Here is a 72,089-nt window from a genome sequence, read left to right on the forward strand (position 1 = left end):
TAATTCTACCAACTGGACCTTCCATTAGAAATACTACTCCTTGGAATCTCAACAAAAGACTTGAGGAATGAGGCCCCTGATTGGATGAAGAGGTGAGGTGGTATCAGAACCTCTCTTCTCTCTTATTCTTCTCTTCCCCCATTATTCTTACATTCTCCTTATTTCTTACCCATAACTCTTGCAGTGACCTGGTTGTTCTCACCACATCCAGACCTCCCACACTCCCCAGTCTGGCCCAAGCCATCACCTATCAAGTGAAATTCTTACTAAAAACACTTTCTGTGACATAGTCTGAGGCTCTCCTACCAAATAAAATTATAGAAATCTCAAAATCTCTAATTATATGAAGTTTCAATTACCTGCACTTGGCATACACAGCCTTTGACCACCCAGTGCAGAGATAGCTCTCATTTTATCATGAATTCCTGTGTTATTTTATGCTGCAATTCAAAAATTATGAGCAATCCTTAATCCCACTCCATACTCTATATTTTTCCAATTGTAGGTGTTACTTCATCTGGTTACTTCTGCCCTCATGTTCTGCATTGTTGTCATCCTAAAGATGTTGATAGCTTTTGCTCATATGTTGAAATAACACATGCAAGTATCTCCATTCAGAGGCTGTCAGAGAGCCAGTGAGGTCAGCCCACCTCCTCACAGTGCAGGAGAATCACAGTGGCCAGAGCTTAGTCCCTCCTCCCTCAGGACTGGCCAATTAGGCCAGACTGTGACTGGCCCATGCTATTTACCAAGGGACATTGGTGAAGGAGGATGCTGAACAGGAGGCCAGACAGCAGGGAGAGAAGTGAAGAGAGGAAGGCAGTCTGACCTCCATAAGGGCAGAAAACATTCAGGACAGACAGAGAAATTGAACCTGGAAAGCTGCTCACTACCAGGTCTGTGAAGAGACAACTTGGCTAAAAAGTATTTAGTGCAGGGATCATACTGCATCGGAGAGAAAACAGAGAAAAACCATAATCTTGTGGTTCAACCAGAGGCAAGAGTTGGACATTTCAAGAGTTGACCCAGATATTCTAGGGATTCAAGAACAATGAAGCTCGAAGGAAAGTGTGGGCAAAACGGGAGCCTTGTGGGGAGGAGTCAGCCACACCTGGGTGAGGAGCATCAGGAACAGGAGAAAGCTGTGGCAAGCGCAGGGGCTGAGGTCCATGTGAAGCAGGAGGCAAATGGGAAGCATGAAGTTCCCAGCAAAAGCCTCAACAGGTACACCTGGCAGGAGATCCAGAGACACAGCCAGGAGGCCGACCAGTGGCTGGTCATCAACCGCAAGGTTTACAATGTCACTGGCTGGGCAGACAGGCATCCAGGTGGGCGCCAGGTCCTGAAGCACTATGCCGGGGAAGATGCCACGGTAAGAAACTCTCTCTCTCTTTCTCTCCCCCTGACCCCGAGCTGCTGAGTGGCTGAGATCTTGGCTGTCTTCCCCTAAAGCATGTGGGGATGTGTGCAGGTTCCATGGTCACTCCCATCCTCACAAATCAATTTTCAGGATTCCTATCTGTGAATAGCAAGAACTTGGACACAAATGAAGCCTCAATGTCTGGCTATTATCTGCACCCAGTTTGGGATAGGCTCGGGCATTGACAGTAAATAGTCTATTTGTGTATGCTGGGTTTTGTTTTATTCTTATTGTTTCTTTGGCTTTCTTTGGAAATGGAGTCACTGTCTTGTGAGAAGAAAGATGCAAAGAGGTAAATATAATATGGGAGACAAAAAAATCTACACCCAAGTACAAATTTCTAAGACTCTTACAATTGGAGTATCTAAAAGAAAGAAAGTAATCCATTCATTCTGCTTCCAAATATCCTGATTACTGGTGAAAGCCAACAGTTGCCTAGACTTTGAGGGCTTAAAAAGCTCTTTTGCATCCTGCAGCACACTCGGTGGGATATAGGTGATATAACCCAGTTTTATGGACACAATCAAATGCATCTCCTTGCTTAGACCTACCCAGGGGGAGGGTAAATATTATTTTCACATTACAAATTAGAAAATTAATGTTCAAACAGGTTAATAATGTGTCACACAGGCGGCAGGTGATAGTGTCACATTTTGATATCAGGTTGGATTGACCATAAAGCCCTCTATAGCTGGATCCTTAAGAAAATAGCATTTTCACCAAATATTTGAAAAGGAGGTCTCCCCAAACTGTAAGTGCATTTGGGAATCCTTTAAAAAATGGTCCATAGGACGTTTGTTTTCTACCTTTCTGAACACACCCAGGTACATGTCTACCATTTCTCTCAGATTTGATTTTTTTTAAAACCAAGTTCAATCTTTTCTCCCGAAATGTGCATGAGCTTGTAGTAAGGGATTTCCACATGCTGTGTAGAAAGCTACAGAGGAGAGAGTATAAGAATCAAGGTGAAGAGCATTTGTGTGAGAGTAACAGCAGAAAAATTTAAGAAAAGAAAATGAAAAATACAACAGACCCCTAGCTATCCATCCCCTCATTTCCCCAACTCAGAGAAAATATGGAGAAAGCTTTTCCAGTACGAGTCACAGAATCATCTCAGAGGCCATGCTGGTGAGGACATGGGTCTCCAACCGCCTTGGAAATAACTGATAGCCTTACTGGGCTAAAGGCAGCCTGGATGATAAATCTATAAGTTGTTGGTGATTTTTATCTCAGAAATCAGGAAAGACCTTGGTGTCATATCCACCTATTGTCAAAGACGAGGAATTAATGAATATAATAGAAACCATCAGGATCTTAAGAACAAACATTTTTGCCACCTTAAGATTCATATATGATTTATTTGCGGGGGAGAGGAGCCTTTAATTTTACATCTTTCCACATTTAAAAAAATATTTTACAATAGGCAAATATTACTTTAATAATTAAAAGCCCTAGTAGAGTCTTTTATACAATAAAACGGGAGCTTTTCAAATTCTGTTCTGGTATCTAGATTTTCATGTTTTTTTTCATTTTTTCTCTTTCTTTTTTTAAAATTCAGAATATTATGTGGGTACAAACGTTTTGGTGATATGAAATCTGTTTGCCTCGCCAAGCCAGGGCTAAAAGTGTGTACTTCCCTCATACAGTGTACTCTGTTTCCTATAGCTGTGGATTTATCTCCTAATAGCCTCCACCACCACCATCTTAACACCCCTACCTGAATAGCACCCTGTGAATATTACTACCATATGAACATCTTAGTGTTGATCAATTAGTACCAATTTAATGGTGAGTACATGTGGCACATGTTTTTCCATCCTTGTGATACCTCACTTCGAAGGATGGGTTCAAGCTCCATCCAGGATAATATAAGAGTTGCTAGATCACCATGTTTTTTTAGTTGAGTAGTATTCCATGGTATACATACATATACCACATTTTATTAATCAACTCATGGATTGAAAAGTACTTGGCTTGTTTCCAAATCTTTGCAACTGTAAATTGTGCTGCTATAAACATTCAAATGCAGATGTCCTAATTATAGAAAGTCTTTTATTCCTTTGGATAGATGCCTGGCAGTGACATTGCTGGATCAAATGGTATTCTGAATTTTAGCTCTGTGAGGTATCTCCAAATTACCTTCCATGGGGGTTGTGCTAATTTACAGTCCCACTAGCAGTGTAAGAGTGTTCCTATCTCTCCACATCCATACCAGCATTTGTTATTTTGGGCCTTTTTGATAGAGGCCATTCTCACTGGAGTTAGAGATATCTCGTTGTACTTTTGATTTGCATTTCCCTAATGATTAGAGGTGTTGAGAATTTTCTTATATGTTTGCTGGCTATTATTCTGTCTTCTATGGAAAAGTTTTGTTCATGTCCTTTGCCCATTTATTGATGGGGTTGTTTGATTTTTTTCTTGTTGATTTTTTAAAGCTCTATATAGATTCTTGTCATCAGCCCTTTATCAGATTTGTAGAAAGCAAATATTTTCTCCCATTCTGTAGGTTGTCTATTCGCTCTAATGATAGCTTCCTTGGCTGTGCAGAAACGTTTTAGTTTGATCAGGTCCCATTTGCTTATTATTATTGCTGCTGTGATTGCTTTGGGAGTGTTTTCATAAATTCTTTACCTAGACCTATGTCTAAAAGGGTCTTCTCAACATTTTCTTCCAGAATTCTTAAGATTTCACACCTTAAGTTTAAGTCTGTTATCCAATGTGAGTGATTTATGTGAGGGGTGAGAGCTGGGGATCCAATTTCATTCTTCTGCATGTGGATGTTCAGTGTTCCCAGCACCAATTATTGAATAGAGATTCTCATCCCCAATGGATACTTTTGTCTGCTTTGTCCAAGAGTAGATGACAGTATATAATTGGTTTCAAGTCTGGGATCTCCATCCTATTCCATAGTTATATACCTGTTCTTGTGCTAATACCATGCTATTTTGATTACTGTAGCCTTGTAGTGAAGATTGAAGTCTGGTAGACTGATGCCTCCCAATTTGTTCTTTTTGCTTAAGATTGCTTTGGCTGTATGAGGTCTTCTCTGGTTCAAAACAAAGCATAGAATTACTTTTGCTAAATATGTAAAGAATGATGGTGTAATTTTGATAGGGATTTCATTAATTATGTTGATCACGTTAGGTAGAATGGACATTTTAACAATATTGCTTCTACCAATTCATGAGCATGGTAGGGATTTCCATCTGTGCACATCTTTTACAATTTTTTTTTCTCAGAGTTTGGTAGTTCTCCCTATATATGTCTGTCACCTCCCTAATTAAATTTATTCCTAAATATTTAATTTTCTTTGATGATATTGTGAAAGGTGTTACATCTTAGATTTGATTATCAGCTTGACAGTTATTGGCATATATGAATGCCTCTAATTTTTGTGCATTAATTTCGTATCCTGAGACTTTCCTGAATTCATTTATCAATTCCAGGAGTCTTCTGGTTGAATCCTTGGTATTTTCTATGTATATTAGCATATCATCAGCAAAAAGTGACAGTTTGACCACTTCTGAGCCCATTGAGACACCCTTCACTTGTCTGATTGTTCTAGCAAGGACTTCCAGCACTATGTTGAATAGAAGTTGTGATAGTGTACACCCTTTTCTGGTTCCAGTTTGAAGCAGGAATCATTTCAATTTTTTCCCATTCATTATGATATTGGCTGTGGGTTTATTCATAATGGGTGTGGTATGCACCATCTGGGGGTTGGACACGCTTGAAGCTTTGGCACAGCAGGGGGGAGGGGTGGCAGGGGCAATATATGTAACCCTAACAATATTTGTACCCCCATAACATGATGAAATAAAAAGAGAAAAAAGAAAAAAAAGAATGTCCCATCTAGGCCTATTTTGTTGAGAGTTTTTATTATAAAAGTGTGCTGGATTTTATCAATTACTTTTTTGCATCTATTGGGAGAATCATATGGTCTTTGTCCTTGCTTTTATTTATGTGGTGAATTACATTTACAGATTTGTGTATGTTGAGCCAGCCTTGCATCACTGGAATTAAGCCCACCTAGTCATGATGAATTCTTCTTTGATATGCTGTTGAATTTCATTTGCTAAGATTTTGGTGAGGACTTTTGCATCTATATTTATGAGGGATATTGGTCTGTAGTTTTCTTTTTTGCAACGTCCTTTCGTGGCTTTGGTATCAAGGTGATATTGGCTTCACAGAAAGAGTTGGGAAGGATACCATCCTTCTCAATGTTTTGGAATAATTTCTGCAGTATAGGTATGAGTTCTTCATTGTATGTTTGGTAAAATCGAGATGTGAACCCATCTGGTCCAGGCCTCTTTTTTGTGGAAGATTTTTTGTTGCTGCTCCAATTTTCATGCTTGGTATTAGTCTGTTCAGGAATTCTATTTCCTCCTGATGGAATTTATGGTGGTTGTCTGTTTCCCTGAATTTGTTCATCTTCTGCACATTTTGTAGTTTTTGGACATATAGATTTTTAAAGTATTCAAAGATAATGTTTTATATTTCCATGGTGTCTGTAGTGATCTCTCCTTTTTCATTTCCAATTGAGTTTATTAGAGTCATTTCCTTTATAGTTCTTGTTAATCTAGCAATAGGGTTGTCAATTTTGTTTATCTTTTCAAAAAACCAGCTTTTGGTTTTATTGATCTTCTGTATAGTTCTTTTGTTCTCAATGTGATTTAATTCTGCTCTGATCTTAGTTATTTCCTTTCTTCTGCTAGGTATATAATTAATTTGCTCTTCCTTTTCCAGTTCCTTGAGATGGCTTATTAGTTTGTTATTTGTGAGCTTTCTGTCTTTTGGATGTGAGCATTTACTACTATTAGTTTTCCTCTCAGGAATGTGTTTTCTGTATCCCACAGATTTTGATAGCTTGTGTCACCATTATGATTTAATTCAAAGAATTTTTTGATCTCCATCAGAATCTCTTCCTTGACCCAGTAGTCATTCAGCAATAGATTCTTTAATTTCCAGAATATTGTGAAGCAGTGAGTGTTTCTGTTGGAATTGATGTCTACTTTTATACCAGTATGATCTGAGAAGAAACATGGTACAATTTTATTTTTTTTTAATTTGTTGAGGTCTGATTTGTGACCTAGGATATGGTCAATTTTGGAGAAAGTTCCATGAGCTGAGGAGAAGAATGTATATTTGGATTTATTTGGGTGGAATGTTCTGTAGAAGTCTGTTAGACCCATTTGTTCTAGAGCTCTGTTTTATTTCTTTGCTTATTTTTTTGTTTGGTGGATCTGTCCAATTTAGACAATTGGATGTTAAAATCTCCCGCTACTATGGCATTACTTTTTATCATGCTATTTATTTCAAACAGGGTTTTCTTTACATATCTGGATGCTCCTGTGTTGGGTACATAGATATTAAGAATTTTTAAGTCTTCCTGTTGGATTTTTCCATTCACAATTATATAATGAACATCTTTGTCTTCTTTTAATTTTGCTATTCTAAAATTTATGCTGTCTAAAATCAGAATCGCCACTTTTGCTATCTTTTGGTTTCCATTTGCCTGGAAATTTGTTTTCTAACCATTGACCTTGAATCTGAAAGTGCCTTTGTGTATTAGATGTGTTTCCTGGAAGCAGATACTTGGCTTATGCATTTTATCCATTCAGCCAGTCTATGTTTCTTCAAAGAACAATTCAAGCCATTCACATTTATTCAGAGCATTAATATTTGAGGTAGATTTCTGTTCATATTGTTGGGTAAATTCTTATTGTTTTGTTTTACCTCTGAAGCCATTGTGGAATCTGGGTTATGGACTTTAACTCTTGAATGATTTTAATTTGGTGGGTGTCTCTTGTGCTGTTTTGTGTATAATGCAGGTCTGAGTACTTCTTGCAGAGCATGTCTGGTCTTCACAAATTCTGTCAGTGATTGCTTGTCTGGGAAAGTCTTTATTTCTGCCTCATAGATGTAGCTCAGTTTTGCTGGGTAAAGAATTCTGTTGGTTATTATTCTGTTTTAGAAGATTGAGGATGGGTCTCCAGTCCCTTCTGGCTTGTAGGGTTTTAGTTGTGAAGTCTGCAGTTAGTCTGATATGTTTTCTTTTTTATCTGTTGTTTTAGTCTTACTGCTTGAGGGATTGCCTCTTTCATGTTTATTTTTGCTAGTCTGATAATTATGTGACATGGTGATTACCTCTTCATATTGAGTCTCCCAAGAGTTCTGTGTGATTCTTCTCCCTGAATATCTAGGTTTCTGGCCAGGCCAGGCATATTTTCTTCCTGTATTTGAAGAAATAGATTTTCCAGCCTTGTGTATTTTCTTCTTCTCTCACTGGGATGCCTATATTTCTTATATTTAGTTTCTTTACATAATTCTACATTTCTAGTATATTCTGTTTTTGCATCTTGCTTCTGTTTTCTTTTGCTCCATCATTTTGTTTAGCATACAGGCATAATCTTCCAGCTCTGAGATTCTCTCCTCTCCATGATTCACTCTATTTTTAAGGATTTCCACTGTATTTTCAAGTTTCTTGAATGCCTTTTTCATTTCTAAGATTTATTTTTTGTGTTTTTCATAATATTTCAATTTCTTTAGAGAATTTTTTATTCATTCATTGTTCTCATGGCTTCTTTGTGTTTGGATTTTATTTTATCTTCAATTCCACTGAGTCCCCTTACGATCCATATTCAAAATTCAAGCTAAGTCAATTTAAGCATTTCATTTAAATTAGTATCCAATTTTGAGGGTCTAATGATTTCTTTTGGGGTTGATTTTTCTCTCTGCTCTTTCATTTTCCCTGGGTTGTTTCTCTGTTTCTTTCTCATCAGGGAAATTTACTGAGAACTGAGAATGCTAAGACTAGTTTGTGCCCTTAACTTCAAGCCCTTAAGGGATGTTCCTTAACTGTAGTGGGTGGAGGCATGCTGGTCTTATATCGTCTTAGAGGTATTTTGGCAAGTTGGGTTACCTCTGACTTATTTTCTTCACCTCTGGCCTGTGTGAAGATTACTGAGTTTGGTCCCCAGCTGAAGCTTTATATGGTGAATTGCACCTGTGTGTATAACTCCACTGCCCTATAATAGCTTGAGATGGAGGGCATGGTGTTAAGCTATGGGGTTATCCTCTCTGTAATTGGTTGTAGATTGTGTGGAGGAGTGAGTTATTGAAGTAATCTGATGCCTCTGTGTTGTTTTCTGGTCTTCAGGTGAGGAATACTAATGTTCCAATCTTTAGGAAGGATATTGACACTCCCAAGGGTTATTTGGACCCTATTCCTCCTTAAAGTGGTGGTAGGAACAAGGCAGTTTGCAGCTTCTGCTTACCATCCTAGATGTGTGTGTTTCTATAAATGCTTCATTTACTGCTAGAGGGAGTCACTAATATGTTATTCATGGTTTTTCCACCACACCTGGGAGGCTGCTTGTGATGGAAGGGGTTACTCTGTGCTTCTGCTGGGGCCTCTGCCAGGATTTTCATTCCTTGATTTTGAACCCCATTGCTGGCAGCATCTAGGATTTAGACATAGGCCCAAGAGTCCCCGGGCTGGAGTAGGGATGCTGCCCCAAACCATAGGGCGTCACAGAGTCAGGGCTGTGGGCCCCCAAGATGGCAGCTGCCCTCCCCCAACAGAGCACTAGCATTGGGGGTGTCTGTTCAAGAGTTGGCAGATCCTGCATCAGGGAGCTGAGTCAACAGGATTTCCACTGAATCTTGTGTGTCAGCACTTGACAATCTTGTGACTGTCTGGAACTGGTGAATGTAGGGTGTTTGCCACACTCTTGATAAAAGTACATTCATTTGCAACCATTATTATTCATATCACCAGCATCCAGGTCCTCAGAAATGCAATGATTATTCTCTGTTGTTTGTTCCCCACCAGCTTAGAACTCTTGGGTAAATTTGGGGTCATCTGATTGAGAAAAGAGGGGTATATGATGGAGAAGCATCATGCTCTCTAGTGAAGGAGGCCAGAACATAATGACAGAGGACCTGAGGCCAACTGCTCACTCTGTGACTTATGGAGCATTGGCAGATTGAGGCCCTCAGTGGCAAGTGTATCCCAAAGTACAGTCTTTGTGTGCCAGCCCTGGACTCAAAGCTGCACCTGCCTATAGGGGGACATCTTTTTTTCTTATTTTTATCATAGCTCTTTCTAGGACTCCATCTTCCTTATTAAAGGTGGATAATGATACCTAAGTAATATGTCACATGGGGTCATTCCTTCATTCATGCAGTCAGTTGCTTTACAACTCATGTTAGGTGACCAGCCTAATGGGAACGTAACTGCAATGGTTTGCGTGTAGACTCCCCATTTACCAGGAACATCTTGAGGATGTTGCTTAAGCTCTTGCAGTCTCAGTTCCCTTTTGTAGAACATGGAGATAATAATATCTTCATCTTAGTATTGTTGTGAAATTCAGCAAAGATAAAATGAAGTGCTCCATATGCTGCTGGGCACAGATTCATACTCAAATGATGACAGATTTTGTATTTCATTATTGCTTCATTCTCCTGAGAAAGATTGTAATTTCTTTCCAGAAACAATACTAAGAAAAATTAATTTATAGAAAGAAAAAGTTGGCACATAAACTCCTGTTATTACACATATGAGTTATCTGGTTGTATTCAAACTACGGAATTTAAAACTAATGTCACCAGAGTAACTGGAGTTTAGGTCCAGGATTTTTCACTTTTAAGAGCTCACCAAAGAAAAGCTAGAAACAGCCTAAATGTCCAAAAAGGGAATTGATTGTATAGATTATAATATGGTTGAAATATGACTAACATTCAATTATTAAAATGAGGATTAGTAAACTCTTTGATGATAGGTAATACATATGAATAAATAGTTGTCCACAAGTTTTGTATAAACCAGAAGTATGTTCCCAGATCCACACACACAAAAAAGTAAATGTAATCTTGTGATATATTTACAGAAGCAGCATGCTCAGAACAAAGAAATCAGGCTTATTATCCTATAGAATGACCAGCACATGCCTCATCTCTGGGCATCACACTCTAGCAGAGACATTGAGAAAATCAAGTTCTTTCTCATGAGAGACCAAGACCAACATGACAGGGAACAGATGACAAAAACTTAGAGGAAACATGGCAGACTATGTTTCAACTACTTGTAGGACTTCTACATGGAAGAAAGTAGAGATGTGTACAGCTCCTGAAGAAAACATCTTAAATGGTATGGGATGAGTAGAACTAGCAAGAGCCAGGCTGGGTCAGGAGGAAGAGGGGGTGTGTGCAAAGTGTAAAGGAGATGGAGGAGAGGAGAAAGAAGGGAGTTCAAGTACTAATAGGTGAAAAAGGTGCCCTGGGGAGACTCAACCTTTCTGTAAGATCAGTCTGGCAGATAAGTGAAGGATGAAATTGAGAAGAGCCGGTCAAGATGAAGGAAGACCTATGAAACACTGAGAAAAGAAATTGTAGAAAATGTAAAGAGATGGAAAAATCTGCCATGCTCATGGGTTGGCAGAATCAATATTGTTAAAATGTCTATACTACCCAAAGTGATCTACAGAATTAACTCAACCCCTATGAAAGCATCATCATCATCATTACAGACCTAGAAAAATACTTCTATGCTTTGTATGGAACCAGAGAAGTCTTCATATAGCCAAAGCAATCTTAACAACAGAGTAAATTGGGAGGTATCAGTGTGTCAGACTTCAATCTTTAATATAAGGCTATAGTAATCAAAACAGCATAGTACTGGCATAATAATAGTGATGAGATTTTTGGAACAGGGCTGAGAACCCCAATAAGAAACTATCTGCATACTGTCATCTAATCTTTGATATGCCTCCCATTCTGGAATACTATAGCTCTGCAGTATCTATTGTCACAGTACTGACCTGCAGACTTTCCCAGTAATCAGAAGAAACAGTAATCCTGGAAGAATATTATCATCAGCACATTTTTTAAAAATTTCAGGGTGTTATGAGGGTACAAACATTTTGGTTACATTTTATGTCTTTGCCTCTTCCTAGCGAGGTTTGGAGGCATGCCCTTTATCTCTACAATGCTCATTGTGTCCTTTAGTTGTAAATTTACCTCCCACCCAATCCCCTAATCCCTGGAGAATATTACTATGGTGTGAGCACCATAGTATTAATCAGTCAGTAATAATTTGATGGCAAGTACAAGAGAAGACTATTCTTCCGATCTTGTGTTACCTCACTTCGGATAATGGCCTCAAGCTCAACCCAGGAAAATATAAGAGGTGCTACATCACTGTTATTTCTTATACTTGAGTAATATTCCATTGTATACATATACCAAATTTTAATAATCCACTCATGAATTGATGGGCACATAGGTTATTTCCACATCCTTGCAATAGTGAATTGGTCAGCACATTACTTTAGAGCTTCAGATAGCTGTTCAGAGCATCATGAAATTGCAATAGATTACACTCTTCTGCACCTTGATCTTGATCCATCAGGAGGCTTTCCACCCTAATCTGCTCCAAAGCAATAAACTGAACATGATTTCTCAGTAAGGATCACTGTGAGACACTGGAATCACCCTTTAATCACTGAAACTTTCCCTTCCTGCATTCTTGGTTAGAGGGACTAAGCTTTAGTATCATAGAATATGAAAATTAGGTAATACCTTTGCTGTCCTGTGGTCCAGCATTTCCCAGGGGGTCAGAAGAAGTGAGCAGAAGCATAATGGACACTAGCGTCTGGATTGGTTCCAGCAGATAATGTCCCATTTTATACCTTTGCATCTAGAGACCCTTAGGTGAAATAAATCTCAGGATTAGATATTGTGGCCTTCTAAGGAACCTTGTTCATTATATAAGGACCTTCTTATATAGGCTTGTAGGCTTCTTGTAGTTTTGTGTATAGGTCTTCGATACATCTAAAATTGCTTCAGGATTTGAAGATGATGGATTCCAAATATTTACTAACATAATTCGGAGCTTACTCCACATTAGACATTGGTGTACAGAAAGAAAATCTCTCAGTGCTGTATCGAAGACAAAGTAAGTAGTAAATTTTATCAGTAGAGGTATGCATGTAAGAAAGATCTAATGTGTACAGAAAACTTAATATATACTATTCAACATTCTCATTAGTTTATTTAATCATTGTAATAACTTAATGAATTGAGTGACTATTATCATCACCCCCATTTAGAGAAGAGAATATAGAAGTACCATGGAAAATTTAAGAGACATGTCCACAATTATACAGCTAGTGTGTAGCACAGCCAGAATTTAGATGTAGGAATTCAGTGATGGGCTCCAATTTTTTAAATCACTATTATGCAATAGCACCAACCCAGTGTACTTTGCATGGCTCCCATGTCTTCAAAGTACAAATTTGTTGATATCTTACCATTCACTTTTTAATTTTTATTTCAGGATATTATGAGGATACAAATATTTTGGTTACATTTTATGTCTTTGCCTCATCCAGAAAGCATAATACCAGGAAGTCCAAATCTTCCTTTTGAAGAATCTTTCTTCAATTCAAAAACTGTTTCAATCCATGGAAGTAAAGAATCTCTAACTTCCAAACATGAGCAGGATATAGGAACCATTGCTGTTTCTTATAGGCACATGGAATTGCTACTTAATGTGCACCTGAGATGAAAAAAGTACAGTTGATCATCTCTATTCTGTGCCTAACTGTTGTCTAGTGCCAACTTAACCTGCCATTCTCTAGAAATAACTAGAGGAGAAATAACTGAGGAAATAACATTCTCCTGGGCCTTGGCCAAGAACCAAGTGGGACCCCTAAATAGGAGATGACCTCAATTGTGGCATGCCTCAGAGTGTGTGAGCAACTTTCACACTAAGATTGATGCTGGATTTGAAGAGTCATCAGGGCCTATAAACTCAAACAACTATTTCTTCTGGATTTCCATAAAATAAACAGTGATCTTGTCCATGCTCCAGGATAATCTGACTGTGTCATTGTGCCTAGAGAAGTGTCGTGTACAGTAGGTGGATATCTAGCAGGAGACTTTCACAGAGAGGCTCACAAGAGTAATTTGGATCAATCAACTTGAAGCATCAACCTGGAGTTAGACACAAATCCTCTATAATGGTTTCTGTGCTGGTGCCAGTGTAGGCACAGGGTAAGATAAGCAAGGGGACCGATCTGTAGATAAGCATGTCCCTTCTAAGACTCTAACAGCTCTCTCTGATTTACAGGATGTCTTCAGGGCTGTACATCCAGAGATTGACGTTGTGAAGTTGTACCTTAAGCCACTGCTCATTGGAGAGCTTGCACCAGGAGAGCCCAGCCAGGAGAGAAACAAAAATGTGAGTGAGGTTTCAGGATCCAAGTATGTGGAAGGATGGAGAAAAGGCATAGTTAGAGATCGATTTACTCTTTTCTGTGAGAAACCAGCTGTTGTGCCTGGGGGTGCCCACAGCATAGTAAATGAGTGGATTCTGCATATTTCAAAGCAATATCTTTCTCTTTTGTCCTCAGAACCCTCTGTGAAACAAAAGAAGGGGACATTTGGTCTTGTATCAATGAGTAATGTCACTTCTGTTACCACCTACTTCATGCCATGCAACTTGCATATATAACTTTTTTTCACTGGCTACTTGTCATTATATATTTTATGTCTGTGTCTATGTTCCCTGCTCAGCTAAGTTCCATGAGAACAGAGAATCTGTGTATCTGGCTTGATGCTGTGTCCTCAGGACCTACCTGCACAGGATCAAACATGTCATAAGAATTCCATGAATACCTGTTGAGTGAAAGATGTAAATATTTCCTAAGTAAAGCTCTTTTACATTTGGGAAAATTGTCATTCAGGGAGAATAAATTAGTTTCAGAAAGTCCCATGTCTTGTATGTCAAAGAGCTGAGACTCCAAATAACTTCTTTTTGTCCCTCTTAGGTATTCCCAAGGATGAATGACATTCTTTATTTAATATTTTGACTACAAGAACTATTGTCTTCACATAGGCTCTAAAAGATTAAAAATTGACATGAATGGTTATACATAAAGCTTAAAGGGATTTCATTTAATATATAGTAATTCTGTTTTTTGTAATTTATTTTTTATGAAAGCTTTCATTTGCTTGATTATTAATTCTTTTGAAATAATTAGTACAAAACACTGGTCCATATATAACTATGAGGCAGAAAGAGTGAAGATTTTATTCCCTCTCTAAGAAATGAGGAGACAGACTCACAGACATATCAAGGCTCATCTTAAGACACACAACTGGTTAGCTGCAAATCTGAGACTAATGCTTAGGGTCACTCCGTGGGCCCATGTGCATCCTGCAGCACAGCTCTGTTTGGAGAGTGGGCTCTGGGGGTGGACAGCCTGAACTCACACCCCAACCCTGCCATTCTCAAGTTGCATATGTTTAGGCCAGTTCCAAAAACTCTGTGTGGCTCAGTTTCTCTCCCTGTAAATTAGCAATAATAGGACCAACCTGAGAAGAGTGATTGGGAAGATGACTGAAAGAAGTAAAGTCATTTGTAGTGCTTACAACAGGGTCTGAACATAATAAATGCTTGATAAACTTTAAATATCATCCTTATTATGAACCCAATGGTGATACTAGCAATTTACAAACTTCCAGATAGATCTCCATCATCTGGGTCAGATGGCCCTAGGTTAAAAAGGGAAGCTGACACAAAGCTCTATCGCTTTTTCTAAAAATTCCCTCCAAGAAAAAGAAAATCCCACTAATGGCTAACAGATATAGGATTAATCACCATATAAAACATTATTGATCTCTGGGGTAAATAATCTACCATAAATTTTCTTTTGTACATCTATGGGGATACTCAAGTCACTATGTATAGAAAATTAGTGTTTGAGCATGAAACTGGATGTCAGGTGTGGGTTTAGGTCCAGCATCTGTCACTGACTTCCTTACGACTCAGATCAGTCACTCTTTTGGGTTTGATGACGCCTACCCTGCAAAAAATGGGCAGGCAGAAAAGATGACTAGGCTGGGAATCAGCCTAGATACGACCAATTAATATTAGAAAATTATTGAAATGATCCATGGCCACAAGAATGCAAGGTGGATGGGGGCACTTGGGTAATGAATCTATCCAGACTTTTGCCTGGCATTGGGTCCTTTAAAAGTTGCATCAGCCTGGGTGTCATATTGCATGCCTATAATCCTAGCACTTTGGGAAGCCAAAGAAAGAGGATCATTGGAGTCCAGAACTTCAAGGCTGCAGTGACCTATTATCATGCCACTACACTGCAGCCTGTGAGTCAGAGCAAGACCCTGTCTTTAAAAATAAAATAAAATAATGGTTTCATCAGTGAATTTTGAAATGGTATTTTTGACATCCATAATCGTTTTCATAACTCTTTATTCTAATTTCTCTCCTTTCTTTTATCTGTACAACCTACTGTCTTTCTTATATCCTGGTCACTTTTTCGGCTGTCTTGGTTTGAAACCTATCATACTCAATAAGACAAAGGCTATTTCTCCTCAACTTTGCACACTCCCCAGCATGCCATGGTAAGCTTATAAACTAATGCTAATATTGCACATGAACATACACACATTCACATGCACACACTGTACTTACACAGGACCACTCTAACCAGTAGATATACACTAATGCCACTAGGAATGATGTCTTGTTTGGGGAGATTTACTGAGCAGCTCTCAGAAAATTCGTCCTTATAGCTACTCTAAGTGAACTGCATTGTTCTTTGTTTACCATCTTCTATGAAAGAGCCCTTTTACACATTAAATACTTGACTTGGACTGCACATTGTGAACTATACCAGTAACTATGGAAACACAGAACCATATAGATGACCAAGTGCTCCAAAGCAAAACCAGAGCTTAATCAACACCTAAAATAATACTGATGGCTTAAAAGGCAACTGTTAGGCTTATATATCATTCTACTAAGCCTTTCTCCCCTTCCTCTTCCTCTGCAAATCCTAATTTCTTGTTCCATAGCAGTTTGAGGACAGTCTGCAAGTCACTAATCATCTTTTTCCTCTCCAGGAAAAGAACATTTTCAGCAACTTTGAAAGTTCTGTTTACTGGTTCATTGTTTGTTGTTTTTAATTCTAGAATATTAAATATGTTAATATTAATAACATTCTACTTAAGATTCACCCTGGGGATGGACACGCTTGAAGCTCTGACTTGGATGGGGCAAAGGCAGTATATGTAACCTAAACATTTGTACCCCTGTAATGTGCTGAAAAAAATTAAAAAATTATTCTGACAAAATGAATTTATCACAGAGTAATAAAATATAATATTAATGATGTTAATTTATATTCTATTTTCCCTGAATGAACTAATTATTTTCTATAAATACTTATTTCACAGTCCGAGTTGGTGAAAGATTTCCAAGATTTGCGGAAGACAGTAGAGGCTATGAACATGTTCGATGCCAACCTGGGGTTCTTCTTCCTCCACTTAGCCCAGATCTTGATTTTGGAAGTCCTGGCTTGGCTAACACTGTATCAGTTTGGCAGTAGCTGGCGTGTTACAATATTCATCACCTTTCTGCTCACGATTTCCCAGGTGAGCAGATATCTTAGGCAGTGTCCTCACAGGATGGCTTGGATCTTTTTCTTTTCTCTTTAGATCAGTGTCAGTTGCTGTCTGAGGCTTCTTGGCCAGATTCTCATCACTGTCAGGCACTAAGCAAAAGCTACGAAATGTCACTGGGCATCAGTAATCTCATCTGTAAAATGGGGATAAAAATGAATATGAAATTATTCTGAGGAGGACTAAACAAACTAAAGTGTAAAATACCTAGCTCAGTGTAGGGTTTATGGTAAATATTTAATTAATGACAGTTGCTGCAGATTGTTCTATTTTATTCTCACAATTTCAGTAACTGAGGATCTGTCCTTGGCCATGTAACACTCACCTTTATCTTTCATTCATTAATAAACCAACATTTATCAATGTATCAGACTAATAATTCTCCAAGGGCAGAGACTTTATCTTATAATATGAGAATAAGAACATATAAGTCCCTCTGTAAATGACAAAAAGAAGCTGGTACTTAGCTGGGTATTTGATAAATCCTTGTGGAATAAAGTGTGGATCTCTGAACACGGCCTTCTATTAATGCTACACTGTGTTGTGAATACGAAGGGGAATCCATATGCTTCCCACTCCTGAGAAAGGAGTCATCTATTGGAGCAGATAGTCACTCAAACAGCAAAACATATTGCATGACAGGATGGTATTAATACCAATGAGAGGAACAATGCATGCTGTTGGAGTAGAAAGGAGCATTTTATTCTCAATAGAACAAGTGGAGAACTCCAACTCTCTTTGTAGAGAGTTAACAGCAATGTGTTACCAAATTATGCAATTTTGCATGTCAATTTTTTTTCTTGAAAAGCTATCTTGCTGTATATCTTAAAAAGTGACTCTTAGAAACAAGAATAGAATCCAGTAGTTGTTTGGTGCTTAGCAGGAGTTGGGCACTTTGCATCTCTGTAAGTTGCACAACAGCCTGTGAGTCAAGTATTAGTAACCATTATCAGATGAACAACCCATGGTCAGAGCTACCAAGTAACTTGCCCAGAGTCATGATGCTCAACAGTGGTGAAGAACATTTTAGAATCCAAATCTGTCTGACTTCAAAGTCCATGGTCTTTCCAATCTATGCTGGAAGATTTTGACAGTGGGAAGGGGAGCATTCAAGACGGAGAGAACCACTTGTACTAAAGCACAGTGGTTAGAAAAAGCAGGCCAGAGATCTGATCAAATTAAAAAGCTTTTGGACAGCCAAGGAAACTTTCATTAGAGTGAAAAGAGAGCCTACAGAATGGGAGAAAATATTTGCTCTCTACACATCCAGTAAAGGAGTGATATCAAGAATCTACCTAGAACTTAAAAAAATCAACAAGAAAAAATCAAACAGCCCCACCAACAAATGGGCAAAGAAAATGAACAGAAACTTTTCAAAAGAAAACACAATAATGGCCAGCAAACATATAAAAAAATTCTCCACATCTTTAATCATTAGAGAAATGCAAATCAAAACCACAATGAGATATCACCTAATCCCAGTGAGATTGGCCTCTGTCAAAAAATCCCAAAACAACAAATGCTGGTGAGGATGTGGAGAGGCAGGAGCACTCTTTCACTGCCGGTGGGACTGTAAATTAGTGCAACCTCTGTGGAAAAGAATTTGGAGATACCACAAAGACCTAAAAATAGAAATACCAGCAATATCACTATTAGGCATATTTGCAAAAGAACAAAAGACATTCTATAACAAAGACATCCGTACCTGAATATTTATGGCAGCACAATTCACTATTGCAAGGATGTGGAAACAGCCCAAGTGCCAGTCACTTCGAGTGGATTATAAAAATTTGGTATATATATATAACAATGGAATATCACTCAATTATAAGAAATGACACTGACCTTGCACCTCTTACATTTTCCTGGACACAGCTTGAGCCCATTATCCAAGGTAAGGTATCACAAGATTAGAAGAATAGGCTCCACATGTATTCACCATCAAGTTGGCACTGACTAATCAACACTATGGTGCTCACATGGTAGTAATATTCTCCAGGGATTAGAGGGTTGTGAGGGTAAATTCACAACTAGTGGATGTGGTGAGCAATATAATAATAATAATTTAAAAAGCAGGCCAGGGTGGAAAATAAAAACTTGGCTTGATTTCAGATGAGATCCCCAAGTATTCTCAAATGGGTTCATGGGTTACTTTATTGATTTCTTCTGGAGTTCCTGACATCTCTAATAACAACTTCATGTCTCCTAGGCTCAGAGTGCATTTTTGCAGCATGATGCAGGGCATCTTTCCATATTTAAGAAGTCTAAGTGGAACCATCTGTTGCACAAATTTGTGATCTGCCATCTCCAGGTACAGAATATCAGAATGTATGATGGGGATTCTTGAATGTCATTTCCTCAGGCACTGGCTTCCACATTTGTTTGACTGTGTACTCATATCAGTAAAAAATGTTTATCATACCCAACTAATAAATGTAAATGCACTAATAGTGTAGATAATATATACATAATATGTAATACAGTGTTATAAAATATGGGCTAAAGTAAGAACTTTAAAATTGTATGAGAAAAATCTTAAGTTTCATGATAGACTACTTGTCCCACTCTCTGCCACCTCATTGCCCTAGGGAATCATCTTGCAAAAAAATTTTGTGCCTTTAGATGTGAAGATGTGCACTGTAAAATCATGAAGGGAACATTCTTAGAAAGGATTTGAACATTTACTGCTGGGAAGGTAGGGAAATTCAGCAGGCTTGATTAGTCCTTGAAGAGTGAGGCTGTAAAGTGAGTGAGTGAATGAGCAAACATGACTTCTCAGAGCAGCTTTCAGGACCAGCTATGACAGCGTTCACTATGGGATTCTATCTCTGGCCCTCAGTGTTCCCATCTGTAATATTAGGAGTAAAACTAAATCTCTGCTTTTCTAGAGCTTTCTAGGATTTGGTCATTCTGTCCTCTGGCCCAGAAGGGAGGCCAGAGCCTTGCACTAACCAAGCCTTGCATTCAAACAAGGGCCTCTTAAGGAAACTGACTGACTCAGAGCCCATTTGTTCTTCCTTAACACAGCAGTTTCACACGTGTATGTCTGTCTGGGTGTCTGGCTCTCCCACCTACAGTGGCTGGAAAGTGTCCCCTACAAAAGGGTGAAGGGCATGCAGGGGTTAGGCCCACAGAGAGCCATGAGGAGTAACCACTGCCAGCAAATGGCGAGGAAAGGCAGATGGGACCCACGTTAGATGGCAGCCTGCCACATGCCAGGTTCAGAACGAGCCACATTGGGCTGTTATGTTAAGTAATTCTCATGAGGTGGGGATGTGATAACACCCCTGTTTTTTTAGCTGTGATTAATGTTCAAAGGGGTTAGCTAGTTAAGCCAATGGCCACAAGATGGTAATTGGAAGAATTCCTAGCACAGTATTAAATAGTGCAGGCTCTGGAGCAGTGCTTCTCATTTTTGGCTATCATTTGAGGTCACCTGAAGAAAATTTAAAAAAGAAAGAAAAAGAAAAACCCTGATGTCTGGGCACCATCTCTAGATATTTTGATCAAATTTAGCTGTGGTGGTGCCTGGAATGAGCATGGTTTTGAAATCTCCCTAAGGCCATTCTAACCTGCAGGCAGGATGGAGAACTGCTGCTTTAACAGCAGACCTGCCTTCTGTGGGAGCTCAGCCACTCAACAGCTGGGTGACCTTGAACAAGTTACTTAATGTCTTTAAACGTCAGTTTCTTCAACTGCAAAATGAGATTAGGGACCTGATAGGGACATTGTCAGGATTACATACAAAGCCCATGTGTTATGCTCAACACAGTGCCTGGCTTTGGGAAATGCTCAATAATGGTTAATTGCTACTAATAGTAGGAACAATCTCCTATAACCAAAATGAGGACCTAGAATCATAAAGACACCTGTTTAATGATGATGGTGTGAGAAGATATGTCACAATATCATTGAGTTGCAAGATACTAGCAACTGTTCTCATCTTACACTCTCGCGTTGAGCAGACTGAAGCTTAAGTAGATTAAAACGCTGATTTGGAATTCGATGTGTATGAGAGACATGTCTGCCACTCAAAATGATTACAATAAATAATAAATTGTCATTTTCTGTGACAAATTTCACTTTACCAGAATATTCCTGTAGGCACATTATTGCACCATTTATCCACCAATGTTACATGAGGTGTTTCTCGATACACTCAGAAATGCCACAAAATAAAAGTGGAGGCTTTTATTATGTCATTGTTCTTCTCAGGTAATGCCCCTTCCCATTTTCCCTACTCTGTCCTGATGAGTCAGGGAACAGGTAAGACTCACATGTCCTGGAGTAACTGGCAGTTGATTTGGCGCCAGTGTGTGGAATATTTTAGATCACTCCCACCCTTGGGGGCACTTTTAAAAATCACTACTATGCCATTGCTCCAAATTTGTACATGGCTCTTTGTATGTCAGTTGTGTCTCCAGAAACAATCTCACACTAGTTGAAATGAATGTAACCCTGATGACTCATGAGCAGGATAAGAAAATAGGAAATGCTTTTAAAAAGAGTTGCTAAGAGAGGACTCTGCAAAGAAGGCTGTGGAAAGGCAGTACTAATGCTCACAAGATTTCAAACTTAGGCATCCCTCTGCCATAGATGTATATGGTCTGGACCAGTACGCTCTAAGAAAAATACAAAGCTAGTCAAGTAAAAATGACATATACATTTTAAATTTCCTAAGTGCCAAATGCAAAAGGTCATTATTATAGCACATGTATTCAAAAAATTATTATTATTTCAACATGTGAACAAAATAAAATTATTGAGATATTTCATGCTCATTTTACCTGAGTCTTCAAATTCCAGTATGTTTTTTTTCACTAGCAGCCCATCTAAATTCCACTGGCCACATTTGAAGTGATTAATAGCCACATGGGGCTAATGGATATTGCATTAAACAGTATAGAGTAAAACATGTAGAGACTGGTTACTAAGAGATGTCAAATATGCAATAAAAAACTACTACTGTTTGTTCCTTTGTAAATTATTAATGTGAAGGAGGTAAAATAGAATATCTCACTGTGTCAGCATTTTCCATACAGCATTTCATGTCTCCCCAAACAACCCATGGAGGTAAATGTGCTTTTACAGTGTGTACTGAAGATAGAGTTGAGCCTCACAGAGGATGGGTGATTTGCTCAAATCCCACAGCAGTATTTATACATATAGTTTATGTAACTAGGTTGTTGTGCCTCCAAATCCTTAGCTCTATTAAAAATTTCAGACTTTCAATGAGAGAGAGATAATCGCAAACAAGTTAATCAGAGGTGATTTAAGATTGGCATCAGCTAAAACATTATTATTCTCATTCATTTTGATATGAAAGCACTGAAGCTGGAACATGTAATTATCTGAGACAAACCCCCCAAGGAGATCACTTCAGATCCATTCTTTGAAATATTCATTGGAGTAGGAAACCTGGGGCTACTTTTTATCTCCAGAACTAATTAAGTTCTTGGAGCTGAGACTTCTTTACATGTAAAATAGCAATAATATAATCTGACCCACCTACCTTCCGATTTGTTCCTGGCAGTGGAAAATGATGATCAAATAAGAGAAGGATGGAAAAACATTTTGTTTCAACAGGCTTTTATGATTGTGATTATCAGAAGTTGTTTTAGCCAGAAGTTATGTTTTGGATGAGGAAATTATTTCTTCTTTAGCTATGAGAGCCTCTGTCCAACGAGTCCCTCTGTGACCCAGCTGTGGGGACAAGATTGAGATACTCAAATATCTTATTTTGACTTTGGGGATGGATGAAGAAAATTCTGACAGTAAAGGGTATTTCAGGGGAGAGTTTTTCCAGCTAACAATCTCTCTCTTCTCCTCAGGGTATATCAGGAAACTGGTGGAATTGCATGCATTTTCAACATCATGTGAAACCCAACATCTACCACAAAGACCCAGATATCAAATTTGGCCCACTTTTTGTGCTTGGAGATTTGCAACCTGTCAAGGTACACTTAGAAATCCTGGGAACCTGAGAAATGTTCCTGGAAATGGTTCCTGCAAAGGATGACCTTTGGCCTTTCCTTAGAAAGATCAAGCTGAAAGCTCTGGTTTCATGCATGATCTGGGAGCATCATTCCTTCTTTCAGGTTCAAAATATAGACTTGAAATACCTGAACCTGGGGTTGAAGATTTGGAATCATGACTTATGGCTTTAAAGCTCACCTGGTCCAACCTCCTGCTCCAGGAACTAGAGAACCCACATAAGTCTGTCTGAGTCGCCCCAGTGACAATGGATCCCTGCCCAGTGCCTATCATCACCTCTGAGGCAGCACAAGCCAGGGATAGATAGTGGGTCTGGATGAGTGAGTTTGTCAGTGACTGTCCAGAGTTTAATGAGGATGTGGAGAAATCTTCACTGAGAGAAGACAGGTCAGTACACACTATAAGCACTAGATCACAAATATTTAAATATCTCAGTATCTCAAACCAGTTTGAGCACAGTTAGAAGAGTCTATACTGTTATATTTAACTCATGTTCATTTTGGTGCGTTTATACGTAAACCACAGCCTAAATACCTCTTAACACAACTAGAGTTGCCAGTTCTAATTTAAGCTTCTTAAACTACAGAAAATGGAGAAGAAAAGCCATCTTCACAATTTCTCAGTTGTTGATTCTTTTAACTTCAACTTAAAACCATCATGTTAAGTACTACTTACACTACTAAGTATTTTAGGAGGTAGTCTTTCTTTAAACAAATTATGTATAAGGATAAACAAGGAAATTTATCTCTTCTTAAAGGGAAATGCTGGCTGCTGTAAGTCAGGTACTTAGGAATAAATAGTTGCTGTCTCCTTCTGGAAAAACATAGGAGATTTACAAAATAGAAGAATATAGCTTTGTTGTCACGTAGGCCTATCTGGTACATAAAGGAAAAAACCTACAAACTTCCAAAAATAATTTTTCCCAGTTTGGGAAGACTCACCCTCTTCGCCGGCTGAAATAGAAAACAAAGTCTCTTATTTCAATTCTTTAACAAAATTATTGGCTGTGATCAGAAACCACTTGCTTTTGACAGTGGCTCCCCAAAGGTGGCCTTCCTGATGTTTGTGGTAGGGCGTGAGCTAGTGTACCCAGATTTGAGAAAGAGTTTTCCTCACAAAGTTTAGAATAGGAAGAAGTTTATTTACTTTTTCCTAGGTGGAGATAGGGCGAGAGAAAGGGCCAGCAGGAAGGTGCAGAAAGGAAGAATGTGCTGGCCTTTAAAACCAGCTTTTCAGACTTTTTAAATGAGGAGGTTGTAACTCAGTGGGGTACAGTTGAGACTCTGCTGCATCCCCTGTTTCTTTCTTCTCTATGACAAGATGATTATAGAAGGGGCAGCAGATGTGACAGTTTAAAATTTTGCTTCCCTGCCTTTCCTTGCAGAAGGGATTATCGCAGGAGAGGTAACTCTGCCCTCCAGATATGGTTGAGGCCTGAAGCTCACACCTGCTCTTCACCCAGAGACTCTTTAGACTGTAGAACAGCAGATTATCAATCAGTTTTGAAAGAGACATATTTATTTTTAATATCTCTTTTCCATCTGGTCAGCTCTTTTCAGAAGTTCTGTAAAACAGAACTGCTGTGTACTGTTTAGTGAGAGAATTCATAGGATTGATCTTTAACTGTTACTAGGAAATTGCAGATTAGATATTTTCCTGTTAATTTTGCAAGGACACCCCTTTAATTTTGTCAACTTCTATGCTTACTACTAGAATCATGAATGATATATTGATTTCTCTAGTTGTTCCCCCACCTGCCCAGAGCAAGGAAGGTTGTCCCATTAGAGTTCATGAAGCAGCCTGGCTCTCTCCACATCTGCCTTCCCTAGAGCTTTGCTCAGTGCACCTGCTGCCTCCTCACACACGAGGGAGGCCCCTCTCCAACTTCTGCATCTGCTCTGAGGACACATCCCTAGGACCTTAGAGTTCTACATAATATAGTATCAAGGCCACTGTACAAGACATCATTTATACTCTATTTAAATGCCAATATTATTTAGATCCTAAAATTCAGCCGTTTCTCATCAAACACATTTCTGATGATGACTGTGTTTTTCCTTCCTTCCTTCTTTGCTGCCAGTTATTCTATTACTCTCTTCAGACGTTATTTTCTTCAGTATGCATTAATCAAATCTTCTATGTCCTCAGCTCTGGTCCTCAAAGACTTGGAATCCTCATTTGAAGTGATAATCACAATCAGACCAATCATTTTCTACCCAGTCCCTATTCCATATTTCCCACTACTGAAAGATTGGCAAATTTGAGAGTAACTCCAAATAACTATTATTACTTCATGAACATGACAGTGTTTTAAATTTGTGACAGCAAAAGAAAGAGGAACCAAACATATCACCCAAATAAGAGAATAAATCTATATATAGAAGGGAAGACACGTAAGGAATGGGAAAAGCAGGAGTCAAACACTATGTGTATTGTTGCAACTCAGTAAACATAGGGAAAAATATGGAGTGGGTGTGAATTGTCATTCATTTATTAATTCCTTCAATAAACTTTTATTTAATGTCTGCCAGGTACTGGAGATATAACCATTGCTTCTATCCTCCTTTCAAAGCATTTGCTGTCTTTTGCCCTAACCACAGCCAGATTAAGGGGACTCCTAGAAAAAGAAATCAAATTTTCAATAGTAAGGATAACATAAAAATTATATGATAACATGTAATAAATAATTGTGCATAATATATAATAAATATAAATATTAGCATCATGACTTAGAATAGTAAATAATAGTGTGAGATTCATGATGAGAACACAAAAGAAGAAAAATGAGACAGATAAGAGGGGTCCATCCCTAAATCTTTTAACATATAACCATTTGGTATCTGTTAGATGAATGAATGAAAATAGAGTGTGAGGTACAAATAGGATCCTAAATCACACAGTTGAAGAAGAGCTAGAAAAAACTCATTAGAAATATTGCTTTTCAGACACTATTCCATTATACAAAAGGAGAAAAAATTTCAAAATTATTTACATTGGAATAAAAAATGATTATAATCCCCATAACCAAATGATCACAAAACTCACAATCCATCCTTGCAAGAATTGGTCACATTTAATTAAAGCAAAAAGATAGCACAAGATTTACTCCCATCTCAGTTTTGATTTTTTTAGTGACTCAGGTTTGACAGCTAACAGAAACTGAAGAGAGATGGCTCTTCGTATAGAGATTTTAGACATGAAGATACACACACACACACTCTCACGCACACTCAGAAACACAAACATCCTTGCGTGTAATGAGCAGAGCTGTTTTCTCCTATTTTATCTTTTTTTTTTTATCTCTCTCCATTCAGTATGGCAAGATGAAAATCAAATACATCAACTATGAAAAGCAGCACCTGTACTTCTACATGGGTGAGTCTGCCAGAGACACATTCCTTAATATCCCATTTCCTTGAATGAGCCCTTGTCAAGCCGGAAGGCTGACTGCAATTCTCTCACAGAAACCTGCCATTTCTTACTGTTACTGGGAAAAGCAGCATGTCTTGCTTCAGACTCACTAAGGTAGAAATCTGCAAAGAGAAATGGAAAAGCAAATAGACCTTTTTAACCAACATCTCCTCCCTTTGTGTGGTGAGCAGGGAAGGAGGGAGATGCCTCACAAGGGAGGGAAGGCAGCTGCCGGTCAAGGGGACCTGCACCTGGGACACTCATCGTGGAAAGATGGGACACCTGTCAACAGAAAATAAGTGGGATACTTGGGCAGGGATGGAAAGGAGATGGGATAATAATCCTGAAGCATGTAGTGTGACACCAGAGAAAGGAGAGGCCCAGGAATAAAAGGCATTTCTCACAACATTGTGTAGAAGAAAGCTGGAAGCTCAGTGGCCTATGTACAGCTGTAGAAGGCATGAGACCTACACACCTGAGTGTGAACACATAGGCCAGGCCTGAAAGGAAATAAGGTAGCTGAGTAATTCTGATGCCAAGAAAAGAACATGATTAGCAAAAAAACTTTGCTCTTGACCAAAATCAAACTCCTGGCAGCTGACAAAGAGAGTTTTCATGGAACTCCAGATATGCCCATCAAAGACATGCAACACACTTGGGAAACAAACCAAAATCAGGGGAGGAATCAAACATTTGCTGTGGGCCACTGCTTCTAAACCAGGGACAGTTTTTCCACCCAGGGAACATTTTACAGTGTTCAGACTAATTTCTTGGTTATCACAACAGAATTGGGGGCTTGTACTGATATACAATGGGTAGAAGACAGGGATAATTATAAACAGAAGAAAAACAAAGATGACATGATCATCTCAATTGATGTAGAAAAAGTATTCAGAATATTTCCATGATAAAAACTCTCAACAATCTATGCATTAAAGGACCATACTTAAAATTGTAAAAACCACTGATGACAAAATCATAGCCAACATCATAAATGGAGAAATGTTGAAAGCGTTCCCACTAAGAACTGGAACAAGTCAAAAATGCCCACTGTTACCAATTCTATTCAACATAGTGCTGGCAGCCCTAGTCAGCACAATAAGGGAAGAGAAAGAAATTAAGTGTCTTCTGAATGCAAATTAGTATATCCACTATGGAAAACTCTATTGAGATTCCTCAAAGAACTAAAAGTAGGCCTATCATTTGATCCAGCAATCCTACTACTGGATATTTACCCAACTAAAAAGAACACATTTTTTTTTTTTTATTTTGGCATACTATGGGGGTACAGATGTCAAGGTTTCAATAAATGCCCATTTCCCCCCCTCCCCCCAAAAGACTGAGTCTCCATCATGACCATCCCCCAGATGGTGCACATCTCACTCATTATGCATGTATATACCCGCCCCCCTCCCCCCTCCCACCTCCCCAATACCCTATTACTGTAGCACCTGTGTGTCCACTTAGGTGCTACTCAGTTAATACCAGTTTGCTGGAGAATATATCTGGTGCTTGTTTTTCCATTCTTGGGATACTTCACTTAGTAGTATGGGTTCCAGCTCTAACCAGGAAAATATAAGATGTGCTATATCACCGTTGTTTCTTAGAGATGAATAGTACTCCATGGTATACATATACCACATTTTATTAATCCATTCTTGGATTGATGGGCACTTGGGCTGTTTCCACAGCCTTGCAATTATGAATTGTGCTGCTATAAACATTCGAGTGCAGGTGTCTTTTTTGTAGAGTGTCACTGGATCATTTGGGTAGATGCCCAGCAATGGGATTGCTGGATCAAATGGTATATTCACTTGTATCGCTTTAAGGTATCTCCATATTGCTTTCCACAGAGGTTGAACTAGTTTGCAGTCCCACCAGCAGTGTAGGAGTGTTCCTCTCTCTCCACAACCATGCCAGCATTTGTTATTTGGAGACTTTTTGATAAAGGCCATTCTCACTGGAGTTAAGTGATATCTCATTGTAGTTTTGATTTGCGTTTCCCTGATGATTAGGGATGGTGAGCATTTTTTCATATGTTTGTTGGCCATTCTTCTGTCTTCTTTAGAAAAGTTTCTGTTCATGTCCTTTGCCCACTTTTTAATAGGGTTATTTGATTTTTTCTTGCTGATTTTCGTGAGTTCTAAGTATATTCTAGTTATCAGTCCTTTATCGGATACATAGGATGCAAAAATTTTCTCCCATTCTGTAGGTTGTCTGCCTACCTTCATGACTGTTTCTTTGGCTGTGCAGAAGCTTTGTAGTTTGATCATGTCCCATTTATTTATTTTTGTTGCTGCTTTGATTGCCTTTGGGGATTTCTTCATAAACTCTTTGCCTAGGCCGATGTCTAGGAGAGTGTTTCCAACATTTTCCTCTAGAATTCTAATGGTTTCATACCTGAGATTTAAGTCTGTTATCCAGCGTGAGTTGATTTTTGTGAGAGGTGAAAGGTGTGGGTCCTGTTTTAACCTTCTACAAGTGGCTATCCAGTTTTCCCAGCACCATTTATTGAAAAGGGATTCTTTTCCCCAGCGTATGTTTTTGTCTACTTTGTCAAAGATTAGATGGCTATATGAGGATGGTTTTATATCCGGATTCTCACATCTGTTCCACTGGTCAATAATCCTATTTTTGTGCCAATACCAGATTGTTTTAATTACTACAGCTTTGTAGTATAGTTTGATATCTGGCATATTAATGCCTCCCAATTTGTTTTTGTTGCCTAGAATTGCTCTTGATATTCGGGGTCTTCTTTGGTTCCATACAAAGCGTAAAATTATTTTTTCTATATCTGTGAAGAATGCTGATGGGATTTTAATAGGTATTGCATTGAATCTGTAGATCAGTTTGGGTAGTATAGACATTTTAATGATGTTGAGTCTGCCGATCCACGAGCATGGAATGGATTTCCATCTGTTTACATCCTCTGCTATTCCCTTCCTCAGTGTTTCATAGTTCTCCCTATAGAGGTCTTTTACCTCCTTGGTTAAGTATACTCCTAGGTACTTTAATTTCTTTGTTGCTATTGTGAAGGGTATTGAGTCTTTAATTTGGTTTTCGATTTGATTGTTGTTGGCATATACGAATGCCTCTGATTTCTGTGTATTGATTTTGTATCCTGAGACTTTGCTAAATTCATTGATCAGTTCCAGAAGTTTCCTGGTTGAATCTTTGGGGTTTTCTAGATATAATATCATATCATCAGCAAACAGTGAAAGTTTGATCTCTTCTGCCCCTATTTGGATACCTTTAATTCCACTTTCCTGTCTGATTGCTGTAGCCAGGACTTCCAGTACTATGTTGAATAGAAGTGGAGATAGTGGGCAGCCTTGTCTGGTTCCGGTTCTAAGTGGGAATGCTTTCAGTTTTTCCCCATTCAGTATGATGTTAGCTATGGGTCTGTCATAAATGGCTTGTATCATTTTTAGATATGTCCCTTCTATGCCTATTTTCTTGAGTGTTCGTATCATGAAAGGGTGTTGAATTTTGTCAACAGCTTTTTCTGCATCTATTGAGAGAATCATGTGGTCTTTGTTTTTGCTTCTGTTTATGTGGTGAATTGCATTTATAGATTTGCGTATGTTGAACCATCCCTGCATTCCTGGGATGAAGCCCACTTGGTCATGATGGATTATTTTTTTGATAAGTGTCTGGATTCGGTTAGCTAAGATTTTGTTGAAAATTTTTGCATCTATATTCATTAGGGATATTGGTCTGTAGTTTTCTTTTTTTGTTGGATTCTTTTCTGGTTTTGGTATCAGAGTAATATTCGCTTCATAAAAGGTGTCAGGGAGGTTTCCATTCTTCTCCATGTTGTGGAATAGTTTCTGCAAGATAGGTATTAGTTCTTCTTTGTAAGTGTGGTAAAATTCGGGTGTGAAGCCATCTGGACCGGGACTTTTCTTTTTAGGGAGATTTTTAATTGCTGTTTCTATTTCAGCTGTTGAGATTGGTCTGTTCAGGGAATCTATTTCTTCCTGGTTGAGCCTAGGGAGGCTGTGTGTTTCTAGAAATTTGTCCATTTCCTCCACATTTTCCAGTTTGTGTGAATAAATATCTTTGTAGTACTCATAAATTATATCTTGTATCTCTTTGGGATCAGTTGTGATATCTCCTTTTTTATTCCTGATGGAGCTTATTAGAGATTTCTCTTTTCTGCTTTTCGTTAGCTTAGCCAGTGGTGTGTCAATTTTGTTTATTTTTTCAAAGAACCAACTTTTTGTTTTGTTAATCTCCTGAATAGCTTTCCTGTTTTCAATTTCATTTAGTTCTGATTTGATCTTGTTGATTTCACTCCTTCTGCTGGGTTTGGGGCTGGTCTGTTCTTCTTTTTCCAGCTCTTTGAGTCGTTTCATTAGATTGTCTATTTGTGATCTTTTTGACTTTTGATTATAGGCATTTATGGAGATAAACTTTCCTCTCAGAACTGCTTTAGCTGTGTCCCAGAGGAGTTGATAACTTGTCTCTCCATTGTTGTTTTCTTCATAGAAGTTTTTTATTTCCGTCTTGATTTCTTCATTTACGAAGTAATCATTTAGTAGGAGGTTGTTTAATTTCCACGTTTTTGTGTAGAAATGTGAGTTTCTGTTAGGGTTGATTTCTAGTTTTATTCCATTGTGATCTGAGAAGATACATGGTATGATTTCTATTTTTTTAAATTTCTTGAGATTTACTTTGTGTCCTAGGATATGGTCAATCTTAGAGAATGTCCCGTGAGCTGATGAGAAGAACGTGTATTCAGTGGATTTGGGGTAGAATGTCCTGTAGATGTCAGTCAGACCCAATTGTTCTAGAGTTTTGTTTAAGTCCATTATTTCTTTATTAATTTTCTGTTTGGAGGATCTGTCTTGAGCCGTCAGTGGGGTATTGAAATCTCCAGTGATTATGGAGTTGGTATTAATCCATTTGCTTAGATCTAGTAAGGTTTGCTTTATGAAACTGGGTGCACCTAAGTTGGGTGCATAAATATTTAAAATTGTTATCTCTTCTTGTTGAACTGTGCCCTTCACCATTATGTAATGACCCTCTTTGTCTTTCACTACTTTTGTTGGTTTAAAAACTAAATCGTCTGAAATTAGAACAGCCACACCAGCCTTCTTTTGGCTTCCACTTGCCTGGAATACTGATCTCCACCCTTTTACTTTTAGTCTATATGCATCCTTGCAGGTTAGATGTGTTTCCTGAAGACAGCATATACTTGGCCTGTATTTTCTTATCCATTCAGCCAGCCTATGTCTCTTGAGTGGAACACATTTTATCGAAAAGACACCTTAACTTAAATGTTTATCACAGCACAATTCATAGTTGCAAAGATGTGGAATTGAGCCAAATGCCTGTCAATTCATGATTGGATTAATAAAATATGGTATCTGTATATCATAGAGGTAGGTATATGTATAAATATGGTATATGTATACCAGCCTTGAAGAGGCTTAATGCCTTTTACAACAATTTGGATGGAATTGGAGACCATCATCCTAAGTAAGGTATCTAAAGAATGGAAAAACAAACACCACATATACTCAGTATTAAATTGGAACTTATGGATGGCCACAGATGAGCACAGAGGGAAGTAAAACTCAAGTGAAATGAGCCAGAGGGTAGGTGTGAAGAGACAGGCAAAATCTGACATGAATATTACAGTGATCACAATCTTACTGTTGGGCACACTTATACCCCTGACTCAAGAATTGTAAAAGCAACCCATATATCCAAAACATATGTACCTCTGTAATATATTGAAATAAAAAATTAAATTAAATTAAATATACAAGAGGGAAAAAAGAAAGACATTTCTGGGTTATATAAAATATATCTCCAACCAAGAGAGGAATGATTTACAATTGTAGGTTTTCTAAAGTAAATGCTTTGTATTTCTGTGGTTCCTGTTGTAACCTCTCCTTTTTCATTTCTAACTGAGTTTATTAGAGACCCTTCCCTTCAAATTCTTTTCAATCTAGCAAGAAGGCTGTCCATTTTTTAAAAATCTTTTTGAAAAGCAAGCTTTAGGTTTTTCTGATCTTCCATATAATTAATTCTCTTGTTCTCAATTTCATGTAATTCTGATTTTATCATAGTTATTTCTTTTCTTCTACTAGATTTGGAATTGATTGGCTCTTCCTTTTCCAATTCCTTGAGACTATATATTACATTGTCTACTTTTGACCTTTCTATTTTTTGGATGTGGGCTTTAATGTTACTAGTTTCCCTTTCAAGAATGCTTTTGCTGTATCCCACAGGTTTTGATAGCTAGTGTCTCCATTATCATTTAGTTCAAAGAAACTCTTGATTTTCCTCTGTATTTCCTCCTTGATCCAATAGTTATTCAACAATGGATGATTACTTTCCATGACTTTGTGAGGTGGTGAGTATTTCTGTTGGAATTGAGTTCTAATTTCATACCATTATGAATAGAGACAATACACAGTATAATTTATATATTTTTTTAATTTGTTGAAGTCTGATTTGTGGCTTAATATGTGATTAATTTTGGAGAAAGTGCCATGGGTTGATGAAAAAAATGTGCATTTGGCTTTATTTGGGTGGAATGTTCTGTATTGTTCTGTCAGAAGCTTTTGTTCTAGAACTATGTTTAAATCCATTATTTCTTTGCTTATTTTTTGTTTGGAAGGTCTGTCCTGTTCATTCAGTTGAAGTCCCCTGCTGCTATGGCATTACTGTTTATCATGCTATTTAGATCAGACAATGTATGCTTTATGTGACTGGGCACTCCTAAGTTGGGTGCATAAATATTAAGAATTGTTACTTCTTCTTGTTGGATCTTCCCTTTCACCATTATATAGTGGTCATTTTTGTCCTTTTTTACTTTTTCTATTTTAAAGCTTATGTCATCTGCAAATAGTATTGCTACCCCTGTTTTCTTTTGACTTCCATTTGCCTTCATCTCTTGACCTTGAGCCTGAAGGCATTTTTCTTGGTTTGATATGTTTCCTGTAAACAACAGATACTAGGCTTGTGGATATTTATCTACTCTGGAGTCTATGTGTCTTCAGAGGACAGTTTAATTCATTCACAATTGTTGAGAGGATTGAAATTTGAGGTAGATTTCTAGTCATATTGTTGGGTGAAAACCTGTTGTTTTGTTTTACTCCTTGAGCCATCATGAAGTCCAAATTCTAGCCTTTGACTCTTGAATGATTTTACATTGAAGAGTGTCTATTGTGCTTTTCGGTGTGTAATGCAGGTGTAATTACTTCCTGTAGGGCTGGTCTGTTCTTTGCACATTCCATTCATTGATTGCTTGTCTGGAAAAGACTTTTTTTCTTCCTCATAGATAAAATTTAATTTTGCCAGATAAAGAATTCCAGGTTAGGCATTATTCTGTTTTAGAACTTTATGTTCAGGCACGCAACCCCTTCTGGCTTGTAAAGTTTCAGTTGAGAAATCCGCAGTTAGTCTCATAGGTTTTCCCTTGTAGTTTATTTGTTGCTTTCTTCTGCCTGCTCAGAGAAGTGCTTCTTTCATATTTACTTTAGTCAGTCTAATAACCACATGATGTGGTGACTGCGTTTTCACATTGAATGTCCCACGTGTTCTGTTTGCTTCTTGTATCTGGATATCAAGATTTCTGGCCAGGCCAGGCATATTTTACTCCAGTATTCCATGAAATAAGTTTTCCAGCACTTGTGTATTTTCTTCTTCTCCTTCTAGGATGCCAATGATTCTTATATTTGACATCTTTATGTAATCCCATATTTCTTGTATGTTTCAGCTTTGTCCTAGGTTATGTGTTCTTTTTCTTCATCCAATTTGTTTAGCACATATGCGTTATCTTCAAGCTCTGAGATTCTTTACTCTGAATGATCCATTGTATTCTTGAGGCTTTCCACTGTGTTTTGAAGTTTCTTGAATGCCCCCTTCATTGCCAAGATTTCTGTTTGATTGTTCCATAGTATTTCAATTTCTTTAGAGAATTTTTCATTCATTTTGTCAATTGTTCTTGTAAATTCTTTATGTTGTGATTGTATTTTCTCTTCAATACCACTGAGTTTTCTTACAATTCATACTTGGAATTTTTCCTTTGTCAGTTTAATCATATCATGTAAGTTGGTATCTATTAATGTAGATCAAATATTTTCTTTTGGAGGTGACTTTTCTCTCTGATCATTCATAATTTCTATGTTCTTTCACTGATTGTTTCTCATCAGGCAACTCTGTCAAGGACTGGAGGAGCTTGTACTGGTTTATGGACTTAATTGTGGGTCCCAAAAGAGATGTTCCTTGACAATGCTGGGGAGATGTGCTCTGCTTCTGAATTATCATAGAGGTATTTTGTTGGGTAGACCCTCTCAGCTATAGGCCTAGGCAAAGGATGTCTGAAGAAGGCACCCAAAGCAATCACAGCAGCAACAAAAATAAATAAATAAATAGGATCCAATCAAATTAAAAAGCTTTTACACAGTCAAGGAAACTATCATTAGAGTGAATAGACAGCCTACAGAATGGGAGAAAATATTTGCTTTCTACACATCTGATAAAGGGCTAATATCAAGAATCTATCTAGAATTTTAAAAAAATCAACAAGAAAAAAATCAAACAAGCCCATCAATAAATGGACAAAGGACATGAACAGACATTTTTCAAAAGAAATCAGACTAATTGCCAGCAAACATATAAAAACATGCTCAGTATGTTTAATCATTAGAGAAATAAAAATCATCACTGCAATGGCTTATCACCTAACCCTAGTGAGATTGGCTTCTATCAAAATATCAGAAAACAACAAATGCTGGTGAGGATGTGGAGAGACAGGAACACTTACACTGTTAGTGAGACTACAAATTATTTTCCACAGTGCAACCTCTGTGGAAAATAATTTGGAGATATCTCAAAGAGATAAAAATATAAATACCATTCGATCTAGGAATAGTGCTATTAGGCATCTACCCCAAGGAGCAAAAGACATTTTATAATAAACACACCCAAATGCTGCACTCAAACATCTGCACCCAAATGTCCATGTCAGCACACTTTACTATTGCAAGGATGTGGAAACTCACCCAGGTGACTGTCAATTCATGAGTAGATTATTAATATTTGATATATGTATACAATGTATATAATGTATACAATGAAATATTACTCAATTATATTAAACAACAGTGATCTAGGACCTATTATATTTTCCTGGATAGAGTTTGAGTCCATTATTCAAAGTGAGGTATCACAAGATTGGAAGAATAGGCTCTACATGTTCTCAACATCAAATTGGCACTAACTTATCAACACTATGATGCTCCCACTGTAGTAATATTCTCTAGGGACTAGGAGGAGTGGCGGAAAACTCACAACTAATGGACATGGCGAGGAGTGTATAGGGAAAGCCCATGCCTCTAATCCTTCCTTGGGTGATGGAAAGATATAAAATGTAACCAAAATATTTGTACCTTCATAATATCCTGAAATAAAAAGAAAACAAAATAAAATAGAATAAAGTAAATACTCTAAGAGAAGGAGATCAAGAGCCTATACTTAGGTCTTGGTTGAAATAAACCGTAAATTCTTTGGCAACATTGGGCTCTCTTAGGCAGGAACATAAAGGAGGCTGGAGTCTTCCTAGAGACAGGACACTAAGCTTTTAGAAACTATGCTAGTTTATTCAAGTTTCTTAGTATGAGGATGTAGGAAATCATTTGTGCTGAGAGTTTGCAGTCCTCATAAGACAACATATTAAGACCCTGTCCAGAAGAAGAGGGCTCAAAGGATCCAGACTAGAGTTTGACAAAAGTGACAGTCTTTGCTGACAGGCAAAATGTCTCTATAAGACTACTGTGGGATCTGGGCAGTCTCGGTGGTGCTGGGGCAGACACAGGTAAATATCTCTTTGACCAGGAAAGGAGGACACCGTCTTTATTCATGCTACCCCCATATGTTGTGACAGGTCCCAATCCAAAGGATTTTGGGGGACTGAAAGATCCCAAGGACTTTGAATATACTTGAAAGCTCAGAGCAAAAGCTCTTTGGAGATATCTCCATCAAAAATGACTCAAATCTTCAAAGCTTCCCTAGCCTCTGTGATGGAGCTAGAACATGGAGATGTGGAACAAATTTCTGGTTCCGCTTCGTGAATGTGGACAGTCTAATGGAGTCCAGGATGTGGACTTGCATCCCTTCGCAGGGCCAGCATTCCAGGAGTGGCACGATAAAGAGAAAGAGTCTTGCTGTTTTGCACTGGGGTCATATTCTGATCATTTATTCATCACGTTTCTGTTCTTTTTCAGTTGTGCTCCCCCTCCTCATACCTGCATATTTAAACCTGAAATCCATCAAAATGATGTACCTTAGAAGAGACTGGGGGGTGAGTAACCTGGCTCATTCTCTGAAAGCAGAGCATCTAGAAGAGAGAAAATGAAAATGCTTGGACACCTCCAGACATAGCTTCCTTGAACAGCAGGGCATAAGATTTAGCCAGTACCTGAAGGGACCCCAGGCCAATGGAAGAGGAAATGGAATTTTATTCAGAGCATCTAACTTTCAAGTGCTTTTCTCTGCAGGACATCGCTTGGGTTAGCAGCTTTTATATCCGACATTTCATCACATTTGGCCCTTTCTATGGAGTCTTTGGAACGTTATTGCTCATATATTTGGTGAAGTAAGAATATTCTCTTATTACCATAATCCATGTGGCCCTCTTACCATCCTTATCAGTGCTATTTATCCTTAGCAGAAGATGATGACACCATGACCATTTTCTAAAATTGAAGTGTTTTCAAGGAAATGAGAAAAAACATACAGTTAAAATAGTTGAGCAAGACAAGCTCCTCGCAAGAAATATTATCCTGATATCCACTTTTTCACACTGGCTTGATTCACACTGAAGCATTTCAGGGTATAACCAGGTTCTTTAAAAATATAATCTATTACATGCACCATAATTCTTGCCAAAGATAATGAGAAGAGAGGAATATTTTAAAGTTCTCTTATGACTACAGATTTTCCCATAAGTAAAGTGACCTCAGAAAATTCTTTTGCCTGGATAGCTCTCTACAACTTTCCAGTGTATTCCTTCCTCATTCTGTTGCATTATTATTTTCAATCCTAAATAATTGTAAGGATAATGGTAACTACTATGGTTCAGGCACATTGTTAAAGGCTTTTTATGTATTATCTTTTTGGTGTAATTCTCATACAACCTGGTAAGGGAGTATCACCTTCGCTTTTCTGCTGCAGGAATATAAATTCAAAGGGATTAAATGACTTGCCCAAAGGTATGTAAGAGCAGGTTAGGGCCAAGGCCAGTGCCAAACCATAACTTTAACCCACTCTATCTGGGACAAAGCCCAGGCTGTCAACCACTTTGCATATTCCCTGGAGTTCCCCTGGTGTTAGTGATCTTTGCAACAGTGCTACAGAAAACTTAAGAGGTACAGCTCTATATGTTTGTCAGTAGGGCAGGTCATGTGGCTGAATTCTTATTGTGTCATCTCTGGTAATAAAGGTCACAAAAGGCTTTGAATGAAGAAAAAGTATGACCACCATTTTACTGGAACCTTTGATTTTCCAATTCTCAGCGAGGTGTCTCAGGGGTTATGCAAGCCCCATGATGTGGTTGTTACTGAAAAACCTCAGAGACTTCTCACCTGCTACCTTTATTCCTCCAAAAGGTTTCTTGAAAGTCCTTGGATTACATGCATTACCATGATGAGCCACGTACCAATGCAAATGAGCATAGAGGAGAACCGGGACTGGCTCAGCACTCAGGTAATGGTGGAGGGAGAATCCTTCAAACCACACTCATTTAGAATCTGGTTACCTCAAATGATAATGACTGACCCTTAAAGAGTATGCACTGGGGAACTGGTGCTATCAGGTGCTTTGCATTTATCTACATGAGGAATTATTTAATCATAAAAAAGTAGGATTATTGTTACTTTACAGATGATAACTGAATAACTTGTATAAGGTCACAAAACTAAGTGGTTGAAGCATATTTTAAAACCTAGGCTGTTGGATTATCAGGCCTTTACTCTAAACCCAGGGTCAGTCAACTGTACTCTAGAGGCCAAATCCAGGCTGCTGCTTGTTTTTGTAAATAAAGTTCTATTGGAGCACAGCCATGATCATCCATTTAAATGTTATGTGCGACTACGGCATGCTGCAACAGCAGAATAGTTTGTCTTGAAAAAAGTGAAATATTTGTTAATTGGCACTTTATAGAAAATGTTTGATGAGCCCTCCTCTGCTCTAAACTCTAACATGACAGCCCTTGCAGTGAATTTGAGACTGCTAGACTTACGGAATGAATTTTATGCCTGTAAGAACTATGGAAACCATACCATTTCACTGCATGAATAGAGTGTCCCAGAAAGAGGAAATGGCATGCTCTCCAAATATGCCATTAATTTGTAAAAGAAAAAAACAAAAACAAAAACAAAAAAAAATGTTAATCAGAACCACACAGAACACTGCTGCCTTCTAAGCCAAAGTCCCTCCACTGGCCATTTCATGTTTAACAGAGGAATCCATTCATTACCCTGCCTCCTTCTCCCAGTTCATACTGAAACTAAGTGGACTCTCAATGAGGCATAGGGGAGTGTTTCTCAAACACCTTGGTCACAGAACCACTTATTTTTTATAGTATAGATTTCTTTTATAATTTAATTAATCATTAGTAGGTTGAATACTCTTCATATATTTATTATTTATCTGTATTTCTTTTGGTGAGTCACTTTGTCAATGTCCTTAATCTATTGTCCTATCTGAGTATTCATATTTTTCTTATTGAACTTCAATTCTTATATGTAGAGTACGGATATTAACACACTGTATGCAACATGTGTCATAAATATTTTCCCAGTTGATTTTCTGCCCTATAATATTGCGGAAAGAATGTATTAATATTTCAGAAGATCTTGCATGTAGGATCCTTGAAAATATCCGTAATAGTGAACCAGTCAATCTTCCTTTTTCACACTGCCTACCTTGTGCTGATTATGGTACAAAGTTATGTTAGAAATTTAATTAAAATAATATAGCAGCATATCATATCTGTAGCTTGTATATGAAGTTAGCAGATCTCTTCTCTAGGCTGCCAGGATTCCTAGTCCTTCAGAACGCCCTGCATCCCACTCACAATGACCAAAGACTATAGAATCACTTCACACTCTTAAAAGTGGTTGAGAACTTCAAAGCTTTTGTTTATGTAGGTTATATCCACCGATATATACTGAATTTGAAATTAAAATATAAGTTGTACAATCTGTAGTTATTCATTAATTTTAAATTAACAAGAATAATCTCAATACATTTGGACATCAGAGTTATTACGGCCATCCCATGTTTAGTTGCCTCTGGAAAATACCTCTGAACAAGCATGAGAAAATGTGAATCAAAAAGTCAAATGACCTCTTAGATTTATTATCAAAATAGCATCAACTTTGCATGTTTTATTAAGGTATCTTGAGGACCTCAAGATTTTCTGAACTACACTTTGAGAAATTCTAACATAGAGCAACAATAGATACAGCATTCAAAATGGCAACAACATCAGCCAGAATAAAACCTTTAAAAAACATTGAATAAAATGACATTTGTAAGGGTTTCAATCTATGCAGTATAAAGAAGCTATAAATTCCTTCTGAGGATAATGTTTTTGAACACATAAACTACATAACGTTAAAAAGGAAACTGCTTAAATTGGAATGCACTTCATACAAAAAATCCTTGGATCGAACCTTTGAACTAATTACTTCTCCTTTACACATTCTTCAGGTCCAGTGCATAAAAATGGTATTCTACCCCTGCAATCCCTACCCAAATCCTACAACCCTACATCTATCTGCCAATGTGCTCATTTATGACACCTCAGTCTTCCATATCTCCGTGTCAACACTTTTCCCCTCAAATCCTACATACATTTTTATGAATACATAGATTGCCTTGTATGTATTTCTTAGCAAACAGTCTAATTTCCTTCTTCAATTGTGAGTTCTTGAGACCAGGGACTGTGTATCTTTTATATCCTTCATAGTTTCTCACATAAAATAGGTACTCAAGAAGTACTGGATGAATAGTTAACAAAATAGAAGAATAAATAAACATTTTCTCTGTTTGACACTAGAGATCATTTATATCTAATATAAGCTTTTCTTTGCAGGTCTTGGCCACTTGTAATGTTCAACAATCCCTTTTCAATGACTGGTTCACTGGGCATTTGAACTTCCAAATCGAGCACCAGTGAGTAACAGAAATAGTCCATGACAGGGAAAGAGTCATCATTTATAACAACCCCAGATACAGTGTAGAGCAGAGCCTTAGGCTCAGGGTCAGAGAGGGAAAAAATGAACCAGGGTTCTCTAAAGGTTTCTATCTTTCTGTTAGCATTAGTTGTAAGGGAGGGAAGAAAGAAAGGAAGAAAGGAGGCATTAACATTTCTGTGTATGCAGTGCAATCTTGGAAAAGTACCAGTGACTCAAGTTCCAGACACCTACAGGCTTAAGAATTTGTGATTGTTTTCTATGTATTTGATTTGTTGGTGAAATCCAAAACAATCACATTACTAGGGTATCAAAGTTGTATTGGAATTTAAATACATCTTTCTTTAGGGCCAAAGTTACAAGATAATCAACAATGACACCCAGACTCTGATGCAATTTCCAAATGGTATCTGGCAATACTTCACCAATGGGTCAGTTGTGTGGACATGCAATGGAGAAAGAGAAAACAATCACACTTGGATAGCCAATCTCTCTAGAATATTCAGGGGAGGGACTTTTTTCACACTTTTTATCTAAGGCATATCAAGTATAGTTAGAGAAGAAAAAGGATCTTTTAACTGTGCATTGGGTTTTCTCATCATTTTTCTGATTTTAATCCTTTTGAACCTTGGCAAAGCAAGGAATGATTTAAACCATATTTTACCAAAAAGGGGGGTTAAAACCCAAGAATATTACCTGGTTGATTAGTAGAAACCTTAATTAAGACACCATTCTCGTGTTACTTTCCTAGGACTTTTCCGTGTTTGTCATGACAAGAACTTATTGAATACTCATCTATTCCTGGGGTAGGAGTTAGATGGTCAGAGAGAAAGAGAGAGACAGAGACAGAGACAGGGAAGGGGATATCTCCAGCTCTCCTAGCTAATTCAAAATGATAGAAAACACATATCTTCATTTGACCTGGTCAAAACTAAACATAGTCTATGAGCTAACATTTATTCTATTAGCATTGTCCAAACCTTTACCACCCACGGGGGACATAGAGGTGTTCAGGGATAAGATTAGAGTATTTTAGAAAGAGTTTATGAACTTCACAGAAGTACTGTCCAAGGTCAAGGCTGAGGCTGGATTGGTGTTATAATTTTATTTGATGATAGAGGAAAGAAAAGGCCTTTAGGCTTCTCTTTAGGTCTAAGTTTTATATTTCCCATCTGTTTCCCTAGTCTGTTCCCCACAATGCCGCGCCATAATTATCACAAAGTGGCACCTCTGGTGAGGTCATTGTGTGCCAAGCATGGATTGCAGTACGTGAATAAGCCCCTGCTGAAGGCGATCGGAGATATTTTCAGGTAAGAACAAAATTTCCCTCAGTTCACAGCTCTCATTTCTCTTCTCTACCAGTCCTGACTACACACTGGTTTGTGAGTCATTCACCCAACACCCATTTATTGAGGGCGGCTGTGTGTGCAGCATGGATACAGACCCTACAGGGAACCATCTCAACAACAAAGATATTAATAAAAACAATAATACTTACCACTCACCTGTTGCCTTCTACAGGTACTTCTTAGTGAAAATGCCTTCCTCCCTACTGAATTTCAAGTTTCTTGAAGCCAAAGATGTTAGTTATTTGCTTTTCTGTCTCCCACAGAGCTTTGCACAAGCTTTAGAATTTATATGATGGGAGGGACTGTAGAATCATCTGGTCCACTGTTGCAAATGTAGACAAATAAGGTGTTAAGGGATAAGGACATAAACCTGTGAATCGGGCTGGGCTGACTGATTAATAGTCAAGTGTGCAGGAACTGAAATACACACACATCCTTAGTTGTTCACTTAAAATTACCTGGAGAACATTGATTGTGTTGGTGAATTTAACATCTAGTGGTCTGGGTTTAATAAATTTATCTTTCTTTTAGGATTGGAAACAAAATATATCTTTTTAAAATTAAATTAAATTAATTTTTTTTATTTCGGCATATTATGGGGGTACAGATTTTAAGGTTTCAATAAATGCACTTTCCCCCCCATCCCTCCACAAGTCTGAGTCTCGGGCATGACCATCCCCCAGATGGTGCACATCTCACTCATTATGTATGTATATACCCGCACCACTCCCCCTCCCACCTGCCCAATACCCTATTACTGTAGTACCTATGTGTCCACTTAGGTGCTGCTCGGTTAATACCACTTTGCTGGTGAGTATATGTGGTGTTTGTTTTTCCATTCTTGGGAAACTTCACTTAATAATATGGGCTCCAGCTCTAACCAGGAAAATATAAGATGTGCTATATCACCATTGTTTCTTAGAGCTGAATAGTACTCCTTGGTATACGTATACCACATTTTATTAATCCATTCCTGGATTGATGGGCACTTGGGCTGTTTCCACAGCCTTGCAATTATGAATTGTGCTGCTATAAACATTCGAGTGCAGGTGTCTTTTTTGTAGAGTGTCACTGGATCATTTGGGTAGATGCCCAGCAATGGGATTGCTGGATCAAATGGTAGATTCACTTGTATCGCTTTAAGGTATCTCCATATTGCTTTCCACAGAGGTTGAATTAGTTTGCAGTCCCACCAGCAGTATAGGAGTGTTCCCCTCTCTCCACATCCACACCAGCATCTGTTGTTTGGAGACTTTTTGATAAAGGCCATTCTCACTAGAGTTAAGTGATACCTCACTGTGGTTTTGATTTGCATTTCCCCAATAATTAGAGATGTTGAGCATTTTTTCATATGTTTGTTGGCTATTCTTCTGTTTTCTTTAGAAAAGTTTCTGTTCAAGTCCTTTGCCCACTTTTTAATAGCGTTATTTGATTTTTTCTTGCTGAATTTCGTGAGTTCTAAGAATATTCTAGTTATCAGCCCATTATCAGATGGGTAGAATGCAAAAATTTTCTCCCATTCTATAGCTGTCTGTTTATTTTAATGACTGTTTTTTTGGCTGTGCAGAAGCTTTTCAGTTTGATCATGTCCCATTTATTTATTTTTGTTGCTGCTATGATTGCCTTTGGGTACTTCTTCATAAATTCTTTGTCTAGGCCGATGTCTAGGAGAGTGTTTCCAACATTTTCCTCTGGATTTCTAATGGTTTCATACCTTAGGTTTAAGTCTGTTATCCAGCGTGATTTTTGTGAGAGGTAAAAGGTGTAGATCCTGCTTCGGCCTTCTACAAGTGGCTATCCAGTTTTCCCAGCACCATTTATTGAAAAGGGATTCTTTCCCCCAGCGTATGTTTTTGTCTGCTTTGTCAAAGATTAGATGGCTATATGAGGACGCTTTTATATCAGGATTCTCAGATCTGTTCCACTGGTCAATATTCCTATTTTTGTGCCAATACCAGATTGTTTTAATTACTACAGCTTTGTAGTATAGTTTGATACCTGGCATATTGATACCTCCCATTTTGTTTTTGTTGCCTAGGATTGCTGTTGATATTCGGGGTCTTCTCTGATTCCATATGAAGTGTAAAATTATTTTTTCTATATCTGTGAAGAATACTGATGGGATTTTAATAGGTATTGCATTGAATTTGTAGATCAGTTTGGGTAGTATAGACATTTTAATGATATTTAGTCTGCAGACCCATGAGCATGGTATGCATTTCCATCTGTTTACACCCTCTGCTATTTCCTTCCTCAGTGTTTCATAGTTCTCCCTGCAGAGGTCTTTTACCTCCTTGGTCAAGTATATTCCTAGGAACTTTAATTTCTTTGTTGCTATTGTGAAGGGAATTGAGTCTTTGATTTGGTTCTCAATGAGATTGTTGTTGACGTGTATGAATGCCTCTGATTTCTGTGTATTGATTTTGTATCCTGAGACTTTACTGAAATCATTGATCAGTTCCAGGAGTTTCTTGGTTGAATCTTTGGGGTTTTCTAGATATAATATCATATCATCAGCAAACAGTGAAAGTTTGATCTCTTCTGCCCCTATTTGGATACCTTTGATTCCATTTTCCTGTCTGATTGCTGTAGCCAAGACTTCCAGCACTATGTTGAATAGAAGTGGAGATAGTGGGCAGCCTTGTCTGGTTCCAGTTCTAAGTGGGAATGATTTCAGTTTTTCCCCATTCAGTATGATGTTGGCTATGGGTCTGTCATATATGGCTTGTATCATTTTTGGTATTTTCCTTCTATGCCTATTATGTTAAGTGTTCATATCATGAAAGGGTGTTGAATTTTGTCAAAAGCTTTTTCTACATCTATTGAAAGAATCATGTGGTCTTTGTTTTTGCTTCTGTTTATGTGGTGAATTGCATTTATAGATTTACGTATGTTGAACCATCTCTGCATCCCTGGGATGAAGCCCACTTGGTCGTGGTGGATTATTTTTTGATAACCATCTGGATTCGGTTAGCTAAGATTTTGTTGCAAATTTTTGCATGTATATTCAATAGGGATATTGGTCTGTAGTTTTCTTTTTTTGTTGCATCCTTTTCTGGTTTTGGTATCAGAGTAATATTCCCTTCATAAAAGGTGTCGGGGAGGTTTCCGTTCTTCTCGATGTTGTGGAATAGTTTCTGCAAGATAGGTACTAGTTCTTCTTTGTAAGTGTGGTAAAATTCGGATGTGAAACCATCTGGAGCAGGACTTTTCTTTTTAGGGAGATTTTTAATTGCTGTTTCTATTTCAGCTCTTGAGATTGGTCTGTTCAGGAAATCTATTTCTTACTGGTTGAGCCTAGGGAGGCTGTGTGTTTCTAGAAATTTGTCCATTTCCTCCACATTTTCCAGTTTGTGTGCATAAAGATTTTTGTAGTATCCATAATTTGTATCTTGTATTCATAAATTATATCTCTTTGGGATCAGTTGTGGTGTCTCATTTTTTGTTCCTGATGGAGCTTATTAGAGATTTCTCTTTTCTGCTTTTCGTTAGCTTACCCAATGGCATGTCAATTTTGTTTATTTTTTCAAAGAACCAACTTTTTGTTTTATTAATCTCCTGAATAGCTTACCTGTTTTGAATTTCATTTAGTTTTGATTTGATCTTGTTGATTTCACTTCTTCTGCTGGGTTTGGGGTTGATCTGTCCTTCTTTTTCCAGCTCTTGGAGTCATTTCCTTAGATTGTCTGTTTGTGATCTTTTTGACTTTTGGTTATAGGCATTTATGGAGATAAACTTTCCTCTCAGAACTGCTTTAGTTGTGTCCCAGTGGATTTGATACCTTGTCTCTCCATTGTCATTTTCTTCATAAATTTTTTAATTTCCATCTTGATTTCTTCATTTATGAAGTAATCATTTAGTAGGAGGTTGTTTAATTTCCACGTTTTTGTGTAGAAATGTGTTTCTGTTAGGGTTGATTTCTACTTTTGTTCCACTGTGATCTGAGCAGGTACATGGTATGATTTCTATTTTTTTAACATTTCTTGAGGTTTACTTTGTGTCCTAGGATGTCAATCTTAGGGAATGTCCCATGAGCTAATCAGAAGAATGTATATTCAGTGGATTTTGGGTAGAATGTTCTGTAGATGTCAGTCAGACCCAATTGTTCTAGAGTTTTGTTTAAGTCCATTATTTCTTTATTAATTTTCTGTTTGGAGAATTTGTCTTGTGCCATCAGTGGGGTGTGGAAATCTCTGGTGATTATGGAGTTGCTATTAATCAATTTGCTTAGATCCAGTAAGGTTTGCTTTATGAATCTGGGTCCACCTAAGTTGGGTGCATATATATTTAAAATTGTTATGTTTTCTTGTTGAACTGTACCTTTCACCATTATATAAAGACCCTCTTTCTCTTTTACTTGTTGCTTTAAAAACTAAATCGTCTGAAATTAGAACTGCCTTGCCAGCCTTCTTTTGACTTCCACTTGGTTGGAATACTGATCTCTACCCTTTTACTTTTAGTCTATATGCATCCTTGCAGGTTAGATGTGTTTCCTGAAGACAGCATACACTTGGCCTGTATTTTCTTATCCATTCAGCCAGCCTATGTCTCTTGAGTGGAGAGTTTAAGCCATTCACATTTATTGAGAGAACTGATAGGTAAGGTAGATTACTGTTCATTCTGTTGGGTTGGATGTTGTTGCTTTGATTTATCTCTTGAGCCATTGTAAAATTTGGCCTTTAATCTTTGGGTTTTGGTTGTTTTTATATTCATGAGTTTTTATTATGGTGTTCCGTGCATAACAGTGTTTTGAGTAGTTCTTGTAGGGCTGGTCTTGTCTTGGTGAATTCTCTGTGACTTTGCTTATCTGAGAATGTCTTGATTTCTCCCTCATAGATGAAGCTTAGTTTTGCAGGGAATAAGATTCTTGGCTGGGCATTGTTTTGCTTCAGAAGAGTGAAAATGGGGCCCCAGTGTTTCCTTCCTTGTAAAGTCTCATTAGAGAAGTCTGGTGTTATTTGAATTGGCTTTCCTTTGTATGTTACTTGCTTCTTTCATCTTACAGCTCTTAGAAGGGCCTCTTTAGTTGATATTTTGGTCAATCTGATGACTGCATGTCGTGTTGTCTTCCTGTTTGCATTGAATTTCCCAGGGGTCCTCTGAGCTTCTTGAACTTGTTTATAGAGATTTTGAGCAAGGCCTGGGAAATTTTCCTCTATTATATCTTCAAATAGCTTGTCCAACCCTTGAGTGTTGTCTTCTTCCCTTTCTGGTAACCCTATGACCCTCACATTAGGTTTCTTCACATAATCCCACATCTCTTGTAGGCTTTTCTCTTTTCTCTTGTTTTTCTGCTCTATCGCTGTGAGTGATTTATTTAATTGGAGGATGTTATCTTCAATCTCTGAGATTCTTTCTTCTGTTTGATCTACCCTATTCTTGATATTTTCCATTGTATTTTGTTGTTCCCTGAATTGATTCTTCCTTTCTATGAGTTCTGTTAAAGTTTTCTTCATTGTATGGATATCTTTAGTGAACTTTTATTCCAGGTCCTGGAGGCTTTTTGTGGTTTCTTTGTGTTGGTTATTGAGTTGCTCTTGCAGGTCGTTGAATTTTTTTATAATCCACATTCGAAATTCCTCTTCTGTCATTTTGGTTGCCTGATTTTGGTTGGTGTCCATTTCTAAGGGGCTTGTGCTCCTCTTTGGGGGTGTGTTTTCCATTTGGTTCTTCGTATTTCCAGAGTTTCTTCGCTGATTTCCTCCCATGTCGATGAGTTGTTGTTTCTTTCCTTTAGGTTTTCATTTGGGTAATCACACGGCTTGTTTAGTTTCTGAGCCGGTAGGTGGTGTCTGTGGGTGAGATTTGACCACTCCCTGTATAATGAATGAGTCAGTAGGTGCCGTGAAAAGGGTGTGCAGGATGTCCTCCCTGTCAGTAGGTGGTCCTTGCTTGGAGAAACAGGCTATGCTGTTGTTTTTGTGTCCTGTTATCAGCTCTTGTTCCTGTAGAGAGGCCCTCTAATGTCTCAGGTGTTTAGTGGGGCCCTTGGATTTCCAGGTGTGTCCTTTTCTCCCCCTCAGTGAGGGCTTGCCTAGGAGAGAGTGGGAAGAGCTGGGTTGGGTAAACCTGCCTTCTGGCACCACCAATGTCCTTAGCAGGGGTCAAAGTTCTGTTTTTTGCTTCTAGGAAAAGCTGTCAGGGAGGGGCTGGAATGGCCCGCTTAGTCAGAAAGTCTATGTGTGGGGTGGGGCTGTCTGCAATCTGCAGTCTGGAGTGGGCCTCACTTCTTTCCACCCTCCCCAACTCCGCAGCTACTCCTGGGCCTCTGCCAGCAGGCCAGACCACATGCCACCAGGCTTCCCCTGACTGTGATGCCGGCTAGGAGGTTCCCTGCGCAGGAACGCCACCTGGGCTGGGTGCATGACCTCCCTTTGAGAGGATGGTTGCCCTCTAGGATGCTGATCTGCCCCCAAAGGCATACACACCTCAGTAGGCTATTCATGTATATCCCTTCTATGCCCCGGGCAATGCGAGACCTCAGTGCATGGGATCTGGTCTGCAGCTCTGACCTCTGGGCCCCAGAGTTCAAACTATGTCCCCACCAGGGAGAGGAGTGCCAGTCCCAACTCACCCACGGGGAGCCCATGCTGGGTCGATGTCTCTCAGCCTCAGGGTCTGCCCCGTTCTCCTGGGATCACCGTGCCAGCAGCACCTGGGAGGGCTGGCAGGTAGGTAGCTCACGGTCTGAGTTCTCCTCAGTCAGCTGTAGGGTGCCAAAAGGGAAGGTCCTGTTCCCTGGAGGTGCCTCTGGCTGGTGGCTGTATTGTCTCTCTGGGGAGTCGTGGGTAGGGTCGGTTGAGGGGAGAATGAGGCAATATGGCGCCTGCCACATGGCTCGGGTTTGTGCATTCGGAGGTCCCCCAAGGGATTTGGGAGCCTGGTGCTGCGTCTGCTACTGGCTTACCACTCACTGGTGGCAGCTGTCTCTGGGCTGGTGTCCGCAGGTCTCTCCACCTGCTGGGGAGCCCACTAGCAGTCCCAGATGCAGTGGAGGGGAAAGGTGACCAATGAAGCTATCCTTCCCGCTGGTCTCCGGGCTGGTCTGGCGGTCTCAGCTTCCAGTTCTCCTCTGCAACCTACTCCTGTGGAGTCTCCTGTGGTCTCAGGTACCCCTCCTTCCTACCCTCGTCTGCTGTATGCTTGTCTTCTTGCTTCTTTCTTCTAATTTCTGCTAGAATCTGTCTTTTCTGCAGAGACACTCTGTCTGGCGGTGTTTCTCATCTGCCATCTTGATTCCAACCCCACAAAATATATCTTGAATCAGCTGGCCTGATAGCCACGCTCTGACTTAATTCCTGACCAATGCTCCAGCTTTAGACTCTCCACCATCACCCTCCTCACTTCCTGCCCTCTAGATATCTGGCATAACCTGAGTTGCTACAAACTCCCTGCCACCGGCCTTCTCATGCCTTTGCCACTTTTTTTCTTCCAAACTACCGCCTCTCCGCATATCAGCTTGTCGATTCCCATTCACTTTCCAAGTCTCATATCAAATACCTTTTCCCCATGTCAGTCTTCTCTGACCCTCAGGACTAAATCCATCACATGCTCTTGCAGCACCTGGTTCTCTTCATTTGTGACCTTTATCACAATCATTTTTAAATAACATACTAGGTAACAAATTGTTTACTATGTGACTCTCAAGCTAGACCAGGAACTCTATGTGAACAGAATTCACATCTATCCTAATCATTGCTGAATCCCTAGAGCCCAGAAAAATATCTTCCACCTTATAAAATAGTGCAGCTAGGTGGATATAGGATGGTTGTTATACAGGTATGTGGACACAGAAGAAAATAAAATGAAAATAAAATGAAAATAAAATGAAATAAAATCTCAATCTCTCCCGGAAAGTAGATGTGACCTGACCTGCTAAAAGCAATTTGGTGTATTTGCTCCTTCTCCACTGGTGAACAGAGAATGCCATTTATCAAATGCACCTGGAAATGATGACATTTTCCTGAAACAGGCAGATGAGAAAATTGAGAAGCTCCCTTTGAGGGAGCTGCTGATGATTTCATTTACTCCTCCCACAGGTCTTTGAAGAATTCCGGAGCTCTCTGGAAGGATGCTTACTATGAAACATGATGCATGCATGCAATTGCATCTCTGCAGGGTGTTGGTGGATGTGGAAGATCCCTTCCCTGCTTCACTGGGGATTATTATCACCATTGGCACATCTGAGTGTGCTAGGAATGTGAATCCCAGGAATACCTGATGATCCTTCTCCTGAAGGTCTTCTGCAAATAAGAAGCCAGGAAACACAATATGATATTGGTCAGAGTGACTAAAAGGAAGTGGGAGTCCAATCATTCTATTGATTTTATTTTTTTCATTAAGATCATAAACAATGTGTTGGTTGTTTAGGAATTTATAAAATTATAGAAGTACTATAGGAGAATCAAGAGAATAGTAAAACAAAATTGAGGATCATGCAGGAAAAGGGTGGTAGGTAAGCATGAAAACTTTTTGATGGAATAAATTTTAATTTACTTAGTGGGTTTCTAGTCAATAAAAATCATCATTTTTCTGAATTCACCATCTCAATGGACTCATTTCACTCACTCTATCCTGACTGGTATTTGCACTGGTTAAGCATTGACTATATTTCTATTGCTGTTGAACACCCCATAGGAAGATAACCAAAGTCTGTTGCTTTTACAACTTCCCAGATTGCAGAGCACTGAGTTATATATTAGGTGATCTGTCTTGCAGGTCTTCTTACCTCTGCCCTTCATGCTGTGGGGCTTGGCTCCATCGGTATATGAATGGAGGTGGCCACATCAGCCAGACTTCTGCCTCTTTACACTAAGTGACTTCCAAGAGTTATGTCATACCCCGAGCCAAAATTCTCCAGTGCATTCCCATGGCTCTTGGAATAAAGATCAAATCTTGAGACTGCCCCACCTGGTGCCACTCTGGCCTTGTTCCCTCTGCTCCAGCCCACAGGCTGTCTTTAAGTCTTCATGCCTCCTTCTGCCATAGGGCCTTTGCTCCTGATCCCACTGTCTGAACCACTTTCTCACCCTCCCTGACCTCACTCCCTCTCACCTGGTCATGCTGCCACTCACCTTGAGATCTTAGCATCCTTATCACCTCTCAGCATAGATTTACCCACCACCCCAGGGGCACTGCCCTACTGAGTCAGGCCTACTGTGGTGTGATCTGTAACAAGCACCACAGGTATAGCTTTACATTCATTGGTATAATGTCTTAACTCATTTGTCTTCCCCTGTAGCCTGCAATATCCATGATAGCAGGGACTGCCTGCCATGTGGTAGACACTCAGTGAAGATACACTCAAGGCAGGAAGAAAGAATGCATGGATGGATGCCAATCCTAAGGGACCACTACTTAAAGTCTTCCTTGCTCTTTCTCTTGGAAACCCATCAGCAGGAAGTTTCTCCTGATAATTAGAAAACCATTTCAATTTTTCTTATCATGAGCATTTTCTGATTACAAAAATATGTTAATACAATTGTTTCCATTTAGGTAGAAATATAAATTTTATCAAATATTGGAGAAGCACTTCTATATTCTAATTATGAATGATTACTTTTTCATTTCATCGTGGTAAGAACACATCATGAGAGATACACTTTTAACATATATGTTAAGTGTACAAGACAGTTTTGTTTTCTATAGGTGCAGTGTTACAAAGCAAATCTCTAGAACTTATTCATCTTGCATGACTGAAATTTTATACCTGTTGACTAGCCACTCTTATTTTTTTTCTACCTCTAGCCTCTGACAACTACCATTCTATTCTTTGATTCTATGAATTTGACTATTTTAGGTACCTCATATAAATAAAATCATATGGTATTTGTTCTTCTGTGACTGGATTCTTCATTTCGCATAATATTTTCAATGTTCATCTATGTTATTGCATATAGCAGAATTTTCCTTATTAAAGCTGAATAATATTTCATTCTATATATACACTACACATTTTTTTACCCATTTGTCCACCTATGGACAGTTAGGTTATTTCCACATCTTGGTCATTGCGAATAGTCCTTCAATGAACATTAAAGCCATTTCCTTTAGATTCTCATTTCAATACTTTTAAATACATACACAGAGTTAGGATTGCTAAAGAAAATGCTTATCAGTATTTATGAACATGTACTATCAATGAGTTCTGAGCTACTCCCTTCATTGGCATTATTCCATTTAATCCTCATAATGGGCCTATGTGGAAGGTGCTATAATTAACTTCATGTGATAGATGAAAAAACTTAGGTTTAGGAAGGCTAAGTATTTTCCTGATGTCACAGGTAGGAATTGGTGGGGTAGAGTTTCAAACTCAGCAATATTTGACCTCACAGTCAAAGCTCTTTAATTGCCATGCCATGAAATCCAAACTAAAGGAGAATTAAGTGGCAGGAATTCAACCCAGGAGAAATTTGTCTTCTCAATGGCCATAATTGTTTGGCTTTTTCTGATTCCCTGTTTCTTCTAAAGCTTTCTTCTTCTTGGCAAAATTAGGCAATTAGAATTTGCTTGCATTTTCAGTTGGACATTAAATAAGGGTGACTGGATTAGAAGTCAGGAACCTAAACTCTAATTTCAGCTCATTAATTTATTGTCCTAAAATGAACTTTGCCACGTCACTTACATACTTCATGCCTCAGTCCCCATATTTGTATAGGGCCGGGGCGTAATGTGACCTGGTCCATGTGCATCATTGCATGTTGTGACAGTGAAAAAATATAAGACAAATGAAATTATTTTATAAGCCAGAAACACTTATTCTGATACTGATTATCGTCATCATTATTGTAAAGAGAGTTTTTCCCTGCACAGAGCCACCAAAAGCAAAAAAGGCCACAGAATGACACAGAGCTACAGAATGGGCACCTTTACTCAGATGAGAAGGTTGTGAGTCACAAATGAAAAATAGGTTTCTCCTCTTACAACAAGTAACACCCATGAATCACATTCCACTTCTGACTGTACTTAATTGCATGGTACCAGCATCCGCTCTGAGGCTAGGGAACTAGAGTAGAAAGCCTGGGTTCTAGCTGTCCAAACTCCTGTCTGATGATGGGAGTGTGCAATTCTTATTGTTGTAAATCTTACCAATGGCATGCAGTGTAAGTGCACCTTTGTTCCTTAGTCAGTGTACAACAAAGAAATCTATAGATATTTTCCTTGCTAGTCCTCTACACTCCAGATATAATCCTAAAAGTGCAGAAAGCACAGGAGATTGAACATACACTCTGCTGAAGGCAGGGATGCACTCAGGTACTTTTTTCTTTCACAACGTTTTATACAAAACAGACAATGTCTAAAGAATTTTCCATTTAACATCTATATTGCCATCACTTGAGTTCAACATTAACTTTTTTTTTTTTTTTTTTTTTTTTTTTTTTTTGAGACAGAGTCTCACTTTGTTGCCTAGGCTAGAGTGAGTGCCATGGCGTCAGCCTAGCTCACAGCAACCTCAAACTCGGGCTCAAGCGATCCTTCTGTCTCAGCCTCCCAAGTAGCTGGGACTACAGGCATGAGCCACCATGCCCGGCTAATTTTTTTTATATATATTAGTTGGCCTATTGGTTTCTTTCTATTTATAGTAGAGACGGGGTCTTGCTCTTGCTCAGGCTGGTTTCGAACTCCCGACCTCGAGCAATCCACCCGCCTCAGCCTCCCAGAGAGCTAGGATTACAGGCGTGAGCCACCGCGCCCGGCCTCAACATTAACTTTTTAGTAAACTTGCTTCATCTTATATCTATTTATCTATTCATCTTTCAATTTATCCATGAATTCATTTTATTTTTATGCAATTCAAAGTAAATTTCTTGCAGCTTACTTTTTAAACTAAAACTCAGATTATGCAAACAACAAAGAATATTTCTCCTCTTCACTAAAAATTGGTGAAAATAGTGTGGTAGCTTCATCTCTAGGTAATACAATATAGTTACATTTTTTGTAAAATTAACTATTAACTCAAAAGAGAATAAACCTTTTTCCACACATATATCTTTCATTAATGTTCATTTATTCATATTTCTTCCATTTATCTTCATGATTCCCTTTAATCTGCAACACTTACTGAACAACATCATGGAGCAGTCACTGGCCCAGGTGGTGTGACAAGAGGGAAAAGCCCTTTCTCTAGTTTACACTCTCATGGAGAAGGCAGTCAATAAACAAGTAAATGCAAGAAAAACAAAAATGATTATGTATAATTATGTGAAAGAGAATGATAAGCGGGGGACTAGATACTTAATGTTACCAAGAAAAGCTGAGTTTGTGAGGAATGTTGAAGGAATCTACTATTAGAACCTGATATCAGAGGAAAGTACAAAGGCCCCGAGGCAGGAACAAAGTCTGTTCTAAGAGGAGAGTAAGAAGAATTTCGAACATGGATTGTAAGAAAACTCAATGACTTGCAAGAAAAACTGGATAACCAACACAAAGAAACCACAAAAAGATTCCAGGACCTGGAAGAAAAATTCACAAAAGAAATTGAAATGATAAAGAATAATCAAATTGAACTCCTGGAAATAAAAAAATCAATTCAGGAAACTGCAAAACACCTTGGAAAGCCTCAAGAACAGGGTAGATCAAACAGAAGAAAGAATCTCAGAGATTGAAGATAACACCTTTCAATTAAATAAGTCAGTCACAGAGATAGAGCAGAAAAACAAGAGAAAAGAGCAAAGCCTACAAGAGATGTGGGATTATGTGAAGAAACCTAATGTGAGAGTTACAGGGTTACCAGAAGGGGAAGACTAAAACACTCAAGGGCTGGATAAGCTATTTGAAGATATAATAGTGAAAAAATTTCCCAGACCTTGCTAAAATTTTTGATATACAAGTTCAAGAAGCTCAGAGGACCCCTGGGAGATACAATGCAAACAGAAAGATATCATGACAGGCAGTCATCAGACTGACCAAAATATCAACTAAAGAGGCCCTTCTACGAGCTGTAAGATGAAAGAAACAAGTAACATACAAACAAAAACCAATCCAAATAACGCCAGACTTCTCTACTGAAAACTTACAAACAAGGAGAGACTGGGGCCCCATTCTTACTCTTCTCAAACAGAAAAATGCCCAGCTTAGAATCCTATTTCCTGCAAAACTAAGATTTGTATACGAAGGAGAAATCAAGACATTCTCAGATAAGCAAAGACTGAGGGAATTCACCAAGACAAGACCAGCCCTTCAAGAAGTACTCAAAATAGTGTTACCCACAGATCAGGATGATAAACATTCATGAATGTAAATCTATTCAAAAGATAAAGATCAAAGGCCAGATACCACAGTGGCTCAAGAGAGAAAACAAAACAATGAAATTCAACCCAACATAATGAACAGAAATCTGCCCCTCCTACCAGTTATCTCAATAAATGTGAATGGCTAGAACTCCCCACTCAAGAGACATAGGCTGGCCAAATGGATAAAAAAATACTAGCCAAGTATCTGCTGTCTTCAAGAAACACATCTAACCTGCAAGGGTGCAGTTAGGCTAAAGGTTAAGGAGTGGAGAACAATATTAAAAGCAAACGAAAGCCAAAATAAAGCTGTTGTGGTGGTGCTGATTTCAGATAACTTAGTTTTTAAATGAAGAAATGTAATAAAAGACAAAGAAGGTCATTATATAATGGTGAAGGGTACAGTTCAACAAGAAGACATAATAATTCTAAATATGTATGCACTCAACTTGGGTGCACCCAGATTCAAAAAGCAAACTCTACTTGATCTAAACAAATGGATAAACAAAAACACAATAATAGCTGGAGACTTTAACACCCCACTGTCAGCACAGGACAGATCCTCCAAACACAAAATTAACAAAGAAATAATAGACTTAAACAGAACTCCAGAATAAGTGGGCCTGACTGACATTTACAGGACATTCTACCCCAAACCCACTGAATATATGTTTTTCTCATCAGCTCATGGGTCATTCTCTAAGATTGACCATATCCTAGGACACAAAGCATGTTTCAAAAAATTTAAAAACATAGAAATTATACCATGCATCTTTTCAGATCACAATGGAATCAATGTATAAATCGACCCTAACAGGAACTCTAATTTCTACACAAAGTCGTGGAAACTAAACAACCTTCTGCTGAATGATCACTTCATAAATGAGGAAATCAAGATGGAAATCAAGAGATTCTTTGAACTAAATGACAAAGGAGACACAAGTTATCAAAATCTATGGGACACAGCTAAAGCAGTCCTGAGAGGAAAGTTTATTTTCAAAAATGCCTATATCCAAAAGTTGAAAAGATCGCAAATAGATAACCTAAAGAATCATCTCAAAGGGCTGGAAAAAGAAGAACAGACCGACCCTAAACCCAGCAAGAGAAGTGAAATCATTAAGATCAAATTGGAACTAAATTAAATGACAACAGGGAAACCGCAAAGAAGATTAACAAAACAAAAAGTTGGTTCTTTGAAAAAATTAACAAAATTGCTGCACCTTTGGCTAGACTAATGAAAATCAGAAAAGAAAAATCTCTAATAAGTTCCATCAGGAAAATAAAGAAGAAATTATAATGGATGCCACGGAGATACAAGATATAATTTATGAATACTGCAAAAACCTCTATGCACACAAACTGGAAAATGTGGAGGAAATGGATAATTTCTTAGAAACACACAGCCTCCCTAGGTTCAACCAGGAAGAAATAGAATTCCTGAACAGACCAATATCAAATACTGAAATTGAAACAGCAATAAAAAACCTTCCTAAAAAGAAAAGTCCTGGACCAGATGGTTTCACACCTGAATTTTACCACACCTACAAAGAAGAACTGGTGTCTATCCTGCACAGATTATTCCACAACATCAAGAAGGATGGACTCCACTCCAACACATTTTATGAAGTGAACATAACCCTGATACCAAAACCAGGAAAGGATGCAACAAAAAAAGAAAACTACAGACCCATATCCCTTATGAATATAGATGCAAAAATTCTCAACAAAATCCTAGCCAATCAAACCAGGTGCTTATCAAGAAAATATTCCATCACAACCAAGTGGGCTTCATACCAGGGATGCAGGGATGATTCAACATACACAAATCTATAAATGTAATTCACCATATAAACAAAAGCAAAAACAAAGGCCATATGATCCTCTCAGTAGAAGGAGAAAAAGCATTTGACAAAATTCAACACTCTTGTATGATAAGAATGCTCAACAAAATAGGCATAGACGAGGCTTACCTAAAAATGATACAAGCCATATATGACAAACCTACAGCCAATATCATACTGAATGGGGAAAAATTGAAAGCACTCCCACTTAGAACTGGAACCAGGCAAGGTTGCCCCCTATCTCCACTTCTATTCAACATAGTCATGGAAGTCCTTGCTACAGCAATCAGACAAGAGAGAGGAATTAAGGGCGTCCAAAAGGGAGCAGAAGTGATTAAACTCTCACTCTTTGCTGATGACATAATATTATACCTAGAAAACTCCAAGGATTCAACCAAGAGACTCCTTGAATTGCTAAATGAATTTGGTAAATCTCAGGATACAAAATCAATACACAGAAATCAGAGGCATTCATATATGCCAACAACAGTCAAGGTGAGAACCAAATCAAAGACTCAATTCCCTTCAAAATAGCGACAAAGAAAATAAAGTACCTAGGAATATATTTAACCAAGGAGGTAAAAGACCTCTACAGGGAGACCTATGAAAACCAGAATAAGGAAATAGCAGAGGTTGTAAACAGGTGGAAGAACATACCATGCCAACGGGTTGGCAGAACCAACATTGTTAAAATGTCTATACTACACATAGTGACCTACAGAGTCAATGCAATCCCTATTAAAATACCATCATCATTTTTCACAGATATAGAAAACAAATTTTACACTTTGTATAGCAAAATCAATCCTAGGCAATAAAAACAAAATAGGAGGTATCAATTTATAGGACTTCAAACTATACTACAAGACTATAGTAATTAAAACAGCTATTTATTAGCACAAGAACAGGGATATTGACCAGTGGAACAGAACAGAGAACCCAGATATAAAACCCTCCTCATATAGCCATTTAATCTTTGACAATGCAGACAAAATTATGTACTGGGGAAAAGAATCCTTATTCAATAAATGGTGCTGTGAAAACTGGATAGCCACATGTAGAACACTGAAACAGGACCCACACCTTTCACCTCTCAGAAAAATCAACTCACGCTGGGTAACAGACTTGGACCTTAAGTGTGAAACTATTAGAATTGTAGAGGAAAACATTTGAAATACTCTTCTAGACATTGGCCTAGGCAAAAAATGTATGAAGAATACCCCAAAGGCAACCACAACAGCAACAAAAATAAATAAATGGGATCTGATCAAATTAAAAAGCTTCTGAACAGCCAAAGAAACTGTCAAGAGAGCAAACAGACAACCCACAGAATGGGAGAAAATTTTTGCAAACTACACATTTGATAAAGGGCTGATAACTAGAATCTATTTAGAACTCAGGAAAATCAGTAAGGAAAAATCAAACAATCCTATCAAACAGTGGGCAATGGACATGAACAGAAATTTTTCAAAAGAAGACAGAAAAATGGCCAACAAACATATGAAAAAATGCTCAACATCTCTAATCATCAGGGAAATGCAAATCAAAACTGCAATGAGATATCACTTATCCCCAATAAGAATGTCTTTTATTAAAAAGTCCCCAAACAATAAATGTTGGTGTGGATGTGGAGAGATAGGAACACTCCTACACTGTTGGTGGGACTGCAAACTAGTTCAACCTCTGAGGAAAGCATTATAGAGATACCTCAAAGTGATACAAGTAGATCTACCATTTGATCCAGCAATCCCATTACTGGGCATCTACCCAAAAGAGCAAATGACACTCCACAAAAAAGACACCTGCACTTGAATGTGTATAGCAGTACAATTGACAATTGCAAAGCTGTGGAAACAACCCAAGTTCCCATCAATACATGAGTGGATTAATAAAATGTGGTATATGTATACCATGGAGTACTATTCAGCTTTAAGAAAAAATGGTGATATAGGACCCCTTGTATTTTCCTGGATAGAGTTGGAACTCATTCTACTAAGTGAATTATCTCAATAATGGAAAAACAAGCACCACATGTACTCACCAGCAAATCGGTATTAACGGATTAACAGTTAAGTGGACATATAGGAATAACAGTTATTTGTGTTGGGCAGGTGAGATCGGGGAGGAGGGGATGAGTATATACAAACATGATGTGTGAGATGTGCAATGTCTGGGGGATGGTTACGCTCGAAGCTCTGACTCAAGGGGGTGGCATGGGCAATATATGTAACCTTAATATTTGTACACCCACAATATGCAGAAATTAAAAACAAGGGGGGGGGGAGAGTAGGAGACCTGTGTAACTATGGAATAGTGTGCAAGGTTGTGTCCTCACTATCAGTTGAACTTCATTTCTTCATTTTTATGGTTTGCTTTGTCTTTCTGACAGCATGAAAAATAATTTCCTATTATTTAAGCAAGCATAGCTTTTTCTAGGAAGTCTTCCTAGACTTAAATTATCAAGTTAATTTTCCCTTTATAAGCTCCTGTGCCCTGTGCACCTCACTGACACAACTGATCTCTGTCTGTGCCTACCACTAGACTGAAAATGCCAGGAGAGGTCAGCTTAGTGCAACAAGCTGAGTGAGAGATGATGAGAGCCTGAGCTTGTCTGGTGGTACAAACATGATATGTTAAGGAATAAATAGAGACACACCATAGAGGTTGAAGCCATAGAACATGGGAAGAAATTAAACATCCTAGGGAACCTAAAGATAACCCGAAGTTTGGATTGTGGGTGGTGACAAAGTAGAGGAGGAGGAAAAGTATTAGATCATTAAATAGGAAATGTGTGATTTCAAATAAAAGTTTAGTTTATTAGATCTCAAACAAGAAGCAGTACAATTTATCAAAGTATGTGCCCAAACCATCAACACAGTTTTGCCATCTCAACAGTAGCCTGTTTATGCCAGCAGTGAAGCAGCCTGGAATGTGAGTGGGGATGAAATTGTGAAAGGCATTTTCCACAGTTTGTTGAGAATTGAATGTTTTCCCTTGCAAGAGGTGGTAGTCAGTTGCCGTAAGATATTGCTGGTAAATATTGTGGATAGCAGAGAGTTTCCAAGTCCAGCTTTCTTAGTTTGAATAGCATTGCTTTTTGTGGCATGTGGTCTCTCAAGAGGATTGCCTGTCTCTATTGACCAGTCTTGGCGTGTAGTCACTATCATTCTCATCGTTTCGTCCGAGTGGTTGGAGTAGACATCACTCTAATTGATTGGCCAGGTTTCATGAAGCTACAGTGCAAAATACCAGCACTGGACCATCAAACAGACACCATTAGCTTTTTTTGCTGAATATTCAGTTTTGGACTGTGTTTTGGCGCTTCATCTTTATCCAATCACTGTGCTGAACACTTCCAATTGTCAAAAAGAATCCATTTGTCATCACACATAAAAATACAGTGTAGAAATTGTTCACCTTTCTGTTGTGACAACAAACAAAGGGAAGCTTCCATATGATTTTTCTTCTAATACTCATTTAATTCATGTAGTATCCATCTATCCACTTTCTTTATCTTTCCCATTTGTTTCTAATGGTCCAATATTGTTGGAATTGCAAACTTTGCTGCTAATTCACAGGTTGAGATGGATTCACTTCCCCTGTAGCTTTCAGCTAATCATTATTCACCTTGGTCTCAGGTCACCCACATGGCTCATTTTCAAGAGTAAAATCACCAGAATGGAAGTTCTGAAACCATCAATATACTGTGCATTCATTAGCCACATCTTTCCCAAACAGTTTGTTGATATTGTGAGTTGTCTGTGCTGCATTTGTTCCATGATGGAACTCATATTCAGAAATGAGTTCCATGAATGTTTGACTTATCCATGGCTTCACAAAAACTGCTCTATAAAACAATTTGAAAGATAATCACAAGCCAAACCATGTGTTTGAAAGAATGGTGATGTGCCATCACAATAAAATATAAAACAAGAATTGACAAAGTGAAATGTCAGAGATATCAACTGTCAAACTTAGTACTAAAAGAAATCAGACACTTCACACTTAATAACCTAATAGAAGATGGAGCAAAAGGGAAAGTGTTGTTTTACAACATCTTGAGTGTGGTACTAAAAGAATACTTAAATGGAGGTATCTAGTAGGTACTGGAGAAAATGTCCTTCTGGAACATGGAAGGAAATAAGGATAATACAAGTGATACCAACTCAGACATAATCTACAGAGGGCTCACCAAGGAAAATTAGAGAGAGAGAGAGAGAGAGAGAGAGAGAGAGAGAGAGAGAGAGAGAGAGTTGATTTGACAGAGAATCTAAAGGATCTTTTCACTGCAAAGGGGGAAGGAGAATGATTTAAGAAAAAAAAACATTGAAACCTAGCAAGAAACACAAAATAAGGTATTCTGTGGAAGGCAGGAGAGGAGACAGGTCAGAGGTGACTAATAAACAAAGACAAATACTGAGAGAAGACATTGTAGACACCACCCTATTTACTTTTGTGTTTGCCTAACTTAGTTGAGTTTTAAAAGGCTGAGTTGGGTTCATATGAAGTAACTAAACATCCAGGCTGAAGAATGTACTGAACATGTTGCCACTATGTTCTAAAAGGAATATTTTGCTTTTTTAAAAAGTACGTTATTCCTCCCCAAATGGAAAAGTCCTGGACCAGATGGCTACACTTCAGAGTTTTACCAAACATACAAAAATGAACTCATACCTATACTACAGAAATTATTCAACAACATTGAGAAGGATGGTATCCTTCCTAACTCATCCTATGAAGCCAATATCACCTAAGCCAGGAAAGGGTGCAACAAAAAAAGAAAATTACAGACAAGTATCCCTCATGAATATAGAAGCAAAAATCCTCAACAAAATTTTAGCAAACAGAATTCAGCAGCACATCAAAAAGTATTTCACTATGACCAGGTGTGCTTTATTCCAGGGATCCAAGGCTGTTTCAACATACGTAAATCTATAAATGCAATCTGCCTCATAAATAAAAACAAGAACAAAGACCATATGAATTCTCTCAATAGATGCAGGATAAGCATTTGACAAAGTCCAACACACCTTTATGATAAAAACTCTTAACAAAATAGGCACAGGCGGCTCATACCTTAAAATTATCAAATCCATTTATGACAAACCCATGGCAAATATCATACTCAATGGGGAAAAACTGAAACCATTCCCACTTTTATCTGGACCTAGACAAGGATGCTCACTATCTCCTCTTTTATTCCACATAGTACTTGAAGTCCTAGCTATAGCAATCAGGCAAGAGAGGGATATTAATGGCATCCAAGTGGGTGCAGATGAGGTCAAACTCTTGCTCTTCACCAATAATATGATATTATACCTAGAAAATCCCATGGATTTGTCTAAGAGACTCCTAGACTTGATAAATGAATTTGGCAATGTTTCAGGTTACAAAATCAATATACACAAATCAGAGGCATTCATATATGCCAAGAACTGTCAAGCCTAAACTCAAATTAAAAACACAATACCTTTTACTATAGGCCCAAAGAAAATTAAATATCTAGGAATATATTTAATGAAAAATACAAAAGACTTATACAAGGAGAAATATGAAACATTAAAAAAAGAAATTGTAGAAGATGTAAACAGATGGAAAAATCTACCTTGTTCATGGATTGATAGAATCAATATCCTTAAAATGTCAATGTTACCTAAAGTCATCTACAGAATTAATACAATCCCCATCAAAGTACCACCATCCTTCTTTACAGATCTTGAAAAAATAATTCTGCATTTTGTATGGAACCAGAAAAAACCCTCATATAGCCAAAGCAATCTTAAGAAAAAAGAACAAACTGGGAGGCATTAGTTTTTCTGACTTCAAGCTGTACTATACAGCAATAATAATTAAATCAGCCTGTCATTGGCACAAGAACAGAAGCATTGATATTTGGAATAGGACTGAGGTTCCAGAGATGAAACTATCTGCATAAGGTAACCTAATCTTTGATAAAGCAGACAAAAATATACACTGGGGAAAAGAATCTCTCTTCAATAAATGGTGCTGGGAAAACTGGATAACTACATGCAGAAGAATGAATCAGGATCCCTATCTCTCACCTGTCACAAAAATCCACTCAAGATGGATAACAGATTTAAATCTAAGGCATGAAACCTTAAGAATCCCAGAAGAAGATGTGGGGAAAACCCTCTCAGACATTGGCCTAGGCAAAGAATTCTTGAAGAAGACCCCCAAAGCAATCATCACAGCAACAAAAATAAACAAATGGGACTTGATCAAATTTAAAAGATTCTGCACAGCCAAGGAAACTATCATTAGAGCAAATAGACAACCTACAAAATGGGAGAAAATATTTGCTCTCTACACTTCCGATAAAGGTCTGATAACAAGAATCTATCTATAGCTCAAAAGAATTATCAAGAAAAAAATCTAACAACCCTATCAAGAAATAGGCAATGGAAATGAACAGAAACTTTTCTAAAGAAGACAGAATAATGGCCAGCAGACATATAAAAAAGTGCTCAACATCGCTAATCATTAGAGAAATGCAAATCAGAACCACAATGAGATATCATCTAGTGCAACCTTTGTGGAAAATAATTTGGAGATATCTCAAAAAAATAGAAATACCGTTTGACCCAGCAATAGCATTATTAGGCATCTACCCAAAAGAAGACAAGACATTCTATTATAAACACATCTGCACGAGAATGTTTATGGCAACACAATTCACTATTGCAAGGACGTGGAAACAAACCAGGTGTCCATCAATTCATGAGTGGATTATTAAAATTTGATATAGGTTTACAATGGAATATTACTCAATTCTAAGAAACGACAGTGAGCTAGCACTGCTCACTGGATTGAGCTCACCAATATTATCCTCCATTGAGCTTAAGCCCATTATCCAAAGTGAGGCGACACAAGATCAGAATAATGGGCTCCACATGTACTCGCCATCAAATTGGTACTGACTGATTAACACTATGGTGCTCAAAGGATGGTGGTGTTCACCAGGAATTGGGGTTTGGAGGAATAGTCCCACATCTCAGGAATGTGGTGAACATTGTGGAGGGGAAGGGCATACCTCTAACCCTTCCTAGAGAGAGGCAAAGATATAAAATGTAACTAAAATGTTAAGAAAAAAAGAAAAACAAACATTTGTTAGGTGTAGGGGAGGTGGGGTAGGGTGGGGGATGGTTGTATACATACATAGTGAGTGTGATGCACACCGTCTGGGGGATGGACACGCTTGAAGCTCTGACTCAAGGGGAGAGGGGAGACAAGGGTAATGCATGTAACCTTAAAGTTTGTACCCTCATAATATGCTGAAATAAAAACAATAAGTCTTTTATTGTTTTTAAAAACACAGATATAATCTTATATTTGTGTAACACCAAAATATTTTTCTCAAATGAGACGAATATAAAATTATAAAATATATATGAAACATAAAGCTAAAAGGAATAGGATTGTCATCTTCCATAATGACTGACCCAGGAACTACAGCTGCCCCAGGCCCCACCTGGCTACAAGGAGAGATGAGGGATCAATATCTCAGCATGTAATGGTGTCCCAAAACATGGATTGGAAGTTCTGGTTTCTGGTCTACACAATTGACAGGTCATCTGCCTGGATTTCACTGCTAGTCCTACAGGCAGAGATAATATTCAGATGGTTCACCCCTATCAGTTATTAAAATATTGAGATGTTACTCATGTCAGTCAGTAAATAGCCACTCCCCTAAGTCCCACAACTCTCTCCCCTGCCAACCTGCCCCTTCTGACAGGACACCCCCATCCCCACCTGGCCTACCTCAGAATTGGGGTGGGTGGAAATTTCCCATATCTTTAGGCCCTTATTCAATGGACTGAGAAAGAAGCTCATTTACAAAAGACAAAAACGCTGTCCAAAATCAAATGTAAACTCCAGGCCTCAGAAGATTTGAGCTTGGTCATTTGAACACAGCCTATAACTTCCCCAATTAAATGCAGCAGCCAAGCCACAAAATGTCACTGCATAGTGAAGGAAACAATAAATGATATTTTTTTTTCATGACAGAGCATTCCAAAAATTCTTGATAATTGTTGCCTGAAATCCCACTATCATTCAGATGCACTTTCTTTACTAGGACCAACAAAACATGATGAAAGTTTTAAAGCCTGTAATTTGGAAACTTTGCTAAGTCAATAGTGAGAGTTTTCACAGGAGCAATCTGGGCCCCCTTCTCTTTGAAACAAATCCAAACATTGACTCACACCAAGAGAATGTGCCTTATGACAACTGTTTCACTGGGGAAGAAGTGGGAAGAACTGAAGAGAAAAGGAAGTGAAATAAAAAAATACACTGAAAGATAAAAAGAAAGTGAGGCTGCCCATCACTGCAGTGGGGAATTTCTAGCTATGGGGTGTAGTAACCAGCGCCCTGAACTTGAGTTCTCTTAATAGTCACACCAGTTAATAGTCCTAACTCATTGTATGATCCTGAGCTTGCCCCTTTCTCGCTAGAGATTACTTCCTTTATTCATAGATGATGAATGAAATACAAGGAATTATGTTGAGCTTTAGTAAAACAATGTATGCAGCAGTGTCAGCACCATGCCTGGCTACTCCGTCTGCTTCCTAATAGATCCCTCTTCTTCCCTGCTCTTCCCTCCTAGCACCTTAGAACTTGATGTGGAGTCTCCCTGGATCATTTGAGATAATTTCATGAGGGATTCCTTATTATTATTATTATTATTTATTCAGGTCACTTCCAATACAAGGCTTTCCTATAGTATTCAATCCAATTTAGGCACAGAATTCCTGGAGGGGGGGTTGTGTTTTGTTTTTTTGTGTAATGCCTTCAGCCTATTTGTTTTGTTTGTTTGTTTGTTTGTTTGTTTTGGTCTTCAAAAACATAAGCCAAGGCAAGGACAGTGAGGGCCAGGCCCTGGCACTCGTCTGTGTAGAGGTAAAAGGGTTTTTCAGGATGAGGGAGTCATAGAGGTGGTGCCTGGAGTACCATGTCACAAAGCTTTAGAAATTCGTGGCTGACAGCTTGAGGGTTTAGTAAAGGGCCAGCAGAGGCATCACGAGCTGCCTCATAGAGGGATTTAGCAAGGAGAGAGAAGTTAGGAACCCAGTGTCAAAAGAAACCAACATATTCAAGGAAGGACAGAATCTGTTCAGTGGTCGTGGGTGGTTGGAGATCTGGAAGAGCCCATTGGTGGTCAACAGTGGGATCCTGGGACGTGGGGGTGAGGCAAAGCCCAAGGTAAGTGACTGTGGGCTTGGACAGCTGGACTTTGGAGGGGGACACTCAATAGCCCTTTGAAGAAAGAAAGTTGAGAGGCAGTGTGGGTAAAAAAAGTGACGTAAAGTGAGGTAAAGTGACGTAAAGAGGGGCTATAGAGCAGTAGATCATCAATGTACTGGAGAACAGTGCTAGGCTGTAATGGACATTGGAGTAGATCTTGGGCCAGAGCCTGACCAAACAGATGGGAGCCGTCCTGAAACCCTTGGGGCAGGACAGTCCAAGTGAGTTGTTCTAGATGTGTTTGTGTCAGGATCTTCCCACGTAAAGGTGAAGAGATTATAACTGCTTGGGTCTAAGGGGATAGTAAAGAAGGCATCTTTGAGGTCCAGAACAGAAAAGTGGGTAGTGGAGGGTGGAATATGAGAAAGTAAAGTGTAGGGATTAGGCACTACTGGGTGTATGGAGATAACAGCCTCGTTAATGAGCCTCAGGTCCTGGACAAGCTGGTAGGACCTGTTCAGCTTCTTTACCGGGAGAATGGGTGTGTTATAGGGAGAATTAGTTGGGATTAAAAGTTTTTCATGCAGAAGACATTCTATAATGGGTTTTAGACCTCTGCAGTGGGTTGGTAAAATAGGGAACAGGAGGTGAGAAGGGAAAGATGAAGGGTCTTTGAGTCAAATGAGGACAGGGGTGTGGTGTGTGGCCACTACTGGGGTGGAGGTGTCCCAAACCTGAGGGTGTACAAGTTCAGGTGGGAGAGGGTACGTCTCAGGAGAGGTGGAGGACAGGGGTGAGGAACCTGAAGAGAGGAATAGAAGGAGAAGGGCAGATGTTTCTGAGGAAAAGTGGAGTGTGGTGCCTAATTTGGCTAATAAGTCTCTTCCTAAAAGTGGAGCAGGACAAGAGGGCATGATAAGGAAGGAGTGGGTGATGGGATGGTCATCTATAAGACATATCAGAGGACCAGTAGTAGGGGGCTGTGAAGGATTGCCATCAATATCCATAACCAGCATCTGGGAAGGATAAATAGGGCCTGAGAAAAAAAGGTAGGACAGAGTAGATACCCCCCACCCCCCGTGTTGACCAGAAAGGACACTGCCTTACGTGCTACCTTGATTGTTACCCTGGGCTCTCCGAGGGTGACTGGGGTTGCAGAGCCAGAGCTTTGTCAGTCTTCTGCAGCTAAGCCCAAAACCATCAACAGCAGGTCTGGGGGTGGAAGGACTGACCCTCTGAACGTTTTTCCCAAGCGATAATAACTCTTCTAGTGTCCCTCTTGGCTACAGGCCAGACAAGGTTTAGTGGGCTGATGTGGCTGCGGGCACCAGTTGGCCCAGTGGCCTTCGTTACCGCACTTGAAGCAGGTGCCTGGTGGAATGTGGCTGGTCGCCTTAGATGAGGTTGACCTGCTTCTCAGTTCCCAGTGGCTGCAGGGCTGCAACCAAGGATTGGGCTTGCAGGTGTGCCTTTTGGTGGACACAGGTCTCCCTTTGGGCCTCTGGCTGTTCATCTCGGGAATTAAAGATTTTAAATGCCATGTTCACCAGGTCTTGGATAGGGGTCTGAGGGCCTCCTTCTGCCTTTTTAAGTTTGCTTCTAATGTCAGAGGAGGACTGGGTGATAAAGTGAGTTGCAAGGATGGTGGCCCCTGATGGAGAAGTAGGGTCTAAATGGGTGTACTGGATGAGAGCATCTGTAAGGCAGCTGAGGAAGGCCGCGTGGTTTTCATCTGGCTTCTGAGTGATTTCTCTAAGCTTATCATAATTAATGGCCCCATGGGCAGTGGCCTGGAGGCCAGCAAGAACGCATTGCAGCATGCGATCTCAGTGGGTTCTACCATCTCAGCCAGCGGGGGTGTCTGGTTGGTATTCCCACTCTGGCTCATTGCATGGGACAGCCTCAGCCCCAACTGGCATGGTGCGGTCGGTTAGATGGACTTGGTTGGCATGTCCCTGAGCCACTGCCCAGGCATATTCTTTTTCATCAATAGTAAGAGTAGAGGCCAGAATAACAAAAATGCCATGCCAGGTCAAATCATATGCTTGTGTAAGATGGCGGAACTCTTTGGTATAGGCTATGGGGTCATTAGCAAGGGGCCTAAACACTTTTCAATCTGAGAGAGATCAGAAAGGGAGAAGGGAACATGTATACATATGACCCCTTTGGCACTGGCTACTTCTTGCAGGGGACAGAGGAGAGTTTGTTCTAAGGGTCCCGTGTGGGATCCAGTGTGGTGACTGACAGAGGGCATTGGTGGAGAGCCAGAGCGAGTAGTAGAGGATGATGGTGGGGCACTAGGAGTAGGAGGAGGTGGAGGAGGACCCAGATATGGTGGAGGCCAAGCAGGGGGAGAGATAAGGGAGTCAGGTGGGTCAGAGAAGGAGGAAGAGGGTTCTAACGGGTCCTTTGGCTGAGAGGTAGAAGAAGCCAAGGAGCCGGAGGACTCCACACAAGGAGAATAGGAGGAGTCACAGGTCTGACAGAGGGAAGGATGGGAGGGTAGGTAGAAGAAAGCCTGGACATAGGGATCTCCCCCCATTTGCCATTTTGATGACAAAAGTTATCGAGATCTTGTAAGATGTTGAAATTGAAAGTCCCATTTTTAGGCCACTGTGACCCATTGTCTAATTTGTACATCAACGAGGTGGTATTACAATAGAAAATGAGTTGCTTGGGCCATATATCAGGCTTGAGGCCCAGAGCTGTAAGATTGGCTAAAAGATAGCCCAGAGGCGTGCTAGATTTCATTTTGGAGGGTTAACTGCCCATGCTGTCCTAGTCCAATGAGGGAAGGATGAGATTGGGGAGCCAGCATCCTGGGTCACTGATTAGGCCTTGGAGAGAAGGCTCTCACCCTTGGGAAGGACTGACTGAGTGGATCAGGTGTCCCTGAGGCACTCAGGGTCTTATGGATGAAAGGACTGACTGAGGGGGTCAGGCACCCTGAGACACTCTGGTCCTTATGGTGGAGATTCTCTGACTTGGGCCCAAGGTTTTATGGACAGAAACCCTGGAATGGATACATTGGGCTAGGACTGCAAGGGCAGAGGGACTTACCCAGGCCAATTAGCTGACTGGTGTCCAGTGTAGGTCCCAGTCCAAAGTCAGGAAGACATGAGAGGGGAAGGCACGACCATGGCCCTGAGGCAGGCCAGCCCAGCCAAGGCTCCCCTCCTGGGTTTCAGCACCAAATGTAAAGTTTTTTGCAGTGAGAGAGAGAGAGAAAGAGAGAGAGAGAGAGAGAGAGAGAGAGAGAGAGAGAGAGAGAGAGAGAGAGAGGCAGAGGCCAAACAACATGCTTTATTGAGCGCTCCTGGGTGAGGTTCATGGGTTCCAAGAAAGGGAGGCCAGAGAAATCACGTCCATTTGGAGGGGGTGTGGACCTTTATACCATTTGGGGCAGGCTAGGGACTCTTGGTGGGAAGAGCTGGTGATTTTTGACAGTGACCTTCAGCGGTTATTGAGAAATAGGAGGGGCTGGCAGAGTTTGCGGAATTCAGGAACCGACAACTTTCTTATCTGGGGGGACATCTAGGTGTTGTTGTTTTTAGCAGGGCCTGGCAGTTGTCCTTGGAGGGTCTGGTCTCGTGAGCCTTTTCTTATTGATCTACAGAGGGGAGGGGGGCCCGCCACCAGCCTTACACCAGAAACCCCACTTCTGGGTATATATTCAAAGGAAAGTCAATCTTTACCTTAAAAAAATATTGCATATTCATGTTTATTGCACTATAATTCAAAATAGCCAAGACACAGAAACAACTTACATGGCTTGCAAAATAGCCAAGACACAGAAACAACTTACATGGCTTGCAATGGATGCATGAATGTTATTCACACACACACACACACACACACACACACACACACACAGAGAGAGAGAGAGAGAGAATATGAGATATTATTTAATCATAAAAAGAAGAAGATCCTTTCACAATTCTGAAGTTTAATAGCCTAGACAAAAACTTAAATAGAATGTGAAAAGTGATTAAACATTATATGGGTCTTTTCAAATGTATTACAATGCCATAAGTATATGTGTGTTAAGAAAAGGATGGACATAAAATTATTTGGTCTATGATGAGAGCACTTTTCCTGTCAGTACTTTGAAATGTTGCTCCACTGTCTTTTCATTTGCATGATTTCTGATCAAAAATTCACTTTTATTCTTTTTTTGTTCTGTTATTAACAACAAGACTTTTTTAAATTTGGATGCATTTGAAAATTTCCCTTTATTCCTGATTTTGAGCAATTTTATTATATTTCTTGATATAGTTTTTGCATGTTTCTTGTGCTTGGGGTTTCTTGTGATTGTTTCTTCAATCTGTGAGTTTATAGTTCTTATAAAATTAACAACATTTTAATCATTATTTTTAAAAAAACTTTTAATTTGAACCTTATTTCTCTTATCCTCCAGCAACTCCAATTACTCATATTTAAGAATGCATGAAGAGTTCCACAGCTCATTGATACCCTGTTTATTAATTTATCTTTTGATTCATTTTTCTTTCATTTTGGATGTTTTTTTATTGCTATGTCTTCAAGTTCACTAATTATTTTGCATAGTGCTTATTCAGTAGTTACTCTCATCTATTTTTCTTTTAACTGTCGTACTGTAGTCTTCATCTTATCTTTCACATCTCTCTGCATCTTCTTTGAACATATGGAGTTCAGTTATAATCATTGTTTTAGTGCTCTTCTTTGGTAATTATAACACCTTTGGCAGTTCTTGGTGAGTTTTGATTACTGATTTTCTTCTTATCATGGTCATGTTTTCTTGCTTTTTTCATGCCTGGCGATCTTTGATGGATGACAATCATTGTGACTATGCTCTGGAGTACAAGTCAGTTACTGGGGAACTGTGTGATCCCTTTGAGTCTTCTTTTGTAGATTTATCAGTTGGAACTGAAGCAGAGCCCTGTCTGGGCTAACTATTCCCCACTACTGGGGCAAGTCTTTTTTGTCTGCTCTACCCAATGCACCAGAGTCTTGAGGTTTTTAGTCTGGCTGGTGAGAACAGGCACTATTCCCAGGCTTACATGAGCATCAAGCATTGCTACCTTTAACCTTTCAGTGTGTCCTTCCCAGGCCCCTGGTTGTTTCTTTATGTGTGAGCACTGACCAGCATGCAGCTAAATAGTCCAGGGGCAAATCTTCTGCAGCTCTAGGGGTTCTTTCTTGGTACAGCACTTTTTCTCCAGGATTCTGTGCTGTAAACGCTACTCGCCTTGGTCCTGCAGATGTTCAGCTCCATCTCCTTTAGGAAGTTCATGGAGCTCTTCCCTCCTGCTCCCTCTCTGCATTGCTATCCTAAGGAAGTGAATGGGGACTATTTTAGAGCTCATTTCTTTCTTGATCTCAAGCATCATTGTTCTTTATTGCTTGATACACAGTGTCTTGCAAACTATTATTTCATATGCTTTTGTCCAATTTTCTTGTTTTAGGCAGGAGGGTAAATCTAGTCCCTGTTACTCTATCCAGGTTCTGGAAAGGATTTTTAAATGGATGAATGAATATAAGTGTTTTAAAGTTGTTCAAACTATTTTGTATCCAAGCCCCTTTGAAGCTTTGTTTTGTATTACCTACAATGAAAAGTAAATAGGCTTTGTAGTTACGAAGTTAGACAGCTAGGTTTGAATCTTGGAAATACCATTTAGTTGGTGTGTAATCTTAGGCAAAAATAAAATAAAATAAAATAAATAACTTCCCTCAACCTCAGTTTAATTTTTGATGTAATGAGATTGAAAAAATTTACCTGAAATACAGGGGAATCCAGGCAGTGTTGCTATGCATAGCAAAATATTGGAAATAGATAAGGTGATGCTCAAATAAATCAAAATTAGTTTATCTTTTTCTTTTTTTCTTTCTTTCTTTCTTTCTTTCTTTCTTTCTTTCTTTCTTTCTTTCTTTCTTTCTTTCTTTCTCCTTCCTTC

General features: G+C 38.8%; 1 protein-coding gene across 1 annotated transcript; it reads left to right on the forward strand.

The window, feature by feature from the left end:
- The first annotated feature begins 1,051 nt into the window (after positions 1-1,051).
- Positions 1,052-50,025, forward strand: LOC105863106 (fatty acid desaturase 2-like protein FADS2B). Its single transcript, XM_012749859.3, has 12 exons — positions 1,052-1,372; positions 13,554-13,664; positions 16,688-16,885; positions 19,122-19,223; positions 22,744-22,869; positions 26,221-26,281; positions 36,562-36,638; positions 36,835-36,932; positions 37,945-38,041; positions 40,437-40,516; positions 41,721-41,846; positions 49,925-50,025. Exons 1-12 carry the CDS (start codon positions 1,052-1,054, stop codon positions 49,974-49,976), a joined length of 1,449 nt encoding a protein of 482 aa, XP_012605313.2. The 3' UTR covers positions 49,977-50,025.
- Positions 50,026-72,089: the final 22,064 nt, after the last annotated feature.

This window comes from Microcebus murinus, chromosome 4, assembly GCF_040939455.1.
Source record: "Microcebus murinus isolate Inina chromosome 4, M.murinus_Inina_mat1.0, whole genome shotgun sequence".
NCBI lineage: Eukaryota > Metazoa > Chordata > Mammalia > Primates > Cheirogaleidae > Microcebus > Microcebus murinus.

Coding starts and splice junctions, on each gene's coding strand:
- LOC105863106 (XM_012749859.3), top strand. CDS start 1,052: ATGAAGCTCGAAGGAAAGTGTGGGCAAAACGGGAGCCTTGTGGGGAGG. Junction 1,373..13,553: donor ATGCCGGGGAAGATGCCACG/GTAAGAAACTCT, acceptor TCTGATTTACAG/GATGTCTTCAGGGCTGTACA. Junction 40,517..41,720: donor AACTTCCAAATCGAGCACCA/GTGAGTAACAGA, acceptor CTGTTTCCCTAG/TCTGTTCCCCACAATGCCGC.